Consider the following 67889-nt stretch of genomic DNA (forward strand, 5'->3'; position numbering starts at 1 on the left):
ATCCCCGTTTCTGAATTCCTCCTGCTTTGCCACGTAGCCCGTGACTTTTTTCTTAATCTCTCTCTGTCTGCCTCAACGCTCCCCCCGCGCTTTTTCATTCGTCTGCTCTGCTCTGCACCCTGCTACTGTTCTTGCCTTTCTGAGTTCTTCTCTGTCGAGCTCCCTTTCCCTATTTGTGGATTCCTGTTCTTCCTGCAGCCACCGCTGTTCCCTGTGACCTCCGTCTCTCTCTGTCCAGCTCCCTGTCCCTAGGTTTTAATCCCTGCCTCTGCCCGCTGTAGCCCGTCTAGGTTTTTCTCTCGGCCTCTCTCTCTGTCCGGCTCCCTCTCTCTGTGTTCTAATTCCACGTTCTCTGTCACGTAGACCCGTGCTATTTGTTTGTCCTCATCTCTCTCTGTCCAGCTCCTTGCTGCGATGTTTTATTTCTTCCCTCTCTGTCTGTCTTTGTAGCCCGTTGCCGTTGTTGTTTTTTTTTTTTTTCCCACTTGTTTCTTCATGTGTCTCTGTCTGCCTCCCAGTGCCTGATCTTTAATTCCTCCTTCCCTGTAGGCCGCTGTTCCTTTTTTCCATTCTACATTGTGTTCTCTTTGGTCTGCTGTTCTTATTCATCGGTTCCCTCCTCGCTGCCCTGTGGCTTGTCCCCATTTATTGTTGCCTCTCTCTCCCTCTCTCTGGCTTCTTGCCCCTGTTTTTAAAATTCCTCCCTCTCTTCTCTCTTCCCTGTTGGCCGTGTGATCGTCAGCCTTTCTCCACCTCTTTCTGCCCAGCTCTCTGCGTCTATTCATTAATTCTTCCCTCTCTGCCCTGTAGCCTGTAGCTTCTGTCCTTTCTCCATCTTGCTGTCTCTGGCTTCCCCGTGACCCTCTTTTAGAATTGTTTCTCTCTTCTCTCTGTACGCATTGCGATTCCTTTTGCTCTCCATCTCCCTTTGTTTTGGTGTTTTTTTTGTTGTTTTTCTGGCTCCCTGTCCCTAATTGTTAATTCTCTGCCTTCTCATGCTCTGTACCACGTAGCCCCATGGTTTGTTTTGTGGTGTTCCCTCCCCGGCCCCTTCCCTCCGTCGTTGGCTGTCTCGGCTCCCTGTCCCCGTGGCTTCATTCTTCCCTTTCTGCCCTGTTCTTGTCGCTTATCTTGTCTGTCTCCATCTCGCTCGGTCCAGCTTCCTGCCCCTGTTCTTCTTTCCTCCCTCGCTGTCGTGCTGCCTGCCCCAGGTTCTTTGTGCGTCTCCAGCCTGCTCCTCATCCTTCTTTGTTGGTCTGTGTCCTGCTCTTCCCCTCTCTCTGCTGCTTTTATCTCCACCTCCGTCAGGCTCCCTGTCCTCCTCTGGCCATCCTGTTCCCTGCCTCGTGCCTTCTCACTACACGCACACACGCCCCCCCCGCCCCCGTCCAGCCGGATGCTGCTCTTCTCTCCTCCTACTGTCCTGTGCCCTGCTCCTCACCTTTGGTGGCCTCCCCCTCTGCCCAGCAGCCCGTCGCTCCAGGAGCCAGGCGACGGACGGTCCGTTCCCTGCCAAACCGGGACAAGCGCGTGCCGTGGCTTAGCCTCAGCTGGCAACTCTGCACCAGGGAGCTGCTTGCTCGCTCCACCCTCAGTGGGCTGGGGGAGAGAGCTGGAAGGGTAAAAGTGAGAAAAATCATGGGTTGACATCAAGACGGTTTAATAGGTAAAGCAAAAGCTGTGCGTGGAAGCAAAGCAAGGAATTAATTCGCTCCTCCTTTTCGGCGGGCAGGTGTTGAGCTGTTTCTGGGAAAGCAGGGCTCTGTCATGTGTAACGGTTAGTTAGGAAGAGAAATGCCGTAGCCCCCAAGGACTCCCCCTTCTTCCCACAGTTGGAACCCGCAGTTCGGTACGGGCGTGTAGTGCACGAGCGAGCTAGGCTACGTGCCTAGGAAGCCTCATCTCGTAAGAGCTGTAAGACACCCCCGTGTTCTCTTCAGGTGGAGGTCGGCCTAGAGTCTGGAGCTGCAGAAGAGGCAGGGAGGAGAGGAGGGGAAAGAAGCATGTGAACGGCTAAATTGTGCCAGCAGCGCTGAGAGCGAGAGGCGCGGTGAGTCCTGGGCCAGTGGGGCCCCGTTGCCTCTCTTGTACGTCCTGGGCCCTCCCTGTCTCTCCCCCGGCCCCCTCTCTTTCCTTACCTGCTGCAAAATTATTTTTTTTTTGCGCCCCCCCCGCACCTTCTTTCTCCGTCTCGCTCTGAGTGGCTCCCTGCCTCCCCGTCTTTTCAGTCCTCCCTCTCTCTGTCCTGTAGCCTGTGGCTACTTGTTCTTTCTCCGCCTCTCTCTGCCTGGCTCTGGCTCCGTTTTTATTTTTTTACTCCTCCTGCTCTGTCCTGTAGCCTGTCGGTATTTTTGTCTTTCTCTGGCTCTCTCGGTCTGACTCCCTGTGTTACCGAAAAACGCGGTAAAATCGGAAACAACTCCTCAAGACCAATTTAGTATTAAAGAGCAGGCATTCTTTATTCACGGCGCCGGATGCACGGGGGATCGCTCCTCCTGGCGTGCGTACCTCACGCACCTTTCCCGTTCAATTTGTAGATCAAAATTTTACGTATTCATACGTATTCATTATTGTCCTGTCTGCTGATCGGTACAAACTTGCTCGTTCCGTATGTAAATCGCTGCGCAGGCTCGGTGGTGGTCCGTGAGTCGGTGGTCGCGATCTCCCCCTGCCAGAATTGCCTTTTACCTTCTTGGCTGTTAATCTTGGCAGTCTTGGCTAGTTCTCTCAGTCCGCTCCACGAAACCGCGTTTTGTCGTCCTTTTCTGACAGAAGCACGTTGTCTGTTGTTCTGCTGACGTTAACGATCGCCTAGGGACTAAAATGCAGATCGACAGGTGCGCTGATTCGTACGCTCCATGTTCCCGTAATGGAACACCGTCTCTGGTTGGCTGATTTCATCGCTTTGGTTACACCTGTTCCTGTTGTTCAGTTTCTTCTTTTTTGGCTTTGTGTGATTCTCTCTGTGATTCTGTTTTTCTCTGCCTCGCTTTTCCCAGCTCCCCGTCCCTCACTTGGAATGCCCGTTGTCCTTCAGCAGCTCACTCTCCCTTGGTTGCCATCCCCGTTTCTGAATTCCTCCTGCTTTGCCACGTAGCCCGTGACTTTTTTCTTAATCTCTCTCTGTCTGCCTCAACGCTCCCCCCGCGCTTTTTCATTCGTCTGCTCTGCTCTGCACCCTGCTACTGTTCTTGCCTTTCTGAGTTCTTCTCTGTCGAGCTCCCTTTCCCTATTTGTGGATTCCTGTTCTTCCTGCAGCCACCGCTGTTCCCTGTGACCTCCGTCTCTCTCTGTCCAGCTCCCTGTCCCTAGGTTTTAATCCCTGCCTCTGCCCGCTGTAGCCCGTCTAGGTTTTTCTCTCGGCCTCTCTCTCTGTCCGGCTCCCTCTCTCTGTGTTCTAATTCCACGTTCTCTGTCACGTAGACCCGTGCTATTTGTTTGTCCTCATCTCTCTCTGTCCAGCTCCTTGCTGCGATGTTTTATTTCTTCCCTCTCTGTCTGTCTTTGTAGCCCGTTGCCGTTGTTGTTTTTTTTTTTTTTCCCACTTGTTTCTTCATGTGTCTCTGTCTGCCTCCCAGTGCCTGATCTTTAATTCCTCCTTCCCTGTAGGCCGCTGTTCCTTTTTTCCATTCTACATTGTGTTCTCTTTGGTCTGCTGTTCTTATTCATCGGTTCCCTCCTCGCTGCCCTGTGGCTTGTCCCCATTTATTGTTGCCTCTCTCTCCCTCTCTCTGGCTTCTTGCCCCTGTTTTTAAAATTCCTCCCTCTCTTCTCTCTTCCCTGTTGGCCGTGTGATCTTCAGCCTTTCTCCACCTCTTTCTGCCCAGCTCTCTGCGTCTATTCATTAATTCTTCCCTCTCTGCCCTGTAGCCTGTAGCTTCTGTCCTTTCTCCATCTTGCTGTCTCTGGCTTCCCCGTGACCCTCTTTTAGAATTGTTTCTCTCTTCTCTCTGTACGCATTGCGATTCCTTTTGCTCTCCATCTCCCTTTGTTTTGGTGTTTTTTTTGTTGTTTTTCTGGCTCCCTGTCCCTAATTGTTAATTCTCTGCCTTCTCATGCTCTGTACCACGTAGCCCCATGGTTTGTTTTGTGGTGTTCCCTCCCCGGCCCCTTCCCTCCGTCGTTGGCCGTCTCGGCTCCCTGTCCCCGTGGCTTCATTCTTCCCTTTCTGCCCTGTTCTTGTCGCTTATCTTGTCTGTCTCCATCTCGCTCGGTCCAGCTTCCTGCCCCTGTTCTTCTTTCCTCCCTCGCTGTCGTGCTGCCTGCCCCAGGTTCTTTGTGCGTCTCCAGCCTGCTCCTCATCCTTCTTTGTTGGTCTGTGTCCTGCTCTTCCCCTCTCTCTGCTGCTTTTATCTCCACCTCCGTCAGGCTCCCTGTCCTCCTCTGGCCGTCCTGTTCCCTGCCTCGTGCCTTCTCACTACACGCACACACGTCCCCCCCGCCCGTCCAGCCGGATGCCGCTCTTCTCTTCTCTCCTCCTACTGTCCTGTGCCCTGCTCCTCACCTTTGGTGGCCTCCCCCTCTGCCCAGCAGCCCGTCGCTCCAGGAGCCAGGCGACGGACGGTCCGTTCCCTGCCAAACCGGGACAAGCGCGTGCCGTGGCTTAGCCTCAGCTGGCAACTCTGCACCAGGGAGCTGCTTGCTCGCTCCACCCTCAGTGGGCTGGGGGAGAGAGCTGGAAGGGTAAAAGTGAGAAAAATCATGGGTTGAGATCAAGACGGTTTAATAGGTAAAGCAAAAGCTGTGCGTGGAAGCAAAGCAAGGAATTAATTCGCTCCTCCTTTTCGGCGGGCAGGTGTTGAGCTGTTTCTGGGAAAGCAGGGCTCTGTCATGTGTAACGGTTAGTTAGGAAGAGAAATGCCGTAGCCCCCAAGGACTCCCCCTTCTTCCCACAGTTGGAACCCGCAGTTCGGTACGGGCGTGTAGTGCACGAGCGAGCTAGGCTACGTGCCTAGGAAGCCTCATCTCGTAAGAGCTGTAAGACACCCCCGTGTTCTCTTCAGGTGGAGGTCGGCCTAGAGTCTGGAGCTGCAGAAGAGGCAGGGAGGAGAGGAGGGGAAAGAAGCATGTGAACGGCTAAATTGTGCCAGCAGCGCTGAGAGCGAGAGTCGCGGTGAGTCCTGGGCCAGTGGGGCCCCGTTGCCTCTCTTGTACGTCCTGGGCCCTCCCTGTCTCTCCCCCGGCCCCCTCTCTTTCCTTACCTGCTGCAAAATTATTTTTTTTTTGCGCCCCCCCCGCACCTTCTTTCTCCATCTCGCTCTGAGTGGCTCCCTGCCTCCCCGTCTTTTCAGTCCTCCCTCTCTCTGTCCTGTAGCCTGTGGCTACTTGTTCTTTCTCCGCCTCTCTCTGCCTGGCTCTGGCTCCGTTTTTATTTTTTTACTCCTCCTGCTCTGTCCTGTAGCCTGTCGGTATTTTTGTCTTTCTCTGGCTCTCTCGGTCTGACTCCCTGTGTTACCGAAAAACGCGGTAAAATCGGAAACAACTCCTCAAGACCAATTTAGTATTAAAGAGCAGGCATTCTTTATTCACGGCGCCGGATGCACGGGGGATCGCTCCTCCTGGCGTGCGTACCTCACGCACCTTTCCCGTTCAATTTGTAGATCAAAATTTTACGTATTCATACGTATTCATTATTGTCCTGTCTGCTGATCGGTACAAACTTGCTCGTTCCGTATGTAAATCGCTGCGCAGGCTCGGTGGTGGTCCGTGAGTCGGTGGTCGCGATCTCCCCCTGCCAGAATTGCCTTTTACCTTCTTGGCTGTTAATCTTGGCAGTCTTGGCTAGTTCTCTCAGTCCGCTCCACGAAACCGCGTTTTGTCGTCCTTTTCTGACAGAAGCACGTTGTCTGTTGTTCTGCTGACGTTAACGATCGCCTAGGGACTAAAATGCAGATCAACAGGTGCGCTGATTCGTACGCTCCATGTTCCCGTAATGGAACACCGTCTCTGGTTGGCTGATTTCATCGCTTTGGTTACACCTGTTCCTGTTGTTCAGTTTCTTCTTTTTTGGCTTTGTGTGATTCTCTCTGTGATTCTGTTTTTCTCTGCCTCGCTTTTCCCAGCTCCCCGTCCCTCACTTGGAATGCCCGTTGTCCTTCACCAGCTCACTCTCCCTTGGTTGCCATCCCCGTTTCTGAATTCCTCCTGCTTTGCCACGTAGCCCGTGACTTTTTTCTTAATCTCTCTCTGTCTGCCTCAACGCTCCCGCCGCGCTTTTTCATTCGTCTGCTCTGCTCTGCACCCTGCTACTGTTCTTGCCTTTCTGAGTTCTTCTCTGTCGAGCTCCCTTTCCCTATTTGTGGATTCCTGTTCTTCCTGCAGCCACCGCTGTTCCCTGTGACCTCCGTCTCTCTCTGTCCAGCTCCCTGTCCCTAGGTTTTAATCCCTGCCTCTGCCGCTGTAGCCCGTCTAGGTTTTTCTCTCGGCCTCTCTCTCTGTCCGGCTCCCTCTCTCTGTGTTCTAATTCCACGTTCTCTGTCACGTAGACCCGTGCTATTTGTTTGTCCTCATCTCTCTCTGTCCAGCTCCTTGCTGCGATGTTTTATTTCTTCCCTCTCTGTCTGTCTTTGTAGCCCGTTGCCGTTGTTGTTTTTTTTTTTTTTTCCCACTTGTTTCTTCATGTGTCTCTGTCTGCCTCCCAGTGCCTGATCTTTAATTCCTCCTTCCCTGTAGGCCGCTGTTCCTTTTTTCCATTCTACATTGTGTTCTCTTTGGTCTGCTGTTCTTATTCATCGGTTCCCTCCTCGCTGCCCTGTGGCTTGTCCCCATTTATTGTTGCCTCTCTCTCCCTCTCTCTGGCTTCTTGCCCCTGTTTTTAAAATTCCTCCCTCTCTTCTCTCTTCCCTGTTGGCCGTGTGATCTTCAGCCTTTCTCCACCTCTTTCTGCCCAGCTCTCTGCGTCTATTCATTAATTCTTCCCTCTCTGCCCTGTAGCCTGTAGCTTCTGTCCTTTCTCCATCTTGCTGTCTCTGGCTTCCCCGTGACCCTCTTTTAGAATTGTTTCTCTTCTCTCTGTACGCATTGCGATTCCTTTTGCTCCCCATCTCCCTTTGTTTTGGGTGTTGTTTTGTTGTTGTTTTTCTGGCTCCCTGTCCCTAATTGTTAATTCTCTGCCTTCTCATGCTCTGTACCACGTAGCCCCATGGTTTGTTTTGTGGTGTTCCCTCCCCGGCCCCTTCCCTCCGTCGTTGGCCGTCTCGGCTCCCTGTCCCCGTGGCTTCATTCTTCCCTTTCTGCCCTGTTCTTGTCGCTTATCTTGTCTGTCTCCATCTCGCTCGGTCCAGCTTCCTGCCCCTGTTCTTCTTTCCTCCCTCGCTGTCGTGCTGCCTGCCCCAGGTTCTTTGTGCGTCTCCAGCCTGCTCCTCATCCTTCTTTGTTGGTCTGTGTCCTGCTCTTCCCCTCTCTCTGCTGCTTTTATCTCCACCTCCGTCAGGCTCCCTGTCCTCCTCTGGCCATCCTGTTCCCTGCCTCGTGCCTTCTCACTACACGCACACACGCCCCCCCCGCCCCCGTCCAGCCGGATGCTGCTCTTCTCTCCTCCTACTGTCCTGTGCCCTGCTCCTCACCTTTGGTGGCCTCCCCCTCTGCCCAGCAGCCCGTCGCTCCAGGAGCCAGGCGACGGACGGTCCGTTCCCTGCCAAACCGGGACAAGCGCGTGCCGTGGCTTAGCCTCAGCTGGCAACTCTGCACCAGGGAGCTGCTTGCTCGCTCCACCCTCAGTGGGCTGGGGGAGAGAGCTGGAAGGGTAAAAGTGAGAAAAATCATGGGTTGAGATCAAGACGGTTTAATAGGTAAAGCAAAAGCTGTGCGTGGAAGCAAAGCAAGGAATTAATTCGCTCCTCCTTTTCGGCGGGCAGGTGTTGAGCTGTTTCTGGGAAAGCAGGGCTCTGTCATGTGTAACGGTTAGTTAGGAAGAGAAATGCCGTAGCCCCCAAGGACTCCCCCTTCTTCCCACAGTTGGAACCCGCAGTTCGGTACGGGCGTGTAGTGCACGAGCGAGCTAGGCTACGTGCCTAGGAAGCCTCATCTCGTAAGAGCTGTAAGACACCCCCGTGTTCTCTTCAGGTGGAGGTCGGCCTAGAGTCTGGAGCTGCAGAAGAGGCAGGGAGGAGAGGAGGGGAAAGAAGCATGTGAACGGCTAAATTGTGCCAGCAGCGCTGAGAGCGAGAGTCGCGGTGAGTCCTGGGCCAGTGGGGCCCCGTTGCCTCTCTTGTACGTCCTGGGCCCTCCCTGTCTCTCCCCCGGCCCCCTCTCTTTCCTTACCTGCTGCAAAATTATTTTTTTTTTGCGCCCCCCCCGCACCTTCTTTCTCCGTCTCGCTCTGAGTGGCTCCCTGCCTCCCCGTCTTTTCAGTCCTCCCTCTCTCTGTCCTGTAGCCTGTGGCTACTTGTTCTTTCTCCGCCTCTCTCTGCCTGGCTCTGGCTCCGTTTTTATTTTTTTACTCCTCCTGCTCTGTCCTGTAGCCTGTCGGTATTTTTGTCTTTCTCTGGCTCTCTCGGTCTGACTCCCTGTGTTACCGAAAAACGCGGTAAAATCGGAAACAACTCCTCAAGACCAATTTAGTATTAAAGAGCAGGCATTCTTTATTCACGGCGCCGGATGCACGGGGGATCGCTCCTCCTGGCGTGCGTACCTCACGCACCTTTCCCGTTCAATTTGTAGATCAAAATTTTACGTATTCATACGTATTCATTATTGTCCTGTCTGCTGATCGGTACAAACTTGCTCGTTCCGTATGTAAATCGCTGCGCAGGCTCGGTGGTGGTCCGTGAGTCGGTGGTCGCGATCTCCCCCTGCCAGAATTGCCTTTTACCTTCTTGGCTGTTAATCTTGGCAGTCTTGGCTAGTTCTCTCAGTCCGCTCCACGAAACCGCGTTTTGTCGTCCTTTTCTGACAGAAGCACGTTGTCTGTTGTTCTGCTGACGTTAACGATCGCCTAGGGACTAAAATGCAGATCAACAGGTGCGCTGATTCGTACGCTCCATGTTCCCGTAATGGAACACCGTCTCTGGTTGGCTGATTTCATCGCTTTGGTTACACCTGTTCCTGTTGTTCAGTTTCTTCTTTTTTGGCTTTGTGTGATTCTCTCTGTGATTCTGTTTTTCTCTGCCTCGCTTTTCCCAGCTCCCCGTCCCTCACTTGGAATGCCCGTTGTCCTTCAGCAGCTCACTCTCCCTTGGTTGCCATCCCCGTTTCTGAATTCCTCCTGCTTTGCCACGTAGCCCGTGACTTTTTTCTTAATCTCTCTCTGTCTGCCTCAACGCTCCCCCCGCGCTTTTTCATTCGTCTGCTCTGCTCTGCACCCTGCTACTGTTCTTGCCTTTCTGAGTTCTTCTCTGTCGAGCTCCCTTTCCCTATTTGTGGATTCCTGTTCTTCCTGCAGCCACCGCTGTTCCCTGTGACCTCCGTCTCTCTCTGTCCAGCTCCCTGTCCCTAGGTTTTAATCCCTGCCTCTGCCCGCTGTAGCCCGTCTAGGTTTTTCTCTCGGCCTCTCTCTCTGTCCGGCTCCCTCTCTCTGTGTTCTAATTCCACGTTCTCTGTCACGTAGACCCGTGCTATTTGTTTGTCCTCATCTCTCTCTGTCCAGCTCCTTGCTGCGATGTTTTATTTCTTCCCTCTCTGTCTGTCTTTGTAGCCCGTTGCCGTTGTTGTTTTTTTTTTTTTTCCCACTTGTTTCTTCATGTGTCTCTGTCTGCCTCCCAGTGCCTGATCTTTAATTCCTCCTTCCCTGTTGGGCCGCTGTTCCTTTTTTCCATTCTACGTTGTGTTCTCTTTGGTCTCCTGTTCTTATTCATCGGTTCCCTCCTCGCTGCCCTGTGGCTTGTCCCCATTTATTGTTGCCTCTCTCTCCCTCTCTCTGGCTTCTTGCCCCTGTTTTTAAAATTCCTCCCTCTCTTCTCTCTTCCCTGTTGGCCGTGTGATCGTCAGCCTTTCTCCACCTCTTTCTGCCCAGCTCTCTGCGTCTATTCATTAATTCTTCCCTCTCTGCCCTGTAGCCTGTAGCTTTTGTCCTTTCTCCATCTTGCTGTCTCTGGCTTCCCCGTGACCCTCTTTTAGAATTGTTTCTCTCTTCTTTCTGTACGCATTGCGATTCCTTTTGCTCCCCATCTCCCTTTGTTTTGGGTGTTGTTTTGTTGTTGTTTTTCTGGCTCCCTGTCCCTAATTCTTAATTCTCTGCCTTCTCGTGCTCTGTACCACGTAGCCCCGTGGTTTGTTTTGTGGTGTTCCCTCCCCGGCCCCTTCCCTCCGTCGTTGGCCGTCTCGGCTCCCTGTCCCCGTGACTTCATTCTTCCCTTTCTGCCCTGTTCTTGTCGCTTATCTTGTCTGTCTCCATCTCGCTCGGTCCAGCTTCCTGCCCCTGTTCTTCTTTCCTCCCTCGCTGTCGTGCTGCCTGCCCCAGGTTCTTTGTGCGTCTCCAGCCTGCTCCTCTTCCTTCTTTGTTGGTCTGTGTCCTGCTCTTCCCCTCTCTCTGCTGCTTTTATCTCCACCTCCGTCAGGCTCCCTGTCCTCCTCTGGCCATCCTGTTCCCTGCCTCGTGCCTTCTCACTACACGCACACACGCCCCCCCCCCGCCCCCGTCCAGCCGGATGCTGCTCTTCTCTCCTCCTACTGTCCTGTGCCCTGCTCCTCACCTTTGGTGGCCTCCCCCTCTGCCCAGCAGCCCGTCGCTCCAGGAGCCAGGCGACGGACGGTCCGTTCCCTGCCAAACCGGGACAAGCGCGTGCCGTGGCTTAGCCTCAGCTGGCAACTCTGCACCAGGGAGCTGCTTGCTCGCTCCACCCTCAGTGGGCTGGGGGAGAGAGCTGGAAGGGTAAAAGTGAGAAAAATCATGGGTTGAGATCAAGACGGTTTAATAGGTAAAGCAAAAGCTGTGCGTGGAAGCAAAGCAAGGAATTAATTCGCTCCTCCTTTTCGGCGGGCAGGTGTTGAGCTGTTTCTGGGAAAGCAGGGCTCTGTCATGTGTAACGGTTACTTAGGAAGAGAAATGCCGTAGCCCCCAAGGACTCCCCCTTCTTCCCACAGTTGGAACCCGCAGTTCGGTACGGGCGTGTAGTGCACGAGCGAGCTAGGCTACGTGCCTAGGAAGCCTCATCTCGTAAGAGCTGTAAGACACCCCCGTGTTCTCTTCAGGTGGAGGTCGGCCTAGAGTCTGGAGCTGCAGAAGAGGCAGGGAGGAGAGGAGGGGAAAGAAGCATGTGAACGGCTAAATTGTGCCAGCAGCGCTGAGAGCGAGAGTCGCGGTGAGTCCTGGGCCACTGGGGCCCCGTTGCCTCTCTTGTACGTCCTGGGCCCTCCCTGTCTCTCCCCCGGCCCCCTCTCTTTCCTTACCTGCTGCAAAATTATTTTTTTTTTGCGCCCCCCCCCGCACCTTCTTTCTCCGTCTCGCTCTGAGTGGCTCCCTGCCTCCCCGTCTTTTCAGTCCTCCCTCTCTCTGTCCTGTAGCCTGTGGCTACTTGTTCTTTCTCCGCCTCTCTCTGCCTGGCTCTGGCTCCGTTTTTATTTTTTTACTCCTCCTGCTCTGTCCTGTAGCCTGTCGGTATTTTTGTCTTTCTCTGGCTCTCTCGGTCTGACTCCCTGTGTTACCGAAAAACGCGGTAAAATCGGAAACAACTCCTCAAGACCAATTTAGTATTAAAGAGCAGGCATTCTTTATTCACGGCGCCGGATGCACGGGGGATCGCTCCTCCTGGCGTGCGTACCTCACGCACCTTTCCCGTTCAATTTGTAGATCAAAATTTTACGTATTCATACGTATTCATTATTGTCCTGTCTGCTGATCGGTACAAACTTGCTCGTTCCGTATGTAAATCGCTGCGCAGGCTCGGTGGTGGTCCGTGAGTCGGTGGTCGCGATCTCCCCCTGCCAGAATTGCCTTTTACCTTCTTGGCTGTTAATCTTGGCAGTCTTGGCTAGTTCTCTCAGTCCGCTCCACGAAACCGCGTTTTGTCGTCCTTTTCTGACAGAAGCACGTTGTCTGTTGTTCTGCTGACGTTAACGATCGCCTAGGGACTAAAATGCAGATCAACAGGTGCGCTGATTCGTACGCTCCATGTTCCCGTAATGGAACACCGTCTCTGGTTGGCTGATTTCATCGCTTTGGTTACACCTGTTCCTGTTGTTCAGTTTCTTCTTTTTTGGCTTTGTGTGATTCTCTCTGTGATTCTGTTTTTCTCTGCCTCGCTTTTCCCAGCTCCCCGTCCCTCACTTGGAATGCCCGTTATCCTTCAGCAGCTCACTCTCCCTTGGTTGCCATCCCCGTTTCTGAATTCCTCCTGCTTTGCCACGTAGCCCGTGGCTTTTTTCTTAATCTCTCTGTCTGCCTCAACGCTCCCGCCGCGCTTTTTAATTCGTCTGCTCTGTACCCTGCTACTGTTCTTGCCTTTCTGAGTTCTTCTCTGTCCAGCTCCCTTTCCCTGTTCATGAATTCCTGTTCTTCCTGCACCCGCCGCTGTTCCCTGTGACCTCCGTCTCTCTCTGTCCAGCTCCCTGTCCCTAGGTTTTAATTCCTGCCTCTGCCCGCTGTAGCCCGTCTAGATTTTTCTCTCGGCCTCTCTCTCTGTCCGGCTCCCTCTCTCTGTGTTCTAATTCCACGTTCTCTGTCACGTAGACCCATGCTATTTGTTTGTCCTCATCTCTCTCTGTCCAGCTCCTTGCTGCTATGTTTTCTTTCTTCCCTCTCTCTCTGTCTTTGTAGCCCATTGCTGTTGTTGTGTTTTTGGTTTTGTTTTTTTTTTTCCCACTTGTTTCTTCGTTTGTCTCTGTCTGCCTCCCAGTGCCTGATCTTTAATTCCTCCTTCCCTGTTGGGCCGCTGTTCCTTTTTTCCATTCTACGTTGTGTTCTCTTTGGTCTCCTGTTCTTATTCATCGGTTCCCTCCTCGCCGCCCTGTGGCTTGTCCCCATTTTAGTGTTGCCTCTCTCTCCCTCTCTCTGGCTTCTTGCCCCTGTTTTTAAAATTCCTCCCTCTCTTCTCTCTTCCCTGTTGGCCGTGTGATCGTCAGCCTTTCTCCACCTCTTTCTGCCCAGCTCTCTGTGTCTATTCATTAATTCTTCCCTCTCTGCCCTGTAGCCTGTAGCTTTTGTCCTTTCTCCATCTTGCTGTCTCTGGCTTCCCCGTGACCCTCTTTTAGAATTGTTTCTCTCTTCTTTCTGTACGCATTGCGATTCCTTTTGCTCCCCATCTCCCTTTGTTTTGGGTGTTGTTTTGTTGTTGTTTTTCTGGCTCCCTGTCCCTAATTGTTAATTCTCTGCCTTCTCGTGCTCTGTACCACGTAGCCCCGTGGTTTGTTTTGTGGTGTTCCCTCCCCGGCCCCTTCCCTCCGTCGTTGGCTGTCTCGGCTCCCTGTCCCCGTGGCTTCATTCTTCCCTTTCTGCCCTGTTCTTGTCGCTTATCTTGTCTTTCTCCATCGCGCTCGGTCCAGCTTCCTGCCCCTATTCTTCTTTCCTCCCTCGCTGTCGTGCTGCCTGCCCCAGGTTCTTTGTGCGTCTCCAGCCTGCTCCTCTTCCTTCTTTGTTGGTCTGTGTCCTGCTCTTCCCTCTTTCTGCTGCCTCTCTTCCCCTCTCTCTGCTGCTTTTATCTCCACCTCCGTCAGGCTCCCTGTCCTTCTCTGGCCGTCCTGTTCCCTGCCTCGTGCCTTCTCACTACACGCACACACGTCCCCCCCGCCCCCGTCCAGCCGGATGCCGCTCTTCTCTTCTCTCTTCCTACTGTCCCGTGCCCTGCTCCTCACCTTTGGTGGCCTCCCCCTCTGCCCAGCAGCCCGTCGCCCCAGGAGCCAGGCGACGGACGGTCCGTTCCCTGCCAAACCGGGACAAGCGCGTGCCGTGGCTTAGCCTCAGCTGGCAACTCTGCACCAGGGAGCTGCTTGCTCGCTCCACCCTCAGTGGGCTGGGGGAGAGAGCTGGAAGGGTAAGAGTGAGAAAAATCATGGGTTGAGATCAAGGCTGTTTAATAGGTAAAGCAAAAGCTGTGCGTGGAAGCAAAGCAAGGAATTAATTCACTCCTCCTTTTCGGCGGGCAGGTGTTGAGCCACCTCTGGGAAAGCAGGGCTCTGTCATGTGTAACGGTTAGTTAGGAAGAGAAATGCCGTAGCCCCCAAGGACTCCCCCTTCTTCCCCCAGCTGCGTGTGCTGAGCGTGATGTCAAATGGTATGGAATATCCCTTTGGTCAGTTAGCTGGGAAAGCTTTCCCAGCTGTGTCCTCTCCCAGCCTACTTGCTGGTGGGGCACTGAGAGAACCAGAAGAGGCCCTGACTGTGGAAGCAGTGCTCAGCAAGAACCAAAACATCTCTACATTATTAACGGTGTTTTGAGCATAAATCCAAAACGTATCCCTTCCTAGCTACTGTGGAGAAAATGAGCACTATCGCAGCCAACACCAGCTCCGTGCGGCTGCGGCAACGGCGGCCGAGGTGGCCTTGGGGCAGGGGGGGAGCGTTGGGGACCCTGACCCACGAATGGCTCCTGGGACTTGTTACGTGCGCGCCTGCACAAACACCTGCCCTCTCCTTTGCCCTCAGGGCTGCGTTTGCGCTGCCTTTGCGTGGGGCAAGGGGCTGTGATGGAGCCCAGGGGAGGAGGTGGTGCACTGTGGGGGTGAGGGGAGGGCGCCCCCCGTTGCTGCTGCGCCTCAGCTGATGGCGGGGTCTGGATGGAGGAGCCCCAGGTGCGGGCGGTGGGGCTGACGGTGCTGGCTCCTCCCTGGAAAAGGGGTGGTGCCCGGCTCCGGGGGGCCAGTGTGAGCCGAGGGCGGAGCGGAGCGGAGCTGTGGCCGAGCGTCAGTGGGCTGCGACTGTAGCGAGGGAGGAGGTGAGCGGGGGCTGGGTGGTGGAGCGCTGCGTCCCGGGTCAAGCCCCGAGGAGGGCTGCGGCGGGGCAGCGCCGGGTCGGAGCGGGCGGTGGGGAGAGCGAGGCTGTGCTGAGGGCTCGGTGGGGCTTCCGGGTGCATCGGCGGCCGGGACGGTGGCCCGCAGGGTCCGAGAGCGGGGAGGGCGGGCTGGCGGCGTGCCGGGAGCTGTGGTGGTGCGCCTGGAGGCTGGCCGTGCGGCCGTGTTGTGCCGCAGAGCGTGCCGGGAGGTGTAGTCCTTGCGGCGCGCGGCTGCCGGGCGGCCGTGTTGTGGCGCAGAGCATGCCGGGAGGTGTAGTCCTTGCGGCGCGCGGCTGCCGGGCGGCCGTGTTGTGGCGCAGAGCGTGCCGGGAGGTGTAGTCCTTGCGGCGCGCGGCTGCCGGGCGGCCGTGTTGTGGCGCAGAGCATGCCGGGAGGTGTAGTCCAGGCGCAGTGGCTGCCGGCGCTGTCACGTGGTTCGCCGGGGCGTGGCAGGAGGCGCGGTCTTCCGGCGCTCGGGTGCCGGGCGGCCGTGCCGCGTACGGTAGGCGCGGTGTATTTTTGGGGTTGGATTCATGTTGATTTCTGGGGGCTTGCGGGTGCGGCCGCTCCCCGAGAAGCGGTGAGTTCCCCGGGAGCTGACAGAAGGGAAGAGGGAAAGGAGGAGGACCTTTTCCCCCTGCCCAGGGCGCAGATGATGGCCGCCTCCCCGGCTCGCCGGAGCTCCCGCTCAGCCTCCCGCTCAGCCTCCCCTTGCCCCCCCCTTGCCCCGTGCGCCTGCCCCCAGCCCCGGCACCTCCCCTGAAGCGTGCTGCGTAGCCCTTGGCCGCCCCCAGGCCCTGTCGTGAAGGCAGCGAGCCGGCCCTCAAGCGCACTGGATTCCCCCTCGGCGCAGGGGCCCGTAGCAGTAGCGCGGGGAAGGGGCGCTGTGTCCAGAAGCCCCTGCGCAAGGAGGGGCTTTGGTCAGGGTCGATCGACGGTAATGACGGTCGCTGTTTCTTCTTTCCCTCTCCCAGAGACCGTGCTGAGGACGTGGTTGTCTGTCCTTCCCCCGGGGACGCCGTCGACTGCGGCCGTCTCAGGCTTGCGTGGCTTCTCTCTGCCCGGCTTTGCCATCCTCGCGGCGCCGGGGCGAAAAGGGACACACAGAGCCCTTCCCGGCTGTGGACAGGAGCTGCCTCGGCTGAAGCTGGAGACGCCAACGAAAGGTAAAGCAGAAGAAACTGAAGGCGCTCTGGCTGCCAGCTGCCTTCCTGCTGCAGGCAAGAGAGAGCCTGTCCCTGCAGGTGAGGGAGGAAGGATCCCCCTTCATAGCCCGCAGCGGGCCGGGCCAGGCCACCAACGTGCACCGCAGGGTCCGTACGCGTAACCCGGAGTTGGGTACGGGCGTGTAGTGCACGAGCGAGCTAGGCTACGTGCCGAGGAAGCCTCATCTCGTAAGAGCGGTAAGACACCCACGTATCCTCTTTAGGTGGAGGTCGGCCTAGAGTCTGGAGCTGCAGAAGAGGCAGGGAGGAGAGGAGGGGAAAGAAGCATCTGAACGGCTAAATTGTGCCAGCAGCGCTGAGAGCGAGAGTCGCGGTGAGTCCTGGGCCACTGGGGCCCCGTTGCCTCTCTTGTGCGTCCTGGGCCCTCCCTGTCTCTCCCCCGGCCCCGTCTCTTTCCTTACCTGCTGCAAAATTTTTTTTTGTTTGTTTGTTTTTTTGTTTTTTTTTTTTTGCACCCCCCCGCACCTTCTTTCTCCATCTCGCTCTGAGTGGCTCCCTGCCTCCCTGTCTTTTCAGTCCTCCCTCTCTCTGTCCTGTAGCCTGTGGCTACTTTTCTCTGCCTCTCTCTGCCTGCACTGGATTCCCCCTCGGCGCAGGGGCCCGTAGCAGTAGCGCGGGGAAGGAGCGGTGTGTCCAGAAGCCCCTGTGGAAGGAGGCTTTGGTCAGGGTTGATCTGCGGTAATAACGGTTGCTGTTTCCTCTTTCCCTCTCCCAGAGGCTGTGCTCAGGATGGGGTTGTCTGTCCTTCCTGTTCGTCTCTTCCTCTCTCTATTCCTTTGCGCTGGTCCCTCTCCCTATTGTTTATTGTTTTGCTTCTCTGAACCTTTTTTTATTCCCAGCGTTTTCCCGTGACAGGAGCAGCAAAGAAGGGAGCGGAGCATCGGGGTATCCATGGAGAGAGCATTGGGCGTTCTCCTGTCTTTGTGGGGCTGACCCTGAGGAAGTGTGGTACGTGGGTCGGTAGCATGAATATATATATTTTGTGGGTGCACAAACCCGTTTCAGAGTGTCAGAGGGTAAGGGTTTTGTTCTGTTCAGTGTAAACATTGTTCTGTTTGGTGAATTTGTCGAAGATGAGAGTTCAGTGGGGGAGGAAGTCAGCTCTCTGGCTGGTTTGAGGGTAAGGTGGGCTGTACGTGTTTGTCGGTCATCTCTCACCTGCCAGATGTTTTGAACTAGTTGTATCTGGTTTTCGTAGGGAGTCACGAAGGGGTTTGGGGCTCCCCAGTGGCGGGTGCTGTGGCCAAAAGAGAAAGCAGGGTCACAGAGTGCTTCATTTACGGGGCTGGCCTCGGCCATCTACTGCACAAACTTCTGGTATGTAGCAATCGGGACTCGATTTCCTGAAGGAGGAGAGGATGATGGAGCTCGTTATAAGAGCATAATCGTTTTGTCTTCTTTTGGCAGTACGGGCACCCGAGGACCAGCTTGCTTTTGAGGAACGGCACGAGGATGTTGGTGTCGACGCTCAGCAGAGGAAGGAAGCTTCTTTTGGAGGCCAAGAAGATGAAGTAGACTGCTTATTTGTTGTGTTTGATTTTCATTGCGGGGATGGGGAGGGGTGGAACATGCAAAACGCGGTCCTGGGCAGGGGAGGTTTCTGATGTGGGAGGCCGTGAGAGAGACCATGGACGCTGCTGGACAGGCGTTAGAACCCGTTGCTCAGGTTGGACGGACCCAGCAGAACCACCGCACCATCTTAAGTAATGCCTGCTCACGTACTGAGATTTTAGTAGTTGCCCCCGCATCAGCTTTGGCTTTTCCTCGTCGAGCTTGTGTTTTGGCAAGAAGCGTCTTTCGTTAAGCGTTTGGGTCTAAGGGGTGTCCGTGAGGCTACGTGGTGCCCATCCCCATGAGATTTTGTGACCATCAAGTGATATTCAGCATCCATCTTATGCCCGTCTCCTGTAACTACTCTGCAGTTTTCGCTTAAGGCTTGATAGCGCAGCGTTAGCTGAGGGCGGCATTTCCCCCGCTGGCCCCTCCACGCCGACGGCGTTTCCCCTGCCGGCCGCTGTCCGTTCCCTGTAACTGTGACTCTTGTCCCGGCAGAACCTTTGCCAAAGCCACCTTTGTGCTCCACAGCAGTCTGTTTTCTGTCTCGAGTATGTTTCTTTTCGGTATCCGATACCCCAGAGCTGTGTACCGTTGGCTCAGGTCTCTTCTTGAGCTTCTGCGAGAAGAGAGAGCCTTCATCTGTTTTAATCCATGTGTCTCCTGGGGTGTTTTTTTGTTGTCCTTTACAATTTAGTTTTGCCCCAGCTACTGAGGTGTTAATTTAGCTGCTTCATACGGTTCCCGATACGCTTGCGTATTTCCACGTTTCTTTTCGTGTTTTTTGTCCTTTGAGACTGATCTAGTTCTGTTAAGGGACTGAGCGAGAGAGAGCGTTGAGGTGACTCCGAATGGTTGATGGCTTTACAATAAATGATTTACTTTATAACCAGAGATATTTTTTGAGAAGGGGTTCTTAAAAGATTTCGTTCTGCTTTGCCATTCCGCTGGGGTAGATGAGCCCCAGCCTTTTTTCAGGAGGCTCATTCTGCTCCTGGGCTTCTCTGGTACTGTTCCTTGAGTTGGTTGCAGGTTTTGAGCTGTCTAAGCTCTTTGGGTAGGTGTGTTTTGACATTCAGAGATGGGGAGGTTTCTGGTTGAGGTAAGAGATTAAGGAGCAGTCAAAGTTGAGCAGCAGATATATATTAGGAAGTACACTTGTACGAGCTTTTGTTTTCCCTTGGGTCAGTAAGTTTTTGTTGGGTGTTCAGGGGTAGCAAGATGGTCTAATAGTGTGTTTTGGATTATTTGGTTTTGTGGGGGTGTTATGGTTTTGTCTGGGTTTTTTTGTTTGTGGTTTGTTGGGTTTTTTTGTGTGTGGTAGGTTTTTTGTTTGTTTTGTCTTGTTTTCCAGGAATTTTGACTTGACTGAAGGTAGAACCTTATATTTTTTCCACCAGTTTTGCCTGTGTTGTGCAAGTTGTTGACGTTATCTCTCAATAGGACTGATGGTGAGATGCTGCGGTAGGGGTTAGGGTGAGTGTGTTGTACACATCTGTATATGGAGCTCTAGCCTTCCTTCAGAAAGCAGCAGGGACGTAACGCATAGTGTGTGTCGGTGTACGGGACTGCTCGTCGCCTTTCCCGATCGCCCGCAGAGTACCACGTTGTCCCGAGAACCTTTGCAGCTTGCGGCAGGTCCCTTGTAGATTATAAGCATCAGGGCTTCTGTTATTTTGTGGGCCTGTAGAGAGCACGGAGTCTGCGGGAAGCCGGAAGGTGGGAGGTGCTCGCAGAACGCGGGGCAGAGGTGGGAAGGGCGGCTCCCGAGGAGCGGCTGACAGAGGGGCTTTAGGGGTGCAAATACAGGGCAGGAGCTGTCGGGAAGGAGTGAGGTTCCTTCCCTGACAGTTCAGGAGGAGAGGAGGGGTTTTTGAAGTCTTGGTACCGGGGAATGGTTGGGAAAGGGGTGTTTAAGTGTTAGCTAATGGTCGTGTTCTGTGTGCAAGCAGCCTCCGGTAGCCCAGTCTCCTTCCCCGTATGTGTCAGCACGGCCACTCGAGCGTGCTGTCTGCCGAGAGGTTCTCCACGCGGCTGTTCATGGAGTCGCTCAGGAGTGAGTTACCTACAAAAGGAGAGTGTGTCGCTACACCAGCCACGCCTGTTTGCTTCCCGTATTGCTTTTGGCATTTGCCCTATCGGTGTCCGCCTGTGCTTGAGTCATCTGACACGAACTGTGATTTTTGTGTGTTGCGTGGTTTGACTTTTTCTTGCAGTTTAAGTAACAGGTCGAGGGTTAAGCAGGACAGTCGAGCGAGGCGTGACGGCAAAGGCGAGCAGATGGCGTCGTGTGCTGTGACGGGGCGGGCTGTGAGGTCACTCGTCTGGGATTTCTGCCTTTGGGGTCTCTGTGTTGCCGAACAAGTCGGTCAAAAGGATTTGTTAGTTTGTTTTGCGTGGTGAGCTCTTGATTTTGGAAAGCAGTGTCCAACATCTGTGTGCCTCTCCGTATTTCCCCAGAAGTGGGCCCGGCATTGAAGGTGACGGTTCCCCAGCCATCGGGGACGGACCGAGAATGCGAGCAGGCACCTGACGTGGCCACTGACCCGGGAGGCACGGATTGGGAGGTGAGCGGAGCCGTGTTGGCACGGTAGGGGAAAGGATGAGTCTGGAATGTGGCTGTTGGTGCAGATGCGCGGTAGGGAGCCGGACACGGAAGGGAGGGGGCGAACAGAGCATCGTGAGAAGGTAGGTCAGCACGTGACAACGGAGGGGTCGTGCAGTGTGAGCACCTATGTGACTAGTTAATGAAGGGACTCACAAAACTATATGCAAAGCGGGATGTCTGCCCCGAGCTCGTTGGGCAAGGTGAGCGATGAACAGGGAGCCGTAGCAGCTGTTATTTTTGAGGTGTGGAATTGTTTGTGAGCGGGCGGCCGCTTCCAGGCGCAGGGGTCGCCTTGTCTCTCTGGTTCTCTAGGCACCGTAGGTGGCGGCGGCCACGACATCCAGCCTCATTAGAGCGTGGGGGAGCGGAAGTTCACGGCGCTTCCGAGGAGGCTGTTGTTGCGGAAGTGGCCGGCGTTGAGTGGTGCGATGCTGAGTGATGGCACCGCACGTTTGGAGATGAAGAGTATCCGTGTGACCGCAGCCCCATCCTACGTAGCCTGTGTGGCCTTTTTAAAGGATGGCTTTTGAGCCCCCAGATTTGGAAGGGAAGCTGAGGGGCCGATGCGGTCTTTGTGCGGGTGGCCGGTCGGTTGGGGGAAGCGCAGGTGGGGCAGGCAGGGGTTGTAAAATCAGCGGAGGGTACCGTTCAGAGACCGGACACGTTTGGGCCGAGAGAGGTTGTGGTGTCCTTTCTGCAAAACAGAAGCATCTGCCAGGCAGGGGGAGTTCCTGCCTGTGCTTGTGCTGTTGTGTGGATTTTGTAGTCTGTCTTTGTTCCTTACTGTACTCGGGTCTCGATGTGTCTGTTGTTCTCCGTGCTGAGCAGGCACCTAGGTAGCAATATTGAGGGTTTTGCAAGCCCTGGCTCATCGGCATAATGGTAACCGAGAGCTTCCTTTCTCGCATTTTAAGTCTACTGCATAGATTTGTCTTGTGTCTGAAATATTAGACCTTTATAGAAGGTCATCTTTTTGCAGCGGTGATTAAGGCGGCCTCGATACTGCTGCTGAGGAGCAGTCTGAATACGCAGAGCCCTTTTCTGGGACCTGTTCCCTGCACCTGAACGTTCTGAGGTCTTTAAGAGTGGCTTGTCGCTCGTACGTCGTCCTAGTTGTGGGTATATGGTTTTATTGCAGGTGATGATGGTAGGTGACTTCTCTGCGGATGCTATAGCTTCTTCCTCGCTGCCGTATAGATCTTCTCGCCCGGTGGCATCTCTGGGCCGGAAGTCCGTCGTCTCGGTGAGAGTTTTCTTAGGTGCCTCGATCGCGTCGCTTGTAGTATTTGTGAGCGGTGTCGGTCCGTGCATGTCGATGCCTGTGTCAGAGCTGCTCCGCCTGGGGGTGTAGCAATGGTAGAGCGGAGGAAAGAATAGCAATAAGAGTATATGGTTAATGTTAATATGCATAGACTGTTTTGGCAACGCCCGTACAACCCTCGTCGGAGCGAGTGGCCGTTGGCAGCGGGCGAGGATGGTAATTTCCGGGGTGTTTTGTGGGTGCCGAGGGGATGACCGTAGCTGCCTGGGAGAGGCAGCTAGAGTGCTAGCTGAGCAGAGGGCACCTCTCAGCTGTTCAAGCTTGTACGTGCGTGGGGCTTAACATTTGATTGAAGGTATTTCCTTTAATGGCATGCAGTAGTTGGGCTCTAGATGGTATTCCTACGTGGAAGCAAGACCTGTGGAATGGTTAAGCTGTTGCTGTGCGTCCAGGTGACTTGTTCTATCATGCTGTTCTTGCAGAGGATGAAGATGGAGCTGTGCAGGGTGATGGAGCAGAGCTGAGTAGAGCACACTAAGGCAGCGGGTCCGTGTGCGGGATTAAAGGGAAGATGCGACCGAAGGCTATTTGAGGAGCATTTCAGGCGAGCTGGGTCGCAGTGAGGGGGCGCATGGGGCTGGTGACTTTGTTCTCTTTGCTCTCAGGAGCACAGCGCTATCCCTAGGGGCTGGCAAGGTCCTAATTGTGGGGCCGGCGCCCATCGGGTGCTTCTTTTTGCGTTACAGTTTAAAGCGTGGATCGCTCTGATGTTTGAGGAGTTTCTGGGCAGTTGTCGTCTGCGGCGTCGTTCCCAGATGCGTGAACAGCTCTGCTCTGTCGCTGTCTGTTTTCAGGGAGCGTGATTTCTTCCCTGCATCCTTACGTTCTTAGGTCTTGTAGCTGGGCTTCTTGTGCCTCCTCCCTCTCAGTTTTGAGAGGAACTTCTTGTCACGGGCCCTGACGCTCTTCTAATCATTTTGGATCTCGTTAGGGCCTCCTTGCATCCCTGTCAGGGTTCTGCAGGTCTTGTTGCTGGACGAGCTCTTCCGTCCAGTTGTCTCTGTGTTTGCCGAGAGCGTTCTCTCGTCTTGGAGGCGCGCGGTTTGTAGTGTTTCTCATAGCGTTGGTGTGTGCGTTTTGTGAGTTTGGCTCGGAGCCGCCTTGCTGGCCGTGTAGAGTCGGGTAGGTGGCACAGCGATGAGAGCTTAGGGTTCATCTGTTGCTGTGCTAAGGCTGTTGGGGGAAAGGTGGTACCGTCATCTCGGATGGAGTGGCCCTCCTCAGCAGGCAAGGACCGTAATCACCGTGACGTTTTGTGGGCTCGGAGGCCGTGACCGTGGCTATCTGGGAGAGGCAGCTAGAGTTCAGCTGAGCAGATTACCTCTGCAGGGTGTTCAAGCTTGTACGTGCGTAGGGCTTCATGTTTGATGTCATATGTTTGTTTTTAATGGCAGGTTATAGTCGGTGTTCAGGAACAGTTAAGGTACTGCTGTGCAACCAGGCGACTTGTTTCGTATTGGTTTTGGAGATGCCGAGGGACGAGTCGTGCAGGGCGACGGAGGGGAACTGAGGGGACCGATGTAAGCGGGTGAGTCGGTGCGTGGTGTATATAGAGGGAAGATGTGACCGATGCCTCTATGACTCCATTGCTCCTTGCGTTTGTCTTTTGTTTTGGTTTTGAAGTAGCGTAGCAATGAGCAAAGGAGGCAAGTCGAGCAAGGCGAGTGGTGATTGGTGGGCTGAAGTAGCAGCTCTTTTCTGAGGTGTTGTGTTGCTGGTGAAGTTATAAGCAACGCGTGTCGTTTGGGTGTTACGGACGGCGGGCGAGGTGCCGTGTTCAGCTGCAAGTGACGTAGGCCGGGTGGGAGGCTGTCGAGGGAAAGGGGTGCGAGACGGGGATCGGTGCGGGCAGGCTGTGGCATCGGGCAGCATCTCAGGAGGTGCCTTTTCGCTTGGCTTTTTGCAGGTGCCGCTGGCAGGCTCGGAGTGCTGCTGCCGCACGCCTATGAGAGGTCTGAGAAGGTGGGGCAGCGGCCAGCATCTAAGACCAGAGAATGCTGTGGTCCGTCGTCGAGCTCTTCAGTTTTGTAGGTAACACGTGGGCCGTCTTTGGAACGGCGTATGAGCATTAGAAGTGAGCTGGGTAGTAATGAGGAAGTCACGGGGCGGTGATTTCTCACGAGCGTAACGGTAGTTTACTGTGTGTTGATACGTTTGGTGCCACAAGCGATGACGGAAGCGGGGTGTGATGCTGGAATCTGTGCAGAGCAGGTGAGCCGATGGGCATGTTCGTTTTGATGAGGGGGGTGCTCTGGAAGAGATCTGTGTTGACCTGTGTGATACTTATTGCTGGCTCTGGGTTTTTTCCTTTTTTACATGATGAAGAGGCACCTGGCCACTGCAAGAATATCCTGGTTAGCTGGTGTGTTTCTTGTTGTGAAAGGATGCATAATCTGACCCATCTGAAAGCCCCACAGTGTGACTTTTGTTAGGAAGAGATTTTGAAGAATTGAGATATTTCTTATTCAGTGAGGTTGCATTCTATGAACTTGCCATCAGAGTGCATCTTAGAGACAGTGTCTTTGTCAGCAGAACTCATCAGCACAAGACTTGCAAAGTATTGCTTTTTTTTAAAGACAAAAAAATCCATGGTCCTTGCGGAGATCCAAGCACAGCACATACTCCAAAGGTTGATGGCATTGGTAGTGCTTGGGTTCTCAGTTGTAACAGTCGAGATACCATAAAATGCGGTTCGCCTGCATGCTTCGGTACAGCCGAACGCATTAGCAGGTCTGCCGGTCCTTCTTGGTAGCCCCGTGTATTGCAACACTGGGGATTTGATTTGTGTGGTTTTTTGTTGTGGTATTATTTTTCCCCCCCCCCCCAAAAAAGTAAAACTGTATCGGGGATCTCTTCACTCACCGATTCTTCTGTCATAAATGAAAGTTTAAAAAAAAGCTAACATCGTCTGATTTACGACGTGACTTGCGCTCTTTCAGCTGTAACTGCCAAGCAGATGTAGGGTACGATTTGTTAGGTGTACTTAAGCAGGTAGGTATTTGTTGTAAATATTTAATGAGGGGCGACTGAATGTTGTGGGGGGGGTGTTTCCTGCCGGTATTTTGAGGGAGCGCTCTTAAGTACTTTATTTCAGTCTCGCTTTCGACGCGCGTTTCCCTGGCAGTTCAGCAGCATCTCTTGGGCGGGGCAGCCGGGCGGACGTCCCTCCCGACTCCGTAACACGCCAAAACCCCCCAGTCACGTTGCTGCTGTGTATTTTGGAGATAGATAATCTTATGGCGGGCGTGAACGGCTGTGCGAGTTGAATGAACGCAGAAGGAAAATGGAAAGCTTTTAGAGCCTAGACGCTCATATTGGAAGTGCGTAAACACGCGCCCGCCTTCTCAGCACAAAGTGAATTACTGAGATTTATTCTTAATTTTTTACGTTACTCTTTCAAGTTTGACACGCTTCACTTCAGGCTTCGTGGAGCCAGGCAGCAAGACGTGCGGCGGCAGGGCGAGGGCTGTAGCTGCTGCGGTGGGTCTGTAAGCGGAGGTTCCGGTTCCGGTACAACTTTGCCCCGCAGCCTCACGGGGTTATCTCCCCGCAGCGGTGCTGTAAGGAAGGGATGAGACGTTTTCCAGCACCAGCCAGAGCGTTCAGTGTTACGCGAAGGATCTGTTCAAAATGGTATCGGTTAGTCTTAATACCGTTTTCAAGCGTTCCAATCACTCTAGCTTTTAAAGGATGTGTTGTGTTTTGACGTGACCCGTTTGCCTGGAATCTTGCTGCGGCTCAATTTCCTTCCTACCCCTTATGCTGACTGAGCTCCTCCATTTTCTTCTGTGCTATTTTATTAACGTGCTGAAATATAGTTTGGGATTTCTGTTTTTCAGATGTCGTCTAAGTGTCTCGTGATGCTCAAGAGATGCCTGCCGGTCGTTAAGCGTGGTGAAGGTAAGGGGCCATCCCTCGGCCTGGAGGCTCCTGGCTCTGTCTCCAGCGGGTGCCCCGCAGGTGCGGCCGCGAGGGCTGCCCGGTGGGGAGAGTCGGGGCCCCCAGGGACCGGGGCTGTTTGTCACCCCGGGGAGCCCGTCCCAGTGCGGGAACATGTCCGAGCGGAGCCCGAGAGAGACGTGACACCGTCCTCTGGCACGCTCCTGCTCTGCCGTGGGGCAGCCGCCAGCCTGCGGACAGGGGCTGGGGGGGCTGCAGCTGTTTGGGGGGCTGCCCCACCTTTTAGATTTTAGCAGAGCTCCCCCTTTTCCGGGGGGTGTGGGAGGGGTGTGCGTGTACCTTTGTAAATGGCACTATTAAAGTAATGAGCTGCAGGTTGGAGCAGGTTCCCTTGTTTAGTGCCCTTCTTGGGGGTGAATAAAATTGGGGGAGTCCTGGGGGGGGTGTGATGATGTCATGTGGGGTGCCCCGGTGTCACTGGGGGAGCTGATAATGCGTCAGAGGAACAGGTGAGTGGGGGCGTCATGTAGGGGTTCCCCCCCAAAAAGGGGGGTTACAGCCCCAAAATGCCTGAAAATTCAGGGGGGCTATTACAAAAACCTCTTATATATATTGACATGTGTAATATTAATTTATAGATGCATAAAGGGATTTTGAGATAAGAACTTATCTCTCCTATATTATATAACGGATTTCGGGATACAAAAATTCTGCATCGAGATGCAGGGTTTTAAAACACAAAAGTAACTCGACCGTCTATATATCTAGATCAAAAAATAAAGGAGTTTAAAGTGAAAAGGATAGATGAAGGAATTCAAAGCAGAAGAAAGTCTGACTAGAGCGAGCATCTACGCTTAGTGTGTGTTACATAGTCTAAGTAGATGTGTAATCTAAATAGAGGTTATATAGAGTGAAATAAGCCGAGGTATAACTGTAAGTAGATGTCTAAATAGAGAAGTCGAAAAAGATTGAAGTGTCAAAGGGTAAGTAAGCAGATAGCTAGCCTAAATAGCTGTTTTATGTACGTGTTAATATGGAAGTCTAAACAGGTATGTGTAAAGAGATATTCTGTGTAAGTGTAAATAGCCTAAATAGGTGTAAGTGTAAATATAATAGCTAAGTCTAAACAGATGTTGTATGTAAATGTAAAACAGATAGTATATATAAAATATAGATGTACTCCGTAAGGATGTGTAAGTAGACACATAGTGCAAATGTCTATGCTATGTAAGGTTTTAAAATGCAAAGAAACCACGTTGATAGAGATGTTTATAGAGAAGATTTAAAAATTAGACACACAGCCCACCCCCCAATCAACTGAAGGCACAAAAGCGCTTTCAAATGCTGCCCCTTCCCTGTTCTCCTTCTCCCATCCCGATTTGGGGCCGATTCCCCCAAATGGGGACTTTCCCCTCTGGGGCTGCGTAGGCAGCCTGGGAGCTGCTGCCAGGGCAGACACACACTCCAAAGCCCCTGAGTCTGGGTCTGCAATGGGGGGTGAAAAACCCCAAACAGGTTTGGGGGAAAGAAAACAATTCGGGGCTCTTGGGAAAGCCCACTCCTGCTGGGTTTGTGCAGTTGGAAAGGAGGGGGGTAAAAAAAGCGGGGGTGGGGGGGCGGAACCCTGCTAACCATTCTCATGCACAAAAGCAAAAAATCGCCAATTTCAATGTTGTGGAAAGGGTGAAAAAAACCCGGAAGTGAACCGTTTGGAAAAGCAATCCCAACTTTTACCTTATGGAAAAGCAAAAAAAAAAAAAACCCCAAACGAACAAAACCAAAGTAACCCGAACAACAACAAAAAAAGCCAAACCATCCAACCGGAAATCACCAAAACTAAATAAACCCACCGAAAACCCTAAACTGGGGAAAATTTGGGGTGAAACACCGGCAGTTTGAGGGGCATTGCTGGGGCTTATCTGGAATGGATTCGCCGGAGCGGGTCAGTTATCTGGAGCGGATCATCTGCTGCAGGTTAGCCCAGGTGAGTTGCCCGTTGTGGATTATCCTGGGGGGACCCCCTGGTGTCAGTCATCCCCATGCATGTTCCCCGTGGCGTGTCTGCCCAGACATGCCCCTGTCCAGCGGTGTCCGCCTCCTCCCCCGCCCTCCCTCTGCGTGTGTCTGTGCCCTCCCAAACGCTTTCCCCTGACATGGCCCCCCCGCATGACTCTTTTTTCCCCCGGTGACGTCCTCCCTCTCCCTGGCCTCCTGTTCTGTGCTCGCTGAAGCCTTATGCTTACGCAGGATGAGCAGAGCAGGGTGCTGGCAGTGCAGAGGCGAGGCGAGGCGCTGCCAAGCCAACGAAGCCCAAGGCTCAGCAGCGCACAAGTCCTTTGCAGGTCAGCCACTGGCACCTGGTCTGCCTGGCTGCCCCGTGCCCTGACGCACAGCTGCCCCCCTCACCCCAGGCAGCCTGCCTTCGGAAGGGCAGCTGTGTTCCCCTGATTGATTTTCTTCTTTAACCCTCTAGGACCTGTTGACTTGCTGCTCTCCCTGTCACAGCCCTGATGCCGCAGGCCTACAGCAACTGATGGGGCTCACTCCGGGGGGGTGGGGGGTGGGAAAGGGGACCTTTCTCCCCAGGTCGTTTGTGCTGCTTCTCCTCCCTAGGGCGTGGGGTGGGGGTGAGTGGGGCAGGAGGGAGGACGGTAGCGGCCACCTGATTTTTAAAGCAGTCGAGACGGAAGGACTAAAATGCTCGAGGCACTTTGGTGGTGGGCGGTGCGGAGGCAACGACTGACACTGCTGGGGCTGCGGGAGTGGGGAAGGTGCAGAGAAACATGAGCTCTGCGCACGCAGTAACAGTTCCGTTATCCCGGCGAACGTGACCCAGAGCCGGCGCGGGTCTTGCCCCAGAGAAGAGTGACGGACGTCGTGCCGCTGCCGCCGTGCTGTGCTACGGCAGCCGGGAATCGCGCATGCGGAGTGGCGATGGTGGACCCTGCTGACACCGTGCGGCCAAAGTGCGGTACCGCACCCGGAACAGACGCATGCGCAGTGGCGACGATGTGTCACTGCTCGCTGCTGCCACCGAGCGACCGAACCGCGGAACAGCGGGGGCCAGCTGCGCTACCCTGCTCGCGGCAGTCACCGAGCGCTCAAAACCGGGTACTGCAGACGGGCAGCCGCCCGTTCCCGAGGGTGAAGTTTTTTCGCTGGTCGCTGCTGCCACCGTGCAAGCAGATTCCGGTACTGCAGCCAGGCAGTTCCGTATGCACAGTGGCGCTTTACTTTCTGCCCCTGCTTCCACCGACCGCCCAAACGCTCGCAGTGCAGGTGGGCAGCCGCGCATGCGCAGTGGCGCCTTTTTGTGCTCGCTGCTGCCACCGAGCGATCAAACCGCGGTACTGCAGGTGGGCGGCCGCGCATGCGCACTGGCGCCTTTTTGTGCTCGCTGCTGCCACCGAGCGACCGAACCGCGGAACAGCACGGGGGGAGCTGCGCTACCCTGCTCGCGGCAGTCACCGAGCGATCAAAACCGGGCACTGCAGACGGGCAGCCGCCCGTTCCCGAGGGTGAAGTTTTTCCGCTGGTCGCTGCTGCCACCGTGCAAGCAGATTCCGGTACTGCAGCCAGGCAGTTCCGTATGCACAGTGGCGCTTTACTTTCTGCCCCTGCTTCCACCGACCGCCCAAACGCTCGCAGTGCAGGTGGGCAGCCACGCATGCGCAGTGGCGTCTTTTCTGCTCTCTGCTGCCACCGTGCGACCAAAGAGCGGTACTGCAGGTGGGCGGCCGCCCATGCGCAGTGGGCCTTTTTGCTCTCTGCTGCCACCGTGCGACCAAACCGCGGTACTGCGGGTGGGCGGCTGCGCATGCGCAGTGGCGCCCTTTTGCTCTCTGCTGCCACCGTGCGACCAGACCGCGGTACTGCAGGTGGACAGCCGCGCATGCGCAGTGGCGTCTCTTTCTGCTCTCTGTTGCCACCGTGCGATCAGACCGCGGTACTGCAGGTGGACAGCCGCGCATGCGCAGTGGCGCCTTTTGTGTCTCTGCTGCCACCGTGCGATCAGACCGCGGTACTGCAGGTGGGCAGGCGCGCATGCGCAGTAGCGCCTTTTTGTGCTCGCTGCTGCCACCTTGCGATCAAACCGCGGTACTGCAGGTGGGCGGCCGCGCATGCGCAGTGGCGCCTTTGTGCTCTCTGCTACCACCGTGCGACGAGACCGGGGTACTGCACGTGGGCAGCCGCGCATGCGCAGTGGCGCCTTTTCTGCTCTCTGCTGCCACCGAGCGACCAGACCGCGGTACTGCAGGTGGGCAGCCGCGCATGCGCACTGGCGCCTTTTTGTGCTCGCTGCTGCCACCGAGCGACCGAACCGCGGAACAGCACGGGGGGGAGCTGCGCTACCCTGCTCGCGGCAGTAACCGAGCGCTCAAAACCGGGTACTGCAGACGGGCAGCCGCCCGTTCCCGACGGTGACGGTTTTCCGCTGGTCGCTGCTGCCACCGTGCAAGCAGATGCCGGTACTGCAGCCAGGCAGTTCTGTATGCACTGTGGCGCTTTACTTTCTGCCCCTGCTTCCACCGACCGCCCAAGCCCCCGTAGTGCAGGTGGGCAGCCGCGCATGCGCAATGGCGTCTCTTCCTGCTCGCTGCTGCCACCGTGCGATCAGACCGCGGTACTGCAGCTGGGCAGCCGCGCATGCGCAGTGGCGCCTTTTCTGCTCTCTGCTGCCACCGTGCGATCAAACCCGGGTACTGCAGGTGGGCAGCCGCGCATGCGCTGTGGCGCCTTTTCTGCTGGTCGCTGCTGCCACCGTGCGATCAAGCCCGGGTACTGCAGGTGGGCAGCCGCGCATGCGCAGTGGCGCCTCTTTCTGCTCTCTGCTGCCACCGTGCGATCAGACCGCGGTACTGCAGGTGGGCAGCCGCGCATGCGCACTGGCGCCTTTTTGCTCTCTGCTGCCACCGTGCGATCAAACCCGGGTACTGCATGTGGGGGGCCGCGCATGCGCAGTGGCGCCTTTTTGCTCTCTGCTGCCACCGTGCGACCAAACCGCGGTACTGCAGGTGGGCGGCTGCGCATGCGCAGTGGCGCCCTTTTGCTCTCTGCTGCCACCGTGCGACCAGACCGCGGTACTGCAGGTGGGTAGCCGCGCATGCGCAGTGGCGTCTCTTCATGCTCTCTGCTGCCACCGTGCGATCAAACAGCAGTACTGCAGGTGGACAGGCGCGCATGCGCAGTGGCGTCTCTTTCTGCTCTCTGCTGCCACCGTGCGATCAGACCGCGGTACTGCAGATGGGCAGCCGCGCATGCGCAGTGGGCCTTTTTGCTCTCTGCTGCCACCGAGCGACCAAACCGCGGTACTGCAGGTGGGCAGCCGCGCATGCGCAGTGGCCACCCTTTGTATTCTGCTCGCTGCTTCCACCAAGCGACCGAACCCCGGGACTGCAGGCGGGAGCTGCGCTACCCTGGTAGAGATTTCCACCCGCCCCTTACCCGATCGCGGCAGTCACCGGTCGATCAAAACCGGGTACTGCAGACGGGAAGCTGCCCGTTCCCCAGGCTGAAGTTTTCCTCTGGTCGCTGCTCCCACCGTGCAAGCAGATGCCGGTACTGCAGCCAGGCAGTTCCGTATGCGCGGTGGCGCTTTATTTTCTGCCCCCTACTTCCACCGAGCGCCCAAACCCTCGTACCGCAGGTGGGCAGCCGCGCATGCGCAGTGGCGACCTTTTAGCTCTCTGCTGCCACCGTGCGACCAAACTGCGGTACTGCAGCCAGCAGCCGTGCACGGGCTGTAGCGACATTTTGCCGCGCTCACTTCTCCACGCCACTTAGTGACCCCCCGCACGCTACGTGGTGACGTCACCGTGGGGGCCGGAACCGTGTAGGCACAGCCCCTAGCGACAGGTGTTGACCCCTTGCGATAGCCCGTTGAGGGCGGTCCTGATACCCCTCGCCACGCTCTTAGCAACGGGCCCTGCCCCCGGCGATGGGCAGGCGGGCCGTCTGATGTCCGACCCACCTGGCCCCACCCACCCACTTTGGTGCTGTGCGGTGCACTTTGCTCTCTGCTGCCACCCTGCGAGCCTTCATCCCTCGGGGGGGCTCGGCCCGCCCCTTTTGCGGGGCGCTGTGGGAAGGGCGGGGGCGGGGCCCGGGGGTCGAAGAGCCCCAGCCGGGGCTCGGGCAGCTCTTGCTGCCCCTGGGCTTCTCTGCCGTCGGTGCTCCCGTGTTCCCTCGGGCGGTCGCAGCTTTGGGGCTGTCTCAGCCCCCCGGGCAGGCGTGCTCTGGCGTTTAGAGAAGCGGAGGCGTTGCCTGAGGTAAGGATTCCAGAGCTTGGCACTCTTTGGCAGCATCTGTACTAGAAAGGTCCCTTGTGGCCTGCTTTGCTTTTTTTCTCCCGGGATGTTGTTTCGGGCGCTGAGGGGGCGGTGAGATGGTTTAGTGGTATGGTGTTCTGTTTGGGGTTTGTTTTTTGCTTTGCTGGTTTTCTTCCCCCTTGTGAGATCATTTCATTCATTTATCATTTCATATTATCATTTACCCCGCGCCATTTCCATCCCCTCTGGGCAGCAGCGGATCTGCTGCCGCTTCAGGCGGCCGCTTTCTCGAGGGCGAGGAGCTGGGACGACAACGGGCCGCTGCAGGCTCTGGTCAGGGTAAGAGGCTGTTCCCTGGGGAGCCGGCGCAGGGGGAGCGGAGGTACGCACGGGCACTTGTCGGTGCCCCTGGCCGGTAAAGGGAAGGTTAAATTGTTAGAGTGCAAATAAATACATTTTATTTAGGGAGGAGTCGTGACTAAATTTAATCGCACCTATTACTGAGCAAACCAGGCAGTCATTATTCCTAATCTGTAATTAAAAAAAAAATAAAGGCAGTCCTTTTTTATGCCATAAATAGAGTTGCGAGTCATTAATAGCTCAATCTAAATACAGCCGTTATTACATCAACTGCAGGCATTAATGACTCCTGATCAGAAACAAAATAAGGACAGTTTTAGAATCTACAATGAAAATTGAACTGGAAAGCTAAATTGGGAGTGGGTAATACTGAAATTGTAACAGGGCTGTTAGAAAGTTCAGAGGCAGCGACAGCTCCTGCTTCCAACCCAAGCAGTAAACGAAGCTTTAGATTCTTAAATGAACAGAAATAAAGGTGAGCTGTTAAACAGTGGCTGGGTTCAAGCGTAGGCATTAAGAAAATTTGCAGGTGCGGGTGATTCCTGACGAGAACTAACAATTCCAGAAGATTTAGATTTAAAATGACAAAGCTAATGGAGTGCCACAACCGCCCGGATGTAACTGCAGCCGCTTTGGGGGAATGCCCCAGCCCTCCCCAACCACCGCTATTAATTACTGCCAAGGAGAGCGAAAGTGAAAGTAGAAGCAGTGCAGGTGAAATGCGAGCAGTACGCTTTTCCTAAGTCATCTCTTCGTGTCAGGAGAGGAAAGAAAATGGAAAGAAGATGTTTGCAGGGGGTCTGTGCTGGGTTGCCTGCGCGTCTCTTCCGTGCGTCCTTGAGGAGACATTTAGCTCCTGTTGGGCGCTCGCAGGTGGAGACAGGGCGAGCTGGAGGCGGGATCGGTGCCGGCCCTGAAAAAGGGATGGGCAACGAGCTGAGAGAAGAGGGGGCAAGGGCTGAAAAAGGGTCTCCAGTTCTGCAGGGAAGGCAGCGGGATGTGACTCGGCAACCGCTCTGAGGAGTGCAGGGTCATTCGCTGCGATGAAGTCAGGGTCTGCGGCTGGCCCGGAGAGGCAGCAGAAATCCCAAACTCTTTGCAGGGGTACCGGCCAGATTAGGGCAACACCTGAACAGTAAAACCATTTAGGGGAAGCAGAGCTGGGCTGCACCGCGTGGCCAACCTCCCTCTTCTCCGTGAGTCCCAAAGGGGCAGCTCCAAGAATGTGCTGAGAATTCATCCCTTGCGCTAAAAATGAGACGTAAGTAGCACCCACCCGTGAATTTTATTTTCTCTCTCGCTCTGCGGCTCCTGCCTGCTTGTCTCTCCTCAGTGCTCACCTGCACCCGTGCTCGGATGGGGCAGCTGAGGGAAGGTGCTGCCATCTCCCCAGCCCCGGCGGACCGCCCCTCAGCTGTGTCCTCTGTCAGGGAGCGTCGTCATCTCTCCTGCCTCCCAGAGCGTGTCCTGTAGTGGCAGACGCGCGGGCTTTTCCCTGCACGCGCATACGGGAAGGGAAGCACAGTGAGAGCTGGGCTTGTCAAAGAGTAACGGGGGTGGTGGGAAGCGTAGCTAGAACCGGAGAGCTACAGCGCAAAAGCAAAGCAGACGGGACACAAAAGTAAAATGGTGCACAGGAATGCTGAGGCGAGAACTCCCGCAGCACACAGGAAATCAGTGTCGGAATCTATTTTCTTCTGACTGCCAAATTAAAAATAATGGCACGCTTTGCAACGCTAAGCTCGCTCTGATCGTCTGAACTGTTTCTTTCCAACTCCCCACCGCCCCCAGCACACCGTTCAGCCTCCTCAGCCTGAAATGCCTTGTTTTCCTTCTTTTTTTTTTTTTTTTTTTATGACAGGGCAACTTCTGTTCCCGAGGTGGTGCCCACAGTACAGCTATCTCTTCGAAGGCAGTTTGGTTTAGGTCAGAGAATGTTTAGCCTGGACTGAATCAGCCTCTGTTTCTATTTCTGGAAATCATCGGTCCTGTGCATAAAGCCCGGAAAAAAGGAAATATGAACCAAAGGACGTGGGGCCTGCAGGGGTAGGAAAATATTTGAGAAGAGGTTCAGTGGGGAAATGACTGTTTGTCTGTGGGGCGTCCAGGCAAGCAACCCAGCTGCTAGAAAGCGGCGCTGTCCCCAGGATGGCCTCGGCGGTCCCGTCGGAGTCGGGGGAACAAGGACAAGGCAGGGTGAAGCATCTGACCTGCCGTGTGGAACGTGACTGTACAAAGCACGTGTGATGCACTGCAAGTTCATTTGTTTAAACTGTGAGTTAAAGAAGGTGTGCAGTTGCTTTGTAAACAGCCGACGCTCTAAAGCTACACCCGTCTAACTGCTAGCTGTATTAAATCTATCGTATTGCTGTTTCTGCATTAAAAAAAGTAACAAACCAACACACCTATGTAAGCACGTCTAAGTACAATGGAAAACCACTGTTTAACGCGTGGCATGTGTGGGTTGTTTTTTTGGGGTGGGAGGGTGGGGTGTATGACAAAAACCTGCGAGAGACACACGCACACACGCACGTGTAATGTTTAGCGCTCACCTAAACCCAAAAAAGAAAATCCACTCTTTATTTTGCAGCATTAGCATTAGCTTCCAGCGCACAGCCTGAGCGCGTACCTCTGCTCTCACCATCTGCTCCCTCTTCAACCGTGTGTGGCTGTCATCATCAGCTTGCACAGGCTTTCCTCGTGCAAGTTTCCGCGACAGCTTACGAGAAGGCAGGGAAACCAACCCAGCAAGACGCGTAGTGCCTTCCTCTATGGGCTCCGTCCAGCCTTTGTTAAAATGAGCAGAAAAGAAATCTGCTGCTGCCTTTACCCTGACTCGCTCTTACAGAGAGCATCTGACTTGACCCGCAGCAAAGCGATGCCCCAGGCAGCAGCACGTATTGGCGCGCGCCGCGGTTTCACCCACCTGTTTTACTGCGCCGGTCCTTTCCCACGGCCGATGCCGCAGATGTGGCGCGCCCCACCCCCAAACCTCTTTACGAGGGTTCCCTGGGCTCTGCAAGTCGCCTGCTGGACGTGTTGCTGATTCAGGCACGGGCAAAGTCAGCTTCTTCGCTGGCCTCGGGCCAGGGCAGCCACGTACTCGAGGGAAACTGAGAATATCTCCAGCGAGATCTCACCGGGCGGCTGGGACCTCGTCAGTAGGGGAGAAAGCCAAGCGACTGACACTGAAAGGGAGCTCTTTGCTAGGCTGTAGATCGTAAAGTTAAAAAAGAAAACAAACCTGCCTTTTTAAAAATGCCCTCTTTTGAGTCTGCCACGTTTGATACAGATTTTTAAAATTGCAGGGTATATCTCCTACAGGCCTCATGCAAAGGGAAGTGAGTACTTCTGGCTCTCAGGACAAGGGGGTCCCTCAGGAGCCCAGGTGCTCACGCCAGCCGGCATCTGGCACAGCACAGGGCAGGAGCTTTGGCAGTAGTACGTGAGCTGAGAATGAGAGTCAGGCAGCACTGCACGCTTCTCCTGTGAGCCGCCGAGGCTCGCGCGCTGTACCTTCCACGAATAAAAGGCCAGAAGAGTCAGCATTTCTGCTAGTTCCAGCCTCATCCGTACCCTCGTCGGTGTAGCTGTAAGCGAGCGTCCCGTAGCGACTGGGAGCGTGGCAGCTGGGCTTCCTGCGCTGCCTTAGGTTGTGCCCTTGGAGAGACCCTTCTCCGAGCCCCGGGCTGGGTGGGCTGCGGTGCCGTTCAACGCTGAATAGGCACGAAGGCCTATAAACAAAATGTATTTATATTGCACCCATACCCGGCAGCCAACCGCCGCTTTATTTACGTATTCTGCACCTCCTGCCGACGCTTTTAAACTTAGCCGATATTGCCGCAGTTTTCTCTGACGGGGCAGGGGACTGCCACGCAGCAGGGGGAGTTTCTGGGTGCCTCCCACGGACACAGACGTCCTCAGCTGGGTAGGGACAGGGTGAGAGCTGGAACAACTCTGCTGACATGTAAGGGCCGTCCCAGGGCAAGGCTCCTCGGTCTGGGGGCTGAAAGGCGAGCCGCGCTGGGTGGTTGGTGTGGGAGTTGTGGAGCAAGTAGGGGAAAAAAAAACCAAAAAGAAAAAACCATCCAAATGTTTCACAGCAGGTAGAAAGCTTGGCAGAAAGCAAACTGAATGCTGTAAAGACAAAAGCCGAAAGCCGGCTATGGACTGTACGAAAAGAGTCAGTGCCACGGAAAGAGGTTATTTCTTCAACTGACCATAGGAGGCTTTTTGTGAGATAACACAACACCTCTTCTTTCTGCTACAGCGCGGCACCGCAGCAGTAATGGGCCAGAGCGTGCGAGCGCCTTTGGCAGGATCGGTAACGGCCGGGGCACGGCCGACCGGCCAGCCCACCTTCCGCACAAGGAAAACACCATTCCCCTGGAACGCCACGCAGACCCAGGACGGGTAAGGCGGAGGCCGAGCCCAGGCGCCCCCATTGCCAAGGACCACCTTGGCCTTGCAGCGTCTCACGCTTCGGGGTGTTCTGCTGGCCGTGGCTAAGCTCAGGCCCTCTGCTCGTGGCTGCCCCCGGTCCCCCGGCGCCGGTCGGGCCCCAGCCCCCAGCGCGGTGCGGCGCAGGGCAGTGACCCAGCAGGGCGGCCCCACGGGCCCCAGCCCCCCACCCCCCGCCGTGCCTGCGGCCAGGGCCCCGCGGCCGCCGGCCCCTTCCTCCTCTGCCCGCTCCCGTCGCGGACGGCTCGGTATGTGTCACGAGGGGCAGCCCCGTTGAGCAGCTCTGGGAGGGCGCGCGGCTCTGCCCGGCCGTGACCGGGGCCCGCAGGGGTTTCCCGCTCGCTCGCTCGCCCCGAAAGGAGCTGGCCCCGAGCCGGCGCGTCCCCCCCCGCCCGGCCCACGGCGCCCTCGCGAGCTGAGCGCGGCCCGGCCAGCAGGGGGGCGCTGGCGCTCAACGGCTGGGCGCGGGGGCGGTCCGGCGCGGGGGAGGGGCCGGTGGGGGCCGGTCCTTCCGGCCGCCCTCTAAGGGCCGCCCCGCGGGGCTCCGGCTTCCGGTGGCGCAGCGCGGCGGAGCGGAGGTGGGAGCGGGTGCGTGGGGCGGCTGCGCCGCGAGGTGTCTCTTTGCGGTGCCGGGGCCCCTCTGCGGCCCGGCGTGGGAAGCCCGTGGCCGGCGGAGACTGCTCGGAGCTGGGCGGGGAGCACCGCGGCAGTCCGACCGCAGGCAGCCATCCCCTGCGGTGGCCGCCAGCTCCTCAGGACTCCTGGAGGCCTGGCAGCGCCCGACCCTCGCCTGCGGCAGCCGCCTGGGAGAGCAGCGCGGCCGTGGCCAGGGGCCGGAGAGCGCTGGTGAGTGAGTTCGGGCAGCGGTGGGGAGGCTCCGTGCCGGGCCCGACCCCGGGCCGGGGTGGGGGGGGGGCGGCTCCGTGCCGGGCCCGACCCCGGGCCGGGGTGGGGGGGGGCGGCTCCGTGCCGGGCCCGACCCCGGGCCCGACCCCGGGCCGGGGTGGGGGGGGGGCGGCTCCGTGCCGGGCCCGACCCCGGGCCCGACCCCGGGCCGGGGTGGGGGGGGGGCGGCTCCGTGCCGGGCCCGACCCCGGGCCCGACCCCGGGCCGGGGTGGGGGGGGGGGCGGCTCCGTGCCGGGCCCGACCCCGGGCCCGGGGCCGGGCCGGGGTGGGGGGGGGGCGGCTCCGTGCCGGGCCCGACCCCGGGCCCGGGGCCGGGGTGGGGGGGGGCGGCTCCGTGCCGGGCCCGGGGCCGGGCCCGGGCCGGGGTGGGGGGGGGCGGCTCCCGTGCCGGGCCCGACCCCGGGCCCGGGCCGGGGTGGGGGGGGGCGGCTCCGTGCCGGGCCCGACCCCGGGCCCGGGCCGGGGTGGGGGGGGCGGCTCCGTGCCGGGCCCGACCCCGGGCCGCTCCGGGCCGGGGTGGGGGGGGCGGGGGGCGGCTCCGTGCCGGGCCCGACCCCGGGCCGCTCCGGGCCGGGGTGGGGGGGGCGGGGGCGGCTCCGTGCCGGGCCCGACCCCGGGCCGCTCCGGGCCGGGGTGGGGGGGCGGGGGCGGCTCCGGGGCCGGGCCCGACCCCGGGCCGCTCCGGGCCGGGGTGGGGGGGGGCGGGGGCGGCTCCGGGCCGCTCCGGGCCGGGGTGGGGGTGGGGGGGGTGGCTCCGGGCCGGGCCCGGGCCCGGGCCGCTCCGGGCCGGGGTGGGGGGGGGGGGGGGCGGCTCCGGGCCGGGCCGGGGTGGGGGTGGGGGGGCGGCTCCGGGCCGGGCCGGGGTGGGGGGAGGGAGGGGGGCGGCTCCGGGCCGGGCCCGGGCCCGGGGCCGCTCCGGGCCGGGGTGGGGGGGGGGGGGGGGGCGGCTCCGGGCCGGGCCGGGGTGGGGGGGGGGGGGGCGGCTCCGGGCCGGGCCCGGGCCCGGGCCGCGGCTCCGGGCCGGGCCGGGGTGGGGGGGGGGGCGGCTCCGGGCCGGGCCCGGGCCCGGGCCGCGGCTTCCGGGCCGGGGTGGGGGTGGGGGGGGGCGGCTCCGGGCCGGGCCCGGGCCCGGGCCGCGGCTCCGGGCCGGGGGTGGGTGTGGGGGGGGCGGCCTCCGGGCCGGGCCCGGGCCCGGGCCGCTCCGGGCCGGGCCGGGGTGGGGGGGGGCGGCTCCGGGCCGGGCCCGGGCCCGGGCCGCTCCGGGCCGGGCCGGGGTGTGGGGGGGGCGGCTCCGGGCCGGGCCCGGGCCCGGGCCGCTCCGGGCCGGGGTGGGGGGGGGGGGGCGGCTCCGGGCCGGGGCCCGGGCCCGGGCCGCTCCGGGCCGGGGTGGGGGGGGGGGCGGCTCCGGGCCGGGCCCGGGGCCCCGCAGAGAAGCCCTGGTCGGGCATCGTTCGCTTTTGCACAATGTAGGGCTTTCCCCGTCTATTTTCTGTGTACTGTGTTTTGGGCCACCTGAAACCCTTTGGCCGGGTAGGTTTGGTGCGGGGAGATGGCAGGTCTGGAGCCTGAAAGATCTCGGGTGGGGGGCGGGGGAGGTATTTTTGCCTTAAAACTCTGAGCCCACCTCGTGTGTCATGTCGTGTTATCACGTCGTGAGTCTGGTGACTGTGGCAAATGGCTCAGTTGGGCGTTTTCTGATAAATAACTTCTGAACGTGTGCGTGTGTAGGCACGGGGAGATTTGTGCAGGGTGACAGAGCCCCTTGTGCTTCTGTGCTAATGTCTACCTGTTCTAGACCTCCAGTGTTGGAAAGCCTTTGTTTAGTGCCTAGTTGTGCCTGCGTAACAAATGTTTTAGCTGCTGATGTGTTATACCTCTGCTGTGAACTTTTTCCTGGGTGGCTTGATTGTTTCTGGTTGTCCGTGTAAATCTAGGCAGATATTTTCTGCCCGGTGGTGAAGCCTATCGCTTTGGATAACAAAGGGCAGGAGAGCAATAAAGAAAAAGGTGATTCGTCTGCTGCAGCTCCTTGGAAACGATTCGTTCCTTATTTTCTGCCGTTGGGGAGGTGTTGTGCTTTCCAGATAATGCAGCCTCTCCTGTGCCTGTCCACGCCGTGCATTTTTGTCCTGCCCTTGCTTGAAAAGGCTCTCCTTGCCTTCTTCCTCTGTGCTGCAGTTGGCTTAATCTCTCGCTGCTGCTGCTGGAAGAGGGATAAAGGGAGTGTTGTTGATCGGGTTGTTAAAAGCTTTTTCGCGGGCTGTAACGCGCGGGAAGGGGTGGGCGGGGGGGGGGCGACTCAGTACGGGGAGGGGGAGGATCAGGCTGCGGGGAAAATGGGAAACCAACATCACCCTTCCCTCCTACGGCGCAGCCCGGCTGCACGGCTCCCCGGGGATGCCCCTGCCCCGCGGGTGTACCGTGTGTTGCGCCCCCCGCGTGGGGCGGGGGGGGACGACACACCCCCACACAGTCGGCGGCACTGGGGCAACCCCTGCCCCAGGGCTCCGCGCTCGTACCCGGCTCTCCCCGCTCCGGCACGGCACGGGGCTGGACGCACCGAGGAGACCCCGGAGCGGCTTCTCGCGGGCTGGGCGAGAACAGGGCCTGGCCCCGAGCAGCCGAGCGGGCACCGCCGGTAGCTCGGAGGAGCGGGGGCCGGCTCGGCTCGAGGCGTCAGAGCGAAAAGGGACGAGAACCGTCCCGGAGCGTTGGGGGGGCGGCGGATGGTCCGGTGGCCGGGTTCGGCTCCGTGCCGGGCCGTGGGGCAGCCGGAGCCGCGCCGGGGGGCAGGTGAGGAGCCGCGTGGCCGGGCGCGCTGTGGGTCGGCGGGTTTCGGCTGTGGGGTCTCCCGGTCCGCGGAGTCCCCGGGGGGGGGTTGCGGGCAGCAGTGGCCCCGGGCCGAGCGCTTTCGTGGGTCGGTGGTTGTGTTTTGGGCCGAGCCCGTGCCCGGCCGTGGGGAAGTAGGGGCAGCCCCCACCCGGCTCTCGGCTGCTCCTCGTCGGGGTCGGGCGGCGGCGGCGACCCCGGCGGGGGCTCCTGTGGTGCCGGGCGGGTCCCCCCTTGCCCGCGAGGCAGGCAAGGACCCTGGCTGCTGCCGCCGCGGTTTGCTGGAGGCGGGCTGGGCCCGGCCCCCTGTGGGGTTGGGGTGCGGGCCCGGCGCTGCCGGGGAAACGCGGCCTGCGAGAGCAGGAAGAAAGCGCTGCCGGGGCCGGCGCTGGGCTGCCCCGCTGGGGTGCGGGGCCGGGCCCGCGCAGTTCAGTTCCCAAGGCCTCCCCGACAGTGCCCGCGTGGGCCGTGGGGGTGCAGGGCTGTGGGGTGGCTGCGCTCTCCGCGCCCCTGAGCGTTGCCCGTGGGGACTGCGGAGGGGGCCGGGACGCAGCCAGGCTCAGCTGGTTTGGTCCCTGAACGGGGAGAGCACAGCTCTTCTGTTCCTGGGCCTTGAGAGCAGGCTCCTGTGGCTGATGCCGGGGCCCTGAAACAGATCGAGTCGTGCGTTTTGAGGGCCTGAGCGAGGGGACTAAGTCGTGTGGTTTTGGGCTGAGGAGCAGAGGTCAAGTGCTGCATTTTTGGGACTTGAGAACAGGCTCAGCAGCTGGGCTTTTTGGCTCAGAACCGGTCCCAAAGTGAGCTGGTTTGGGGGCCAAAAGCAGCAGCCGGTTTGGCTGCTTGTGCAGGCTGGGGGGTGGGGGCATTGGGGGCTGCAGGGGAAAGCAGGGGTTGGGCAGGGTACGAGGACCCTCCCCGGAGGTGGGGGTCCGGTCACATCGGACCCCGAAGTTCGGGAGGCCGGCATGCACCAGAGCGAACTCGCCACCTGAGGCGGGTCTCTGGAGGAAGGGTGCTTTTTGGATCCAGCGCAGCGCACCCTCTTTGGGTCCAGCTCTTCTTTCTGCGCTGCTTAGAATAGTTATTAACCAATTAATTAATCATACAAACTAAGTCACAACAGCTCTGTCGGCTCCATCGTGGTTCGGAGCTCTGAATCGGTTTCACTTGGTGTCTAACATGTTTTTTCCCCGAGGAGAGGCTAAGTTTCAAAGTTAATTAGTTTTCTCATAAGTGTGTCAGTCAATAAAATTGAGTTACGATTGTTAAAACCACAAAGGTGACAGGAGTCTCACGGATCTGGTCTATTTCTGAAAATGTATTCATCCCATGCAAATGTCATCGGGATACAGATCATCTGCACTTCATGCTCTGACAAGACAAGATGCTGAGACAGGGATGAGCTCCAAAAGGACTACTGAAAAGAAAAAAAACGCATTCCACAGTCATGGGGTTTTTTTGGTTGCGTTTGGGGGGGCGGGGTGGCTTTAACAAAAGAGTGCAGTGTTGGCCGGCAGCAGCCTGCAGAGCACTTTTGCTGCCTGATCTCTCCTTTTCTTCTCTTCCACTCCTCTTTCAGGGCTGTAATTGTCATTTGGATAGTTTTAGAAGAGCAGTTAAGTTGCTCGCCTGTGTCAGTGTGCTGGTAATACCAGGAAGGTGAATGCTTGAACCGGTCGGGCGGGTAGGAATGAATAACTTGGCTGCAGGTAGAACTTCTGAGGGAAGACCAGCAAAACCAGGAAGCAAATAGCAAGTTCCCAAAAAATGTGCGGGTGTCAAACACATAAAAGTTTCATTGCCGAATGTTTTTGGGAATATGTTCCCAATGGCTATTTTTAGTAAACATAAATTTTCAGGAGATTCAGGGTTGTGCGTGGCAAAACATGTCCCTCTGTTTTTGTGTCCTGCCGCACAAACGGCCGGCGGCAGGGCTCTTGTTCCCTGCTCTCGCTATTGCCACAGCAGGGCTGCGATATTTAGACCTAAGAGATGGGTTTAGGAATGGAAGGAGAGAGAACGCCTGTGTTCTGTAAGGGCTATGAATGCTGACCCTTTGTCTCCGTCTGCCGCTTTTCCTGTGCGGGTGATGAAGCTGTTTTACTTTTCTCTGTTGTTCCAGGTCTAAATAGCTGCGAAGCTGTCGCCGCTGTGGGTGCGCAATTTGTGTTGCTGTGTTTCTGTGGAGTTCTAGCTACGGCTCGCTTCTAGTGTGGCCAAGCGTCAAGGTAGGGCTTTCAGTTTAAAGCTTCAGAAGCGCTGCGCGCCGAGATGGGTGTAGGTGAAACTGCTGTTGCGCCTGCAGCTGTGCTCGCAGGGATGCTGGGTGGCTCTGCATCAAACCGGCGAGGTGCGCGTGGACCTCCGTCGGGCTGCGCCCTGGGTGCGCGAGCGTGCGGTGTTTTTGCTGTTCCGGCTTGCACGTGCGAGGGCTTAACGTTTGATTTAATGCATTTCCTTTAACGGCAGGCTGTAGTTGGGCTCTAGACGGTATTCCTACGTGGGCACAAGAGCTGTGGAATGGTTAAGCTGTTGCTGTGCCTCCAGGTGACTTGTTCAGTAACGCTGTTTTTCCAGGTGCAGATGGATGAGTCGTGCAGGGCAACGGAGGAGGGCCCAGGGGAGCGCTGTAAGAAGGTGAGTCTGTGTAGTACTGGAGGGAAGATGTGACTGATGGCTATAGGGCTCCATTATGGGTTTTACTCTTTTTTTTTTTGTGATCCGAGGGTGCTAAGCGATGAGCCGAGCGTGATCTGGGCCCTGGAGGTGAGTCAGGCAAGGTGACCGGTGCTTGGTGGGCTGGAGTAGGTGTTCTTTTTCAGGTTATTCAGGGTTTTTTCTCCTTCTCTTCACTTTCCCATCCCAATTTGGGGCCGATTCCCTCAAACGGGGACTTCCCCCTGTGGGGCTGCTTATGCAGCCTGGGAGCTGCTGCCTGGGCACAAAAATACCTCAAACCCCTTACTCTGGGTCTGCAATGGGGGGTGAAAAAACAGAAAGAATTCTGGTGGAAAGAAAACAACTTGGGGCTTCTGGGAAAGCCAACTCCAGCTGGATTTGTGCAGCTGGAAAGGAAAAAAAGGGTGGTGGTGGGGAAGGAACAACCACCTAAAAGCACCCACCAACCATTCTCATGCACAAAACCGAAAGTGAAAATGACCATTTTTTGTAGGGTAAAAGCACAAAAAGTCCCCACAGAACTCAGTAGTTTGGAAAAGCAACCCCAATTATTACATTATGTAAAGAAGGCGGGGAAAAAAAGAAAACCAAAACAAAACCCTATCACAACCCTGATGCCACATGCCTACCAGCAGTTCCTGGGGCTTATTCTGCGGGGGTGGGGAACCCAACCTTGTTCCCCAGGTTTGCTGTGCTGCTTCTCCTCCCTCGGGCATGCGGGGGGCAGTGGCATGGACAGTAGCAAGCACCAGACGTTTTTAAGAGGTCGAGAGGAAAGGACAAATGCTCGAGACGCTTTGCTGTTTGGTGCAGAGGCAATGAATGGTGCTGCTGGGGCTGCGAGGGGGAAAGGTGCAGAGGAATAGAAGCTCTGTGGATGCAGCCAAGTTATGGTTTCTGGATGGTATTAATCGAGAAGAGTAATTCAGATAATGCTGCTGCCCAGCGACCAGAATTGGGTACTGAGCCCGGGAGCCGCGCACGCGCGGTGGCGTCCCTGTGATCCCCATTGCTCTCTCCGCAGGTAACAGCCCTGCGATGCTGCGGTGCCTGCGAGGTGATGCCGCCGTGCTCGTTGCTGCTTCCTGGTAAGGAAAGGCCTCCTCCGCTCCTGCTGCAGCGTGGTGGTGTGTCGGACACGATTCCCTGTGTCGGGTGAGGCCTAGGGCTGCCGGCGAGGTGAGCGAGCGCCTTTGGTGGGTGCAGGGGTGTCTCCTTGTGTGCCTGCACTACTGGGGCTGGTGGGATGGGAAGCTTCAAACGACCCGCCGAGGCAGGCTTCTGGTATGCTAAAGGCGAGTGGGTGAGGGCAGCCCTAGGAGTTACTCGGGAGCTGATAGAAGGGAAGAAGGAAAGGAGGAGGAGGATGATGACCTTTTCCCCCTGCCCAGGGTGCAGAAGATGGCCGACTCTCCAGCTCACCAGAGCTCCCCCTCAGCCTCCCCTGGCCCCCCTTGCCCAGTGCGCCTGCTCCCAGCTCCAGCACGAGCGAGCTAGGCTACGTGCCGAGGAAGCCTCATCTCGTAAGAGCTGTAAGACACCCATGTGTTCTCTTCAGGTGGAGGACGGCCTAGAGTCTGGAGCTGCAGAAGAGGCAGGGAGGAAAGAAGGGGAAAGAAGCATGTGAACGGCTAAATTGTGCCAGCAGCGCTGAGAGCGAGAGTCGCGGTGAGTCCTGGGCCAGTGGGGCCCCGTTGCCTCTCTTGTGCGTCCTGGGCCCTCCCTGTCTCTCCCCCGGCCCCCTCTCTTTCCTTACCTGCTGCAAAATTTTTTTTTTTTCTTTTGGGCCCCCCCCGCACCTTCTTTCTCCATCTCGCTCTGAGTGGCTCCCTGCCTCCCCGTCTTTTTCAGTCCTCCCTCTCTCTGTCCTGTAGCCTGTGGCTCCTTTTTCTATCTCCGCCTCTCTCTGCCTGGCTCTGGCTCCGTTTTTTTATTCCTCCTGCTCTGTCCTGTAGCCTGTCGGTATTTTGTCTTTCTCTGGCCCTCTTGGTCTGACTCCCTGTGTTACCGAAAAACGCGGTAAAATCGGAAATGACTCCTCAACGCCAATTTAGTATTAAAGAGCAGGCATTCTTTATTCACGGCGCCGGATGCACGGGGGATCGCTCCTCCTGGCGTGCGTACCTCACACACCTTTCCCGTACAATTTGTAGATCAAAATTTTACGTATTCATATATATACATTATAGCCCTGTCTGCTGATCGGTACAAACTTGCTCGTTCCGTATGTAAATCGCTGCGCAGGCTCGGTTGTCCTCTTCCGTTGTTCTCTTCTGAGTAGGTGGTATTACTTGGGTCGGTGGTGGTCTGTGAGTCGGTGGTCGTGATCTCCCCCTGCCGGAATTACCTTTTTACCTTCTTGGCTAGTTTTCTCAGTCCGCTCCACGAAACCGCGTTTTGTCGTCCTTTTCTGACAGAAGCACGTTGTCTGTTGTTCTGTTGACATTAACGATCGCCTAGTGACTAAAATGCAGATCGACAGACACACCGATTCGTACGCTCCACGTTCCCGTAATGGAACACCGTCTCTGGTTGGTTGATTTCATCGCTTTGGTTACACCTGTTCCTGTTGTTCAGTTTCTTCTTTTTTGGCTTTGTTTGATTCTCTCTGTGATTCTGTTTTTCTCTGCCTCGCTTTTCCCAGCTCCCCGTCCCTCACTTGGAATGCCCGTTGTCCTTCACCAGCTCACTCTCCCTTGGTTGCCATCCCCGTTTCTGAATTCCTCCTGCTTTGCCACGTAGCCCGTGGCTTTTTTCTTAATCTCTCTGTCTGCCTCAACGCTCCCGCCACGCTTTTTAATTCGTCTGCTCTGTACCCTGCTACTGTTCTTGCCTTTCTGAGTTCTTCTCTGTCCAGCTCCCTTTCCCTATTTGTGGATTCCTGTTCTTCCTGCACCCGCCGCTGTTCCCTGTGATCTCCGTCTCTCTCTGTCCAGCTCCCTGTCCCTAGGTTTTAATTCCTGCCTCTGCCCGCTGTAGCCCGTCTAGATGTTTCTCTCGGCCTCTCTCTCTGTCCGGCTCCCTCTCTCTGTGTTCTAATTCCACGTTCTCTGTCACGTAGACCCGTGCTATTTGTTTGTCCTCATCTCTCTCTGTCCAGCTCCTTGCTGCTATGTTTTCTTTCTTCCCTCTCTCTCTGTCTTTGTAGCCCGTTGCTGTTGTTGTGTTTTTGGTTTTTGTTTTTTTTTTTCCCACTTGTTTCTTCGTTTGTCTCTGTCTGCCTCCCAGTGCCTGATCTTTAATTCCTCCTTCCCTGTTGGGCCGCTGTTCCTTTTTTCCATTCTACGTTGTGTTCTCTTTGGTCTCCTGTTCTTATTCATCGGTTCCCTCCTCGCCGCCCTGTGGCTTGTCCCCATTTTAGTGTTGCCTCTCTTTCCCTCTCTCTGGCTTCTTGCCCCTGTTTTTAAAATTCCTCCCTCTCTTCTCTCTTCCCTGTTGGCCGTGTGATCGTCAGCCTTTCTCCACCTCTTTCTGCCCAGCTCTCTGTGTCTATCCATTAATTCTTCCCTCTCTGCCCTGTAGCCTGTAGCTTTTGTCCTTTCTCCATCTTGCTGTCTCTGGCTTCCCCGTGACCCTCTTTTAGAATTGTTTCTCTCTTCTTTCTGTACGCATTGCGATTCCTTTTGCTCCCCATCTCCCTTTGTTTTGGGTGTTGTTTTGTTGTTGTTTTTCTGGCTCCCTGTCCCTAATTCTTAATTCTCTGCCTTCTCGTGCTCTGTACCACGTAGCCCCGTGGTTTGTTTTGTGGTGTTCCCTCCCCGGCCCCTTCCCTCCGTCGTTGGCTGTCTCGGCTCCCTGTCCCCGTGGCTTCATTCTTCCCTTTCTGCCCTGTTCTTGTCGCTTATCTTGTCTTTCTCCATCGCGCTCGGTCCAGCTTCCTGCCCCTATTCTTCTTTCCTCCCTCGCTGTCGTGCTGCCTGCCCCAGGTTCTTTGTGCGTCTCCAGCCTGCTCCTCTTCCTTCTTTGTTGGTCTGTGTCCTGCTCTTCCCTCTTTCTGCTGCCTCTCTTCCCCTCTCTCTGCTGCTTTTATCTCCACCTCCGTCAGGCTCCCTGTCCTTCTCTGGCCGTCCTGTTCCCTGCCTCGTGCCTTCTCACTACACGCACACACGTCCCCCCCGCCCCGTCCAGCCGGATGCCGCTCTTCTCTTCTCTCTTCCTACTGTCCCGTGCCCTGCTCCTCACCTTTGGTGGCCTCCCCCTCTGCCCAGCAGCCCGTCGCCCCAGGAGCCAGGCGACGGACGGTCCGTTCCCTGCCAAACCGGGACAAGCGCGTGCCGTGGCTTAGCCCCAGCTGGCTATTCTGCACCAGGGAGCTGCTTGCTCACTCCACCCTCAGTGGGCTGGGGGAGAGAGCTGGAAGGGTAAGAGTGAGAAAAATCATGGGTTGACATCAAGGCTGTTTAATAGGTAAAGCAAAAGCTGTGCGTGGAAGCAAAGCAAGGAATTAATTCACTCCTCCTTTTCGGCGGGCAGGTGTTGAGCCACCTCTGGGAAAGCAGGGCTCTGTCATGTGTAATGGTTACTTAGGGAGAGAAATGCCGTAGCCCCAGCCCTCCCTCCCCGCCCCCCCCCAAGGACTCCCCCTTCTTCCCCCAGCTGCGTGTGCTGAGCATGATGTCAAATGGTATGGAATATCCCTTTGGTCAGTTAGCTGGGAAAGCTTTCCCAGCTGTGTCCTCTCCCAGCCTACCTGCTGGTGGGGCACTGAGAGAACCAGAAGAGGCCCTGACTGTGGAAGCAGTGCTCAGCAAGAACCAAAACATCTCTACATTATTAACGGTGTTTTGAGCATAAATCCAAAACGTATCCCTTCCTAGCTACTGTGGAGAAAATGAGCACTATCGCAGCCAACACCAGCTCCGTGCGGCTGCGGCAACGGCGGCCGAGGTGGCCTTGGGGCAGGGGGGGAGCGTTGGGGACCCTGACCCACGAATGGCTCCTGGGACTTGTTACGTGCGTGCCTGCACAAACACCTGCCCTCTCCTTTGCCCTCAGGGCTGCGTTTGCGCTGCCTTTGCGTGGGGCAAGGGGCTGTGATGGAGCCCAGGGGAGGAGGTGGTGCACTGTGGGGGTGAGGGGAGGGCGCCCCCCGTTGCTGCTGCGCCTCAGCTGATGGCGGGGTCTGGATGGAGGAGCCCCAGGTGCGGGCGGTGGGGCTGACGGTGCCGGCTCCTCCCTGGAAAAGGGGTGGTGCCCAGCTCCGGGGGGCCAGTGTGAGCCGAGGGCGGAGCGGAGCTGTGGCCGAGCGTCAGCGGGCTGCGGCTGTAGCGAGGGAGGAGGTGAGCGGGGGCTGGGTGGTGGAGCGCTGCGTCCCGGGTCAAGCCCCGAGGAGGGCTGCGGCGGGGCAGCGCCGGGTCGGAGCGGGCGGTGGGGAGAGCGAGGCTGTGCTGAGGGCTCGGTGGGGCTTCCGGGTGCATCGGCGGCCGGGACGGTGGCCCGCAGGGTCCGAGAGCGGGGAGGGCGGGCTGGCGGCGTGCCGGGAGCTGTGGTGGTGCGCCTGGAGGCTGGCCGTGCGGCCGTGTTGTGGCGCAGAGCGTGCCGGGAGCTGCAGTCCTTGTGGCACGCGGCTGCCGGGCGGCCGTGTTGTGGCGCAGAGCATGCCGGGAGGTGTAGTCCTTGCGGCGCGCGGCTGCCGGGCAGCAGTGTTGTGGCGCAGAGCATGCCGGGAGGTGTAGTCCTTGCGGCGCGCGGCTGCCGGGCGGCCGTGTTGTGGCGCAGAGCATGCCGGGAGGTGTAGTCCTGGCGCAGTGGCTGCCGGCGCTGTCACGTGGTTCGCCGGGGCGTGGCGGGAGGCGCGGTCTTCCGGCGCTCGGGTGCCGGGCGGCCGTGCCGCGTACGGTAGGCGCGGTGTATTTTTGGGGTTGGATTCGTGTTGATTTCTGGGGGCTTGCGGGTGCGGCCGCTCCCCGAGAAGCGGTGAGTTCCCCGGGAGCTGACAGAAGGGAAGAGGGAAAGGAGGAGGACCTTTTCCCCCTGCCCAGGGCGCAGATGATGGCCGCCTCCCCGGCTCGCCGGAGCTCCCGCTCAGCCTCCCCTGGCCCCCCCTTGCCCCGTGCGCCTGCCCCCAGCCCCGGCACCTCCCCTGAAGCGTGCTGCGTAGCCCTTGGCCGCCCCCAGGCCCTGTCGTGAAGGCAGCGAGCCGGCCCTCAAGCGCACTGGATTCCCCCTCGGCGCAGGGGCCCTTAGCAGTAGCGCGGGGAAGGGGCGCTGTGTCCGGAAGCCCCTGCGCAAGGAGAGGCTTTGGTCAGGGTCGATCGACGGTAATGACGGTCGCTGTTTCTTCTTTCCCTCTCCCAGAGACCGTGCTGAGGACGTGGTTCTGTCCTTCCCCCGGGGACGCCGTCGACTGCGGCCGTCTCAGGCTTGCGTGGCTTCTCTCTGCCCGGCTTTGCCATCCTCGCGGCGCCGGGGCGAAAAGGGACACACAGAGCCCTTCCCGGCTGTGGACAGGAGCTGCCTCGGCTGAAGCTGGAGACGCCAACGAAAGGTAAAGCAGAAGAAACTGAAGGCGCTCTGGCTGCCAGCTGCCTTCCTGCTGCAGGCAAGAGAGAGCCTGTCCCTGCAGGTGAGGGAGGAAGGATCCCCCTTCATAGCCCGCAGCGGGCCGGGCCAGGCCACCAACGTGCACCGCAGGGTCCGTACGCGGTAACCCGGAGTTGGGTACGGGCGTGTAGTGCACGAGCGAGCTAGGCTACGTGCCGAGGAAGCCTCATCTCGTAAGAGCTGTAAGACACCCCCGTGTTCTCTTCAGGTGGAGGTCGGCCTAGAGTCTGGAGCTGCAGAAGAGGCAGGGAGGAGAGGAGGGGAAAGAAGCATGTGAACGGCTAAATTGTGCCAGCAGCGCTGAGAGCGAGAGTCGCGGTGAGTCCTGGGCCAGTGGGGCCCCGTTGCCTCTCTTGTGCGTCCTGGGCCCTCCCTGTCTCTCCCCCGGCCCCCTCTCTTTCCTTACCTGCTGCAAAATTATTTTTTTTTTCTTTTGGGCCCCCCCCGCACCTTCTTTCTCCATCTCGCTCTGAGTGGCTCCCTGCCTCCCCGTCTTTTCAGTCCTCCCTCTCTCTGTCCTGTAGCCTGTGGCTACTTGTTCTTTCTCCGCCTCTCTCTGCCTGGCTCTGGCTCCGTTTTTATTTTTTTATTCCTCCTGCTCTGTCCTGTAGCCTGTCGGTATTTTGTCTTTCTCTGGCCCTCTTGGTCTGACTCCCTGTGTTACCGAAAAACGCGGTAAAATCGGAAACAACTCCTCAAGCCCAATTTAGTATTAAAGAGCAGGCGTTCTTTATTCACGGCGCCAGACGCACGGGGGATCGCTCCTCCTGGCGTGCGTACCTCACGCACCTTTCCCGTTCAATTTGTAGATCAAAATTTTACGTATTCATACGTATTCATTATTGTCCTGTCTGCTGATCGGTACAAACTTGCTCGTTCCGTATGTAAATCGCTGCGCAGGCTCGGTGGTGGTCCGTGAGTCGGTGGTCGCGATCTCCCCCTGCCAGAATTGCCTTTTACCTTCTTGGCTGTTAATCTTGGCAGTCTTGGCTAGTTCTCTCAGTCCGCTCCACGAAACCGCGTTTTGTCGTCCTTTTCTGACAGAAGCACGTTGTCTGTTGTTCTGCTGACGTTAACGATCGCCTAGGGACTAAAATGCAGATCGACAGGTGCGCTGATTCGTACGCTCCATGTTCCCGTAATGGAACACCGTCTCTGGTTGGCTGATTTCATCGCTTTGGTTACACCTGTTCCTGTTGTTCAGTTTCTTCTTTTTTGGCTTTGTGTGATTCTCTCTGTGATTCTGTTTTTCTCTGCCTCGCTTTTCCCAGCTCCCCGTCCCTCACTTGGAATGCCCGTTGTCCTTCACCAGCTCACTCTCCCTTGGTTGCCATCCCCGTTTCTGAATTCCTCCTGCTTTGCCACGTAGCCCGTGACTTTTTTCTTAATCTCTCTCTGTCTGCCTCAACGCTCCCCCCGCGCTTTTTCATTCGTCTGCTCTGCTCTGCACCCTGCTACTGTTCTTGCCTTTCTGAGTTCTTCTCTGTCGAGCTCCCTTTCCCAATTTGTGAATTCCTGTTCTTCCTGCACCCGCCGCTGTTCCCTGTGACCTCCGTCTCTCTCTGTCCAGCTCCCTGTCCCTAGGTTTTAATCCCTGCCTCTGCCCGCTGTAGCCCGTCTAGGTTTTTCTCTCGGCCTCTCTCTCTGTCCGGCTCCCTCTCTCTGTGTTCTAATTCCACGTTCTCTGTCACGTAGACCCGTGCTATTTGTTTGTCCTCATCTCTCTCTGTCCAGCTCCTTGCTGCGATGTTTTATTTCTTCCCTCTCTGTCTGTCTTTGTAGCCCGTTGCCGTTGTTGTTTTTTTTTTTTTTTCCCACTTGTTTCTTCATGTGTCTCTGTCTGCCTCCCAGTGCCTGATCTTTAATTCCTCCTTCCCTGTAGGCCGCTGTTCCTTTTTTCCATTCTACATTGTGTTCTCTTTGGTCTGCTGTTCTTATTCATCGGTTCCCTCCTCGCTGCCCTGTGGCTTGTCCCCATTTATTGTTGCCTCTCTCTCCCTCTCTCTGGCTTCTTGCCCCTGTTTTTAAAATTCCTCCCTCTCTTCTCTCTTCCCTGTTGGCCGTGTGATCGTCAGCCTTTCTCCACCTCTTTCTGCCCAGCTCTCTGCGTCTATTCATTAATTCTTCCCTCTCTGCCCTGTAGCCTGTAGCTTCTGTCCTTTCTCCATCTTGCTGTCTCTGGCTTCCCCGTGACCCTCTTTTAGAATTGTTTCTCTCTTCTCTCTGTACGCATTGCGATTCCTTTTGCTCTCCATCTCCCTTTGTTTTGGTGTTTTTTTTGTTGTTTTTCTGGCTCCCTGTCCCTAATTGTTAATTCTCTGCCTTCTCATGCTCTGTACCACGTAGCCCCATGGTTTGTTTTGTGGTGTTCCCTCCCCGGCCCCTTCCCTCCGTCGTTGGCTGTCTCGGCTCCCTGTCCCCGTGGCTTCATTCTTCCCTTTCTGCCCTGTTCTTGTCGCTTATCTTGTCTGTCTCCATCTCGCTCGGTCCAGCTTCCTGCCCCTGTTCTTCTTTCCTCCCTCGCTGTCGTGCTGCCTGCCCCAGGTTCTTTGTGCGTCTCCAGCCTGCTCCTCATCCTTCTTTGTTGGTCTGTGTCCTGCTCTTCCCCTCTCTCTGCTGCTTTTATCTCCACCTCCGTCAGGCTCCCTGTCCTTCTCTGGCCATCCTGTTCCCTGCCTCGTGCCTTCTCACTACACGCACACACGCCCCCCCCGCCCCCGTCCAGCCGGATGCTGCTCTTCTCTCCTCCTACTGTCCTGTGCCCTGCTCCTCACCTTTGGTGGCCTCCCCCTCTGCCCAGCAGCCCGTCGCTCCAGGAGCCAGGCGACGGACGGTCCGTTCCCTGCCAAACCGGGACAAGCGCGTGCCGTGGCTTAGCCTCAGCTGGCAACTCTGCACCAGGGAGCTGCTTGCTCGCTCCACCCTCAGTGGGCTGGGGGAGAGAGCTGGAAGGGTAAAAGTGAGAAAAATCATGGGTTGACATCAAGACGGTTTAATAGGTAAAGCAAAAGCTGTGCGTGGAAGCAAAGCAAGGAATTAATTCGCTCCTCCTTTTCGGCGGGCAGGTGTTGAGCTGTTTCTGGGAAAGCAGGGCTCTGTCATGTGTAACGGTTAGTTAGGAAGAGAAATGCCGTAGCCCCCAAGGACTCCCCCTTCTTCCCACAGTTGGAACCCGCAGTTCGGTACGGGCGTGTAGTGCACGAGCGAGCTAGGCTACGTGCCTAGGAAGCCTCATCTCGTAAGAGCTGTAAGACACCCCCGTGTTCTCTTCAGGTGGAGGTCGGCCTAGAGTCTGGAGCTGCAGAAGAGGCAGGGAGGAGAGGAGGGGAAAGAAGCATGTGAACGGCTAAATTGTGCCAGCAGCGCTGAGAGCGAGAGTCGCGGTGAGTCCTGGGCCACTGGGGCCCCGTTGCCTCTCTTGTACGTCCTGGGCCCTCCCTGTCTCTCCCCCGGCCCCCTCTCTTTCCTTACCTGCTGCAAAATTATTTTTTTTTTGCGCCCCCCCCGCACCTTCTTTCTCCGTCTCGCTCTGAGTGGCTCCCTGCCTCCCTGTCTTTTCAGTCCTCCCTCTCTCTGTCCTGTAGCCTGTGGCTACTTGTTCTTTCTCCGCCTCTCTCTGCCTGGCTCTGGCTCCGTTTTTATTTTTTTACTCCTCCTGCTCTGTCCTGTAGCCTGTCGGTATTTTTGTCTTTCTCTGGCTCTCTCGGTCTGACTCCCTGTGTTACCGAAAAACGCGGTAAAATCGGAAACAACTCCTCAAGACCAATTTAGTATTAAAGAGCAGGCATTCTTTATTCACGGCGCCGGATGCACGGGGGATCGCTCCTCCTGGCGTGCGTACCTCACGCACCTTTCCCGTTCAATTTGTAGATCAAAATTTTACGTATTCATACGTATTCATTATTGTCCTGTCTGCTGATCGGTACAAACTTGCTCGTTCCGTATGTAAATCGCTGCGCAGGCTCGGTGGTGGTCCGTGAGTCGGTGGTCGCGATCTCCCCCTGCCAGAATTGCCTTTTACCTTCTTGGCTGTTAATCTTGGCAGTCTTGGCTAGTTCTCTCAGTCCGCTCCACGAAACCGCGTTTTGTCGTCCTTTTCTGACAGAAGCACGTTGTCTGTTGTTCTGCTGACGTTAACGATCGCCTAGGGACTAAAATGCAGATCAACAGGTGCGCTGATTCGTACGCTCCATGTTCCCGTAATGGAACACCGTCTCTGGTTGGCTGATTTCATCGCTTTGGTTACACCTGTTCCTGTTGTTCAGTTTCTTCTTTTTTGGCTTTGTGTGATTCTCTCTGTGATTCTGTTTTTCTCTGCCTCGCTTTTCCCAGCTCCCCGTCCCTCACTTGGAATGCCCGTTGTCCTTCACCAGCTCACTCTCCCTTGGTTGCCATCCCCGTTTCTGAATTCCTCCTGCTTTGCCACGTAGCCCGTGACTTTTTTCTTAATCTCTCTCTGTCTGCCTCAACGCTCCCCCTGCGCTTTTTCATTCGTCTGCTCTGCTCTGCACCCTGCTACTGTTCTTGCCTTTCTGAGTTCTTCTCTGTCGAGCTCCCTTTCCCTATTTGTGGATTCCTGTTCTTCCTGCAGCCACCGCTGTTCCCTGTGACCTCCGTCTCTCTCTGTCCAGCTCCCTGTCCCTAGGTTTTAATCCCTGCCTCTGCCCGCTGTAGCCCGTCTAGGTTTTTCTCTCGGCCTCTCTCTCTGTCCGGCTCCCTCTCTCTGTGTTCTAATTCCACGTTCTCTGTCACGTAGACCCGTGCTATTTGTTTGTCCTCATCTCTCTCTGTCCAGCTCCTTGCTGCGATGTTTTATTTCTTCCCTCTCTGTCTGTCTTTGTAGCCCGTTGCCGTTGTTGTTTTTTTTTTTTTTTCCCACTTGTTTCTTCATGTGTCTCTGTCTGCCTCCCAGTGCCTGATCTTTAATTCCTCCTTCCCTGTAGGCCGCTGTTCCTTTTTTCCATTCTACATTGTGTTCTCTTTGGTCTGCTGTTCTTATTCATCGATTCCCTCCTCGCTGCCCTGTGGCTTGTCCCCATTTATTGTTGCCTCTCTCTCCCTCTCTCTGGCTTCTTGCCCCTGTTTTTAAAATTCCTCCCTCTCTTCTCTCTTCCCTGTTGGCCGTGTGATCTTCAGCCTTTCTCCACCTCTTTCTGCCCAGCTCTCTGCGTCTATTCATTAATTCTTCCCTCTCTGCCCTGTAGCCTGTAGCTTCTGTCCTTTCTCCATCTTGCTGTCTCTGGCTTCCCCGTGACCCTCTTTTAGAATTGTTTCTCTCTTCTCTCTGTACGCATTGCGATTCCTTTTGCTCTCCATCTCCCTTTGTTTTGGTGTTTTTTTTGTTGTTTTTCTGGCTCCCTGTCCCTAATTGTTAATTCTCTGCCTTCTCATGCTCTGTACCACGTAGCCCCGTGGTTTGTTTTGTGGTGTTCCCTCCCCGGCCCCTTCCCTCCGTCGTTGGCCGTCTCGGCTCCCTGTCCCCGTGGCTTCATTCTTCCCTTTCTGCCCTGTTCTTGTCGCTTATCTTGTCTGTCTCCATCTCGCTCGGTCCAGCTTCCTGCCCCTGTTCTTCTTTCCTCCCTCGCTGTCGTGCTGCCTGCCCCAGGTTCTTTGTGCGTCTCCAGCCTGCTCCTCATCCTTCTTTGTTGGTCTGTGTCCTGCTCTTCCCCTCTCTCTGCTGCTTTTATCTCCACCTCCGTCAGGCTCCCTGTCCTCCTCTGGCCATCCTGTTCCCTGCCTCGTGCCTTCTCACTACACGCACACACGCCCCCCCCGCCCCCGTCCAGCCGGATGCTGCTCTTCTCTCCTCCTACTGTCCTGTGCCCTGCTCCTCACCTTTGGTGGCCTCCCCCTCTGCCCAGCAGCCCGTCGCTCCAGGAGCCAGGCGACGGACGGTCCGTTCCCTGCCAAACCGGGACAAGCGCGTGCCGTGGCTTAGCCTCAGCTGGCAACTCTGCACCAGGGAGCTGCTTGCTCGCTCCACCCTCAGTGGGCTGGGGGAGAGAGCTGGAAGGGTAAAAGTGAGAAAAATCATGGGTTGAGATCAAGACGGTTTAATAGGTAAAGCAAAAGCTGTGCGTGGAAGCAAAGCAAGGAATTAATTCGCTCCTCCTTTTCGGCGGGCAGGTGTTGAGCTGTTTCTGGGAAAGCAGGGCTCTGTCATGTGTAACGGTTAGTTAGGAAGAGAAATGCCGTAGCCCCCAAGGACTCCCCCTTCTTCCCACAGTTGGAACCCGCAGTTCGGTACGGGCGTGTAGTGCACGAGCGAGCTAGGCTACGTGCCTAGGAAGCCTCATCTCGTAAGAGCTGTAAGACACCCCCGTGTTCTCTTCAGGTGGAGGTCGGCCTAGAGTCTGGAGCTGCAGAAGAGGCAGGGAGGAGAGGAGGGGAAAGAAGCATGTGAACGGCTAAATTGTGCCAGCAGCGCTGAGAGCGAGAGTCGCGGTGAGTCCTGGGCCAGTGGGGCCCCGTTGCCTCTCTTGTACGTCCTGGGCCCTCCCTGTCTCTCCCCCGGCCCCCTCTCTTTCCTTACCTGCTGCAAAAATTTTTTTTTTTCTTTTGGGCCCCCCCCGCACCTTCTTTCTCCATCTCGCTCTGAGTGGCTCCCTGCCTCCCCGTCTTTTCAGTCCTCCCTCTCTCTGTCCTGTAGCCTGTGGCTACTTGTTCTTTCTCCGCCTCTCTCTGCCTGGCTCTGGCTCCGTTTTTATTTTTTTACTCCTCCTGCTCTGTCCTGTAGCCTGTCGGTATTTTTGTCTTTCTCTGGCTCTCTCGGTCTGACTCCCTGTGTTACCGAAAAACGCGGTAAAATCGGAAACAACTCCTCAAGACCAATTTAGTATTAAAGAGCAGGCATTCTTTATTCACGGCGCCGGATGCACGGGGGATCGCTCCTCCTGGCGTGCGTACCTCACGCACCTTTCCCGTTCAATTTGTAGATCAAAATTTTACGTATTCATACGTATTCATTATTGTCCTGTCTGCTGATCGGTACAAACTTGCTCGTTCCGTATGTAAATCGCTGCGCAGGCTCGGTGGTGGTCCGTGAGTCGGTGGTCGCGATCTCCCCCTGCCAGAATTGCCTTTTACCTTCTTGGCTGTTAATCTTGGCAGTCTTGGCTAGTTTTCTCAGTCCGCTCCACGAAACCGCGTTTTGTCGTCCTTTTCTGACAGAAGCACGTTGTCTGTTGTTCTGCTGACGTTAACGATCGCCTAGGGACTAAAATGCAGATCGACAGGTGCGCTGATTCGTACGCTCCATGTTCCCGTAATGGAACACCGTCTCTGGTTGGCTGATTTCATCGCTTTGGTTACACCTGTTCCTGTTGTTCAGTTTCTTCTTTTTTGGCTTTGTGTGATTCTCTCTGTGATTCTGTTTTTCTCTGCCTCGCTTTTCCCAGCTCCCCGTCCCTCACTTGGAATGCCCGTTGTCCTTCACCAGCTCACTCTCCCTTGGTTGCCATCCCCGTTTCTGAATTCCTCCTGCTTTGCCACGTAGCCCGTGGCTTTTTTCTTAATCTCTCTGTCTGCCTCAACGCTCCCGCCGCGCTTTTTAATTCGTCTGCTCTGTACCCTGCTACTGTTCTTGCCTTTCTGAGTTCTTCTCTGTCCAGCTCCCTTTCCCTGTTCATGAATTCCTGTTCTTCCTGCACCCGCCGCTGTTCCCTGTGACCTCCGTCTCTCTCTGTCCAGCTCCCTGTCCCTAGGTTTTAATTCCTGCCTCTGCCCGCTGTAGCCCGTCTAGATTTTTCTCTCGGCCTCTCTCTCTGTCCGGCTCCCTCTCTCTGTGTTCTAATTCCACGTTCTCTGTCACGTAGACCCGTGCTATTTGTTTGTCCTCATCTCTCTCTGTCCAGCTCCTTGCTGCTATGTTTTCTTTCTTCCCTCTCTCTCTGTCTTTGTAGCCCATTGCTGTTGTTGTGTTTTTGGTTTTGTTTTTTTTTTTCCCACTTGTTTCTTCGTTTGTCTCTGTCTGCCTCCCAGTGCCTGATCTTTAATTCCTCCTTCCCTGTTGGGCCGCTGTTCCTTTTTTCCATTCTACGTTGTGTTCTCTTTGGTCTCCTGTTCTTATTCATCGGTTCCCTCCTCGCCGCCCTGTGGCTTGTCCCCATTTTAGTGTTGCCTCTCTCTCCCTCTCTCTGGCTTCTTGCCCCTGTTTTTAAAATTCCTCCCTCTCTTCTCTCTTCCCTGTTGGCCGTGTGATCGTCAGCCTTTCTCCACCTCTTTCTGCCCAGCTCTCTGTGTCTATCCATTAATTCTTCCCTCTCTGCCCTGTAGCCTGTAGCTTTTGTCCTTTCTCCATCTTGCTGTCTCTGGCTTCCCCGTGACCCTCTTTTAGAATTGTTTCTCTCTTCTTTCTGTACGCATTGCGATTCCTTTTGCTCCCCATCTCCCTTTGTTTTGGGTGTTGTTTTGTTGTTGTTTTTCTGGCTCCCTGTCCCTAATTGTTAATTCTCTGCCTTCTCGTGCTCTGTACCACGTAGCCCCGTGGTTTGTTTTGTGGTGTTCCCTCCCCGGCCCCTTCCCTCCGTCGTTGGCTGTCTCGGCTCCCTGTCCCCGTGGCTTCATTCTTCCCTTTCTGCCCTGTTCTTGTCGCTTATCTTGTCTTTCTCCATCGCGCTCGGTCCAGCTTCCTGCCCCTATTCTTCTTTCCTCCCTCGCTGTCGTGCTGCCTGCCCCAGGTTCTTTGTGCGTCTCCAGCCTGCTCCTCTTCCTTCTTTGTTGGTCTGTGTCTTGCTCTTCCCTCTTTCTGCTGCCTCTCTTCCCCTCTCTCTGCTGCTTTTATCTCCACCTCTGTCAGGCTCCCTGTCCTTCTCTGGCCGTCCTGTTCCCTGCCTCGTGCCTTCTCACTACACGCACACACGTCCCCCCCGCCCGTCCAGCCGGATGCCGCTCTTCTCTTCTCTCTTCCTACTGTCCCGTGCCCTGCTCCTCACCTTTGGTGGCCTCCCCCTCTGCCCAGCAGCCCGTCGCCCCAGGAGCCAGGCGACGGACGGTCCGTTCCCTGCCAAACCGGGACAAGCGCGTGCCGTGGCTTAGCCCCAGCTGGCTATTCTGCACCAGGGAGCTGCTTGCTCGCTCCACCCTCAGTGGGCTTGGGGAGAGAGCTGGAAGGGTAAGAGTGAGAAAAATCATGGGTTGAGATCAAGGCTGTTTAATAGGTAAAGCAAAAGCTGTGCGTGGAAGCAAAGCAAGGAATTAATTCACTCCTCCTTTTCGGCGGGCAGGTGTTGAGCCACCTCTGGGAAAGCAGGGCTCTGTCATGTGTAACGGTTACTTAGGAAGAGAAATGCCGTAGCCCCCAAGGACTCCCCCTTCTTCCCCCAGCTGCGTGTGCTGAGCGTGATGTCAAATGGTATGGAATATCCCTTTGGTCAGTTAGCTGGGAAAGCTTTCCCAGCTGTGTCCTCTCCCAGCCTACTTGCTGGTGGGGCACTGAGAGAACCAGAAGAGGCCCTGACTGTGGAAGCAGTGCTCAGCAAGAACCAAAACATCTCTACATTATTAACGGTGTTTTGAGCATAAATCCAAAACGTATCCCTTCCTAGCTACTGTGGAGAAAATGAGCACTATCGCAGCCAACACCAGCTCCGTGCGGCTGCGGCAACGGCGGCCGAGGTGGCCTTGGGGCAGGGGGAGCGTTGGGGACCCTGACCCACGAATGGCTCCTGGGACTTGTTACGTGCGCGCCTGCACAAACACCTGCCCTCTCCTTTGCCCTCAGGGCTGCGTTTGCGCTGCCTTTGCGTGGGGCAAGGGGCTGTGATGGAGCCCAGGGGAGGAGGTGGTGCACTGGGGGTGAGGGGAGGGGGCCCCCCGTTGCTGCTGCGCCTCAGCTGATGGCGGGGTCTGGATGGAGGAGCCCCAGGTGCGGGCGGTGGGGCTGATGGTGCCGGCTCCTCCCTGGAAAAGGGGTGGTGCCCGGCTCTGGGGGGCCAGTGTGAGCCGAGGGCGGAGCGGAGCGGAGCTGTGGCCGAGTGTCAGTGGGCTGCGACTGTAGCGAGGGAGGAGGTGAGCGGGGGCTGGGTGGTGGAGCGCTGCGTCCCGGGTCAAGCCCCGAGGAGGGCTGCGGCGGGGCAGCGCTGGGTCGGAGCGGGCGGTGGGGAGAGCGAGGCTGTGCTGAGGGCTCGGTGGGGCTTCCGGGTGCATCGGCGGCCGGGACGGTGGCCCGCAGGGTCCGAGAGCGGGGAGGGCGGGCTGGCGGCGTGCCGGGAGCTGTGGTGGTGCGCCTGGAGGCTGGCCGTGCGGCCGTGTTGTGCCGCAGAGCGTGCTGGGAGGTGTAGTCCTTGCGGCGCGCGGCTGCCGGGCGGCCGTGTTGTGTCGCAGAGCATGCCGGGAGGTGTAGTCCTTGCGGCGCGCGGCTGCCGGGCAGCAGTGTTGTGGCGCAGAGCATGCCGGGAGGTGTAGTCCTGGCGCAGTGGCTGCCGGCCCTGTCACGTGGTTCGCCGGGGCGTGGCGGGAGGCGCGGTCTTCCGGCGCTCGGGTGCCGGGCGGCCGTGCCGCGTACGGTAGGCGCGGTGTATTTTTGGGGTTGGATTCATGTTGATTTCTGGGGGCTTGCAGGTGCGGCCGCTCCCCGAGAAGCGGTGAGTTCCCCGGGAGCTGACAGAAGGGAAGAGGGAAAGGAGGAGGACCTTTTCCCCCTGCCCAGGGCGCAGATGATGGCCGCCTCCCCGGCTCGCCGGAGCTCCCGCTCAGCCTCCCGCTCAGCCTCCCCTTGCCCCCCCCTTGCCCCGTGCGCCTGCCCCCAGCCCCGGCACCTCCCCTGAAGCGTGCTGCGTAGCCCTTGGCCGCCCCCAGGCCCTGTCGTGAAGGCAGCGAGCCGGCCCTCAAGCGCACTGGATTCCCCCTCGGCGCAGGGGCCCGTAGCAGTAGCGCGGGGAAGGGGCGCTGTGTCCAGAAGCCCCTGCGCAAGGAGGGGCTTTGGTCAGGGTCGATCGACAGTAATGACGGTCGCTGTTTCTTCTTTCCCTCTCCCAGAGACCGTGCTGAGGACGTGGTTGTCTGTCCTTCCCCCGGGGACGCCGTCGACTGCGGCCGTCTCAGGCTTGCGTGGCTTCTCTCTGCCCGGCTTTGCCATCCTCGCGGCGCCGGGGCGAAAAGGGACACACAGAGCCCTTCCCGGCTGTGGACAGGAGCTGCCTCGGCTGAAGCTGGAGACGCCAACGAAAGGTAAAGCAGAAGAAACTGAAGGCGCTCTGGCTGCCAGCTGCCTTCCTGCTGCAGGCAAGAGAGAGCCTGTCCCTGCAGGTGAGGGAGGAAGGATCCCCCTTCATAGTCCGCAGCGGGCCAGGCCACCAACGTGCACCGCAGGGTCCGTACGCGTAACCCGGATTTGGGTACGGGCGTGTAGTGCACGAGCGAGCTAGGCTACGTGCCGAGGAAGCCTCATCTCGTAAGAGCGGTAAGACACCCACGTATCCTCTTTAGGTGGAGGTCGGCCTAGAGTCTGGAGCTGCAGAAGAGGCAGGGAGGAGAGGAGGGGAAAGAAGCATGTGAACGGCTAAATTGTGCCAGCAGCGCTGAGAGCGAGAGTCGCGGTGAGTCCTGGGCCACTGGGGCCCCGTTGCCTCTCTTGTGCGTCCTGGGCCCTCCCTGTCTCTCCCCCGGCCCCGTCTCTTTCCTTACCTGCTGCAAAATTTTTTTTTGTTTGTTTTTTTTTTTTTTTTTTTTTTTGCACCCCCCCGCACCTTCTTTCTCCATCTCGCTCTGAGTGGCTCCCTGCCTCCCTGTCTTTTCAGTCCTCCCTCTCTCTGTCCTGTAGCCTGTGGCTACTTTTCTCTGCCTCTCTCTGCCTGCACTGGATTCCCTCTCGGCGCAGGGGCCCGTAGCAGTAGCGCGGGGAAGGAGCGGTGTGTCCAGAAGCCCCTGTGGAAGGAGGCTTTGGTCAGGGTTGATCTGCGGTAATAACGGTTGCTGTTTCCTCTTTCCCTCTCCCAGAGGCTGTGCTCAGGATGGGGTTGTCTGTCCTTCCTGTTCGTCTCTTCCTCTCTCTATTCCTTTGCGCTGGTCCCTCTCCCTATTGTTTATTGTTTTGCTTCTCTGAACCTTTTTTTATTCCCAGCGTTTTCCCGTGACAGGAGCAGCAAAGAAGGGAGCGGAGCATCGGGGTATCCATGGAGAGAGCATTGGGCGTTCTCCTGTCTTTGTGGGGCTGACCCTGAGGAAGTGTGGTACGTGGGTCGGTAGCATGAATATATATATTTTGTGGGTGCACAAACCCGTTTCAGAGTGTCAGAGGGTAAGGGTTTTGTTCTGTTCAGTGTAAACATTGTTCTGTTTGGTGAATTTGTCGAAGATGAGAGTTCAGTGGGGGAGGAAGTCAGCTCTCTGGCTGGTTTGAGGGTAAGGTGGGCTGTACGTGTTTGTCGGTCATCTCTCACCTGCCAGATGTTTTGAACTAGTTGTATCTGGTTTTCGTAGGGAGTCACGAAGGGGTTTGGGGCTCCCCAGTGGCGGGTGCTGTGGCCAAAAGAGAAAGCAGGGTCACAGAGTGCTTCATTTACGGGGCTGGCCTCGGCCATCTACTGCACAAACTTCTGGTATGTAGCAATCGGGACTCGATTTCCTGAAGGAGGAGAGGATGATGGAGCTCGTTATAAGAGCATAATCGTTTTGTCTTCTTTTGGCAGTACGGGCACCCGAGGACCAGCTTGCTTTTGAGGAACGGCACGAGGATGTTGGTGTCGACGCTCAGCAGAGGAAGGAAGCTTCTTTTGGAGGCCAAGAAGATGAAGTAGACTGCTTATTTGTTGTGTTTGATTTTCATTGCGGGGATGGGGAGGGGTGGAACATGCAAAACGCGGTCCTGGGCAGGGGAGGTTTCTGATGTGGGAGGCCGTGAGAGAGATCATGGACGCTGCTGGACAGGCGTTAGAACCCGTTGCTCAGGTTGGACGGACCCAGCAGAACCACCGCACCATCTTAAGTAATGCCTGCTCACGTACTGAGATTTTAGTAGTTGCCCCCGCATCAGCTTTGGCTTTTCCTCGTCGAGCTTGTGTTTTGGCAAGAAGCGTCTTTCGTTAAGCATTTGGGTCTAAGGGGTGTCCGTGAGGCTACGTGGTGCCCATCCCCATGAGATTTTGTGACCATCAAGTGATATTCAGCATCCATCTTATGCCCGTCTCCTGTAACTACTCTGCAGTTTTCGCTTAAGGCTTGATAGCGCAGCGTTAGCTGAGGGCGGCATTTCCCCCGCTGGCCCCTCCACGCCGACGGCGTTTCCCCTGCCGGCCGCTGTCCGTTCCCTGTAACTGTGACTCTTGTCCCGGCAGAACCTTTGCCAAAGCCACCTTTGTGCTCCACAGCAGTCTGTTTTCTGTCTCGAGTATGTTTCTTTTCGGTATCCGATACCCCAGAGCTGTGTACCGTTGGCTCAGGTCTCTTCTTGAGCTTCTGCGAGAAGAGAGAGCCTTCATCTGTTTTAATCCATGTGTCTCCTGGGGTGTTTTTTTGTTGTCCTTTACAATTTAGTTTTGCCCCAGCTACTGAGGTGTTAATTTAGCTGCTTCATACGGTTCCCGATACGCTTGCGTATTTCCACGTTTCTTTTCGTGTTTTTTGTCCTTTGAGACTGATCTAGTTCTGTTAAGGGACTGAGCGAGAGAGAGCGTTGAGGTGACTCCGAATGGTTGATGGCTTTACAATAAATGATTTACTTTATAACCAGAGATATTTTTTGAGAAGGGGTTCTTAAAAGATTTCGTTCTGCTTTGCCATTCCGCTGGGGTAGATGAGCCCCAGCCTTTTTTCGGGAGGCTCATTCTGCTCCTGGGCTTCTCTGGTACTGTTCCTTGAGTTGGTTGCAGGTTTTGAGCTGTCTAAGCTCTTTGGGTAGGTGTGTTTTGACATTCAGAGATGGGGAGGTTTCTGGTTGAGGTAAGAGATTAAGGAGCAGTCAAAGTTGAGCAGCAGATATATATTAGGAAGTACACTTGTACGAGCTTTTGTTTTCCCTTGGGTCAGTAAGTTTTTGTTGGGTGTTCAGGGGTAGCAAGATGGTCTAATAGTGTGTTTTGGATTATTTGGTTTTGTGGGGGTGTTATGGTTTTGTCTGGGTTTTTTTGTTTGTGGTTTGTTGGGTTTTTTTGTGTGTGGTAGGTTTTTTGTTTGTTTTGTCTTGTTTTCCAGGAATTTTGACTTGACTGAAGGTAGAACCTTATATTTTTTCCACCAGTTTTGCCTGTGTTGTGCAAGTTGTTGACGTTATCTCTCAATAGGACTGATGGTGAGATGCTGCGGTAGGGGTTAGGGTGAGTGTGTTGTACACATCTGTATATGGAGCTCTAGCCTTCCTTCAGAAAGCAGCAGGGACGTAACGCATAGTGTGTGTCGGTGTACGGGACTGCTCGTCGCCTTTCCCGATCGCCCGCAGAGTACCACGTTGTCCCGAGAACCTTTGCAGCTTGCGGCAGGTCCCTTGTAGATTATAAGCATCAGGGCTTCTGTTATTTTGTGGGCCTGTAGAGAGCACGGAGTCTGCGGGAAGCCGGAAGGTGGGAGGTGCTCGCAGAACGCGGGGCAGAGGTGGGAAGGGCGGCTCCCGAGGAGCGGCTGACAGAGGGGCTTTAGGGGTGCAAATACAGGGCAGGAGCTGTCGGGAAGGAGTGAGGTTCCTTCCCTGACAGTTCAGGAGGAGAGGAGGGGTTTTTGAAGTCTTGGTACCGGGGAATGGTTGGGAAAGGGGTGTTTAAGTGTTAGCTAATGGTCGTGTTCTGTGTGCAAGCAGCCTCCGGTAGCCCAGTCTCCTTCCCCGTATGTGTCAGCACGGCCACTCGAGCGTGCTGTCTGCCGAGAGGTTCTCCACGCGGCTGTTCATGGAGTCGCTCAGGAGTGAGTTACCTACAAAAGGAGAGTGTGTCGCTACACCAGCCACGCCTGTTTGCTTCCCGTATTGCTTTTGGCATTTGCCCTATCGGTGTCCGCCTGTGCTTGAGTCATCTGACACGAACTGTGATTTTTGTGTGTTGCGTGGTTTGACTTTTTCTTGCAGTTTAAGTAACAGGTCGAGGGTTAAGCAGGACAGTCGAGCGAGGCGTGACGGCAAAGGCGAGCAGATGGCGTCGTGTGCTGTGACGGGGCGGGCTGTGAGGTCACTCGTCTGGGATTTCTGCCTTTGGGGTCTCTGTGTTGCCGAACAAGTCGGTCAAAAGGATTTGTTAGTTTGTTTTGCGTGGTGAGCTCTTGATTTTGGAAAGCAGTGTCCAACATCTGTGTGCCTCTCCGTATTTCCCCAGAAGTGGGCCCGGCATTGAAGGTGACGGTTCCCCAGCCATCGGGGACGGACCGAGAATGCGAGCAGGCACCTGACGTGGCCACTGACCCGGGAGGCACGGATTGGGAGGTGAGCGGAGCCGTGTTGGCACGGTAGGGGAAAGGATGAGTCTGGAATGTGGCTGTTGGTGCAGATGCGCGGTAGGGAGCCGGACACGGAAGGGAGGGGGCGAACAGAGCATCGTGAGAAGGTAGGTCAGCACGTGACAACGGAGGGGTCGTGCAGTGTGAGCACCTATGTGACTAGTTAATGAAGGGACTCACAAAACTATATGCAAAGCGGGATGTCTGCCCCGAGCTCGTTGGGCAAGGTGAGCGATGAACAGGGAGCCGTAGCAGCTGTTATTTTTGAGGTGTGGAATTGTTTGTGAGCGGGCGGCCGCTTCCAGGCGCAGGGGTCGCCTTGTCTCTCTGGTTCTCTAGGCACCGTAGGTGGCGGCGGCCACGACATCCAGCCTCATTAGAGCGTGGGGGAGCGGAAGTTCACGGCGCTTCCGAGGAGGCTGTTGTTGCGGAAGTGGCCGGCGTTGAGTGGTGCGATGCTGAGTGATGGCACCGCACGTTTGGAGATGAAGAGTATCCGTGTGACCGCAGCCCCATCCTACGTAGCCTGTGTGGCCTTTTTAAAGGATGGCTTTTGAGCCCCCAGATTTGGAAGGGAAGCTGAGGGGCCGATGCGGTCTTTGTGCGGGTGGCCGGTCGGTTGGGGGAAGCGCAGGTGGGGCAGGCAGGGGTTGTAAAATCAGCGGAGGGTACCGTTCAGAGACCGGACACGTTTGGGCCGAGAGAGGTTGTGGTGTCCTTTCTGCAAAACAGAAGCATCTGCCAGGCAGGGGGAGTTCCTGCCTGTGCTTGTGCTGTTGTGTGGATTTTGTAGTCTGTCTTTGTTCCTTACTGTACTCGGGTCTCGATGTGTCTGTTGTTCTCCGTGCTGAGCAGGCACCTAGGTAGCAATATTGAGGGTTTTGCAAGCCCTGGCTCATCGGCATAATGGTAACCGAGAGCTTCCTTTCTCGCATTTTAAGTCTACTGCATAGATTTGTCTTGTGTCTGAAATATTAGACCTTTATAGAAGGTCATCTTTTTGCAGCGGTGATTAAGGCGGCCTCGATACTGCTGCTGAGGAGCAGTCTGAATACGCAGAGCCCTTTTCTGGGACCTGTTCCCTGCACCTGAACGTTCTGAGGTCTTTAAGAGTGGCTTGTCGCTCGTACGTCGTCCTAGTTGTGGGTATATGGTTTTATTGCAGGTGATGATGGTAGGTGACTTCTCTGCGGATGCTATAGCTTCTTCCTCGCTGCCGTATAGATCTTCTCGCCCGGTGGCATCTCTGGGCCGGAAGTCCGTCGTCTCGGTGAGAGTTTTCTTAGGTGCCTCGATCGCGTCGCTTGTAGTATTTGTGAGCGGTGTCGGTCCGTGCATGTCGATGCCTGTGTCAGAGCTGCTCCGCCTGGGGGTGTAGCAATGGTAGAGCGGAGGAAAGAATAGCAATAAGAGTATATGGTTAATGTTAATATGCATAGACTGTTTTGGCAACGCCCGTACAACCCTCGTCGGAGCGAGTGGCCGTTGGCAGCGGGCGAGGATGGTAATTTCCGGGGTGTTTTGTGGGTGCCGAGGGGATGACCGTAGCTGCCTGGGAGAGGCAGCTAGAGTGCTAGCTGAGCAGAGGGCACCTCTCAGCTGTTCAAGCTTGTACGTGCGTGGGGCTTAACATTTGATTGAAGGTATTTCCTTTAATGGCATGCAGTAGTTGGGCTCTAGATGGTATTCCTACGTGGAAGCAAGACCTGTGGAATGGTTAAGCTGTTGCTGTGCGTCCAGGTGACTTGTTCTATCATGCTGTTCTTGCAGAGGATGAAGATGGAGCTGTGCAGGGTGATGGAGCAGAGCTGAGTAGAGCACACTAAGGCAGCGGGTCCGTGTGCGGGATTAAAGGGAAGATGCGACCGAAGGCTATTTGAGGAGCATTTCAGGCGAGCTGGGTCGCAGTGAGGGGGCGCATGGGGCTGGTGACTTTGTTCTCTTTGCTCTCAGGAGCACAGCGCTATCCCTAGGGGCTGGCAAGGTCCTAATTGTGGGGCCGGCGCCCATCGGGTGCTTCTTTTTGCGTTACAGTTTAAAGCGTGGATCGCTCTGATGTTTGAGGAGTTTCTGGGCAGTTGTCGTCTGCGGCGTCGTTCCCAGATGCGTGAACAGCTCTGCTCTGTCGCTGTCTGTTTTCAGGGAGCGTGATTTCTTCCCTGCATCCTTACGTTCTTAGGTCTTGTAGCTGGGCTTCTTGTGCCTCCTCCCTCTCAGTTTTGAGAGGAACTTCTTGTCACGGGCCCTGACGCTCTTCTAATCATTTTGGATCTCGTTAGGGCCTCCTTGCATCCCTGTCAGGGTTCTGCAGGTCTTGTTGCTGGACGAGCTCTTCCGTCCAGTTGTCTCTGTGTTTGCCGAGAGCGTTCTCTCGTCTTGGAGGCGCGCGGTTTGTAGTGTTTCTCATAGCGTTGGTGTGTGCGTTTTGTGAGTTTGGCTCGGAGCCGCCTTGCTGGCCGTGTAGAGTCGGGTAGGTGGCACAGCGATGAGAGCTTAGGGTTCATCTGTTGCTGTGCTAAGGCTGTTGGGGGAAAGGTGGTACCGTCATCTCGGATGGAGTGGCCCTCCTCAGCAGGCAAGGACCGTAATCACCGTGACGTTTTGTGGGCTCGGAGGCCATGACCGTGGCTATCTGGGAGAGGCAGCTAGAGTTCAGCTGAGCAGATTACCTCTGCAGGGTGTTCAAGCTTGTACGTGCGTAGGGCTTCATGTTTGATGTCATATGTTTGTTTTTAATGGCAGGTTATAGTCGGTGTTCAGGAACAGTTAAGGTACTGCTGTGCAACCAGGCGACTTGTTTCGTATTGGTTTTGGAGATGCCGAGGGACGAGTCGTGCAGGGCGACGGAGGGGAACTGAGGGGACCGATGTAAGCGGGTGAGTCGGTGCGTGGTGTATATAGAGGGAAGATGTGACCGATGCCTCTATGACTCCATTGCTCCTTGCGTTTGTCTTTTGTTTTGGTTTTGAAGTAGCGTAGCAATGAGCAAAGGAGGCAAGTCGAGCAAGGCG

At 56.6% G+C, this 67889-nt stretch overlaps 3 long non-coding RNA genes across 3 annotated transcripts in view; all 3 read left to right on the plus strand.

Moving 5' to 3' along the window:
• The first annotated feature begins 16929 nt into the window (after positions 1 to 16929).
• On the plus strand, positions 16930 to 24421 carry LOC142051235 (uncharacterized). Its single transcript, XR_012658366.1, has 6 exons — positions 16930 to 17038; positions 17289 to 17407; positions 17498 to 17601; positions 20105 to 20211; positions 22968 to 23101; positions 23480 to 24421. It is a non-coding gene; the product is annotated as an uncharacterized LOC142051235 (long non-coding RNA).
• A 7546-nt stretch (positions 24422 to 31967) lies between these two features.
• Positions 31968 to 34619, plus strand: LOC142051236 (uncharacterized). The gene is made up of 3 exons (XR_012658367.1): positions 31968 to 32081; positions 33205 to 33363; positions 33964 to 34619. It is a non-coding gene; the product is annotated as an uncharacterized LOC142051236 (long non-coding RNA).
• A 26978-nt stretch (positions 34620 to 61597) lies between these two features.
• The window catches only part of LOC142051233 (uncharacterized), a 7453-nt gene continuing 1161 nt past the window's right edge, over positions 61598 to 67889 (plus strand). Inside the window, exons 1-4 of the long non-coding RNA XR_012658364.1 lie at positions 61598 to 61691; positions 61942 to 62060; positions 62151 to 62254; positions 64758 to 64864. This is a non-coding gene — a long non-coding RNA (uncharacterized LOC142051233). The remainder of the gene's footprint in view (positions 61692 to 61941; positions 62061 to 62150; positions 62255 to 64757; positions 64865 to 67889) is intronic.

Source organism: Phalacrocorax aristotelis, unplaced genomic scaffold (assembly GCF_949628215.1).
Source record: "Phalacrocorax aristotelis unplaced genomic scaffold, bGulAri2.1 scaffold_80, whole genome shotgun sequence".
In the NCBI taxonomy this organism is placed as follows: domain Eukaryota; kingdom Metazoa; phylum Chordata; class Aves; order Suliformes; family Phalacrocoracidae; genus Phalacrocorax; species Phalacrocorax aristotelis.